Genomic DNA, 72,089 nt, shown 5'->3' with positions numbered 1-72,089 from the left:
AACAAAGCCGACGACATCATCGCCCCGCACCTCCAGACCGTCATCAACTCTTCTTTTTCTTCTGCTACCTTCCCCGAATGCTGGAAGCACGCTGAAGTCAACGCCCTACTAAAGAAACCTACGGCTGACCCAAGCGACCTGAAAAACATCCGCCCCATCTCTCTTCTACCTTTCCCAGCCAAGGTAATAGAAAAGACCGTCAACAAACAGCTGACCACCTTCCTGGAAGACAACAACCTGCTCGACCCTTCACAAACCGGATTCCGAACCAACCACAGCACGGAAACCGCCCTCATCTCAGTCACAGACGACATCAGAACCCTGATGGACAACGGTGAAACAGTCGCCCTCATTCTCCTCGACCTCTCGGCTGCCTTTGACACCGTCTGTCACCGCACCCTAATCACCCGCCTACGCTCCACCGGGATCCAAGGCCAGGCCCTGGACTGGATCGCCTCCTTCCTCGCTAACCGCTCCCAAAGAGTTTACCTCCCTCCGTTTCGCTCAGAACCCACCAAGATCATCTGCGGCGTACCTCAAGGCTCATCGCTCAGCCCGACACTCTTCAATGTCTACATGAGCCCCCTCGCCGACATCGTACGCAAGCACGACATCATCATCACCTCCTACGCCGACGACACCCAACTTGTACTCTCCCTCACCAAGGACCCCGCCAGCGCCAAGACCAACCTACAAGAGGGTATGAAGGACGTCGCAGATTGGATGAGGCTCAGCCGCCTAAAGCTGAACTCTGAAAAAACGGAAGTCCTCATCCTCGGCAACACCCCGTCCGCCTGGGACGACTCCTGGTGGCCCACGGCCCTCGGCACCGCACCGACCCCCGCAGACCACGCCCGCAACCTCGGCTTCATCTTGGACCCTCTTCTCACCATGACCAAGCAAGTCAACGCCGTGTCCTCTGCCTGCTTCCTCACTCTCCGCATGCTCCGCAAGATCTTCCGCTGGATCCCCGCCGACACCAGAAAAACCGTAACCCACGCCCTTGTCACGAGTCGCCTGGACTACGGCAACACCCTCTACGCCGGGACCACCGCCAAACTCCAAAACCGCCTGCAACGCATCCAAAACGCCTCGGCCCGCCTCATCCTCGACGTACCCCGCAACAGCCACATCTCCGCATACCTGAGACACCTGCATTGGCTCCCAGTCAGCAAAAGGATCACCTTCCGTCTTCTCACCCACGCACACAAAGCCCTCCACAACAAGGGACCGGAATACCTCAACAGACGCCTCAGCTTCTACGTCCCCACCCGCCCCCTCCGCTCCGCTGGCCTCGCACTTGCTGCCGTCCCTCGCACCCGCCGCTCCACGGCGGGTGGGAGATCTTTCTCCTTCCTGGCGGCCAAGACCTGGAACTCCCTCCCCACCAGCCTCAGGACCACCCAGGACCACTCCGCTTTCCGGAGACTCCTAAAGACTTGGCTGTTCGAGCAGCGATAACCCCCACTTTCCCCCCTAGCGCCTTGAGACCCGCACGGGTGAGTAGCGCGCTTTATAAATGTTAATGATTTGATTTGATACTGCTCAGACAACAGCATTGAGGAGGGGACACATGTAACTGGTCACTGAAATACACCTGCACAGTCAGAGGACGAAATAGGACACTGATACGACTATCAGGGCAATCCAATGTAACACACATTACCCAACATCAGCAGGCACCATTAACAATGTCAACATCCATATCACATCATAACATTGCCATGCATAGGATATGCAACATGTCAATTACATTTAAGTCGATGTGAACGATTGGGGCAGGTCCTGATAGTTAAGTGTGCTGGCAGGGCCATCAGAACACCCACAGCCAGTGAAAGGTCTCACCATGAGAATGGATATACACGGAGGGTCGAGTAGGACAAGAAGGTGGCAATTCTCGATTTGGCATAAACCAACACCTAGAGGCGATGAGGCTGACAAGTCTGATAACTCAATAACATACATGTGACACACAGGTGGGCCATAGGCCTGAAACAATGCCCATCTGAAGGACTGCAGATATTAATACAAAACAAGATCACAAAGTGAATTCATCAAAAGGCAGGCACGTCACGTCAAAATTGTCACAACACAGACACACTAATTGTACCTTGTTTCATTGCAGAGGAAGATGGATCTCCTGCCGATATGCCTGTCCCAGATTTCCCTGATGACATGGATGACGAGCTGATAAACATTCCCCAGGAGACTATCCAAAAGGTCCTTGAAACCCTCCAGATCCCACCTTCATTCACAAGGAGGAGCACAGAACAAGCAGCCATCGCAGAGGATGCACCCACCACCCCAATTGTAAGACCTGCCAGCTCCAATACAGCTGAGGACTCAGACGACACTGGCACCAGCTTTGAGAGAACTGTAGTTGAAGTACAGCGGGAGCTGGCCAAGGAGGTGCGGGTGGGGATGCAAAATATGGCAGCCAGCCTTGAGGGGGTGCGTTCGCGCATGATGTTATCTGCAAGAGTAAAACTTCTTCCAGGGTTGGGAAAAAAAGTGGTTGGAGGGAAAGTGAACTTGTAAACGCTCAACAGATTTTCACATGAGGAAATCTACACATGCATATTTGCTCGTGCTAAAATACAGTTCACAAATATTTTCTCCGACTACAATTTCCTAGTCTACTTTTGTAAGTTCTTGTGAATTCATGAAATATGTAAATCTGCACTAATGCAAAGACATCTACCCTGGGTACACTTTTGTGACCTTCTTTAAGAATTGGGCCCCTAATTAGGTCTGGCATTAATTAAGACTTTTTTTGTTTTTATTAAAATTCTTTCTGTCTATCCATCTGTCAGCTGCCTTTACAAGGAGCATACCGGCACACAAAGTAGTTTTCTTCAGTGCCAGGAACTACTGTGGCAATGTGTGGTTTTTTTAGACCAAAAAATATTTTTGTTTTTTGCCAATGTTTGTTACAAGGGTGAGGGCCCAGCAGCTCCCACAACAACAAAGTTTTGTTAAAACCCCTATCAAAATAAGAAATGCATAAACAAAACCAAAAGACTGACCACCAATGTCAGACCTATTGGCTTTGCCAATGCTTGTTTATTTTCATGTTTCCTATAATCATCTTGAAACTGCTTGCACTGGTTTTCCATTAGAAACGTAATTTGGAAATACTAGCATGCATCAACACATTTTACTAAATGATCCTTCAAAGGAATGGTAGCTAAAATTTCGCAGTAATTTAGCAAAACATTTTTCTCCTAGTTGCATTTTTTGTAAACATTTCATTTTGAAAGCAATATTGCTTTCAAGCTTCTGAAAATATTTGCATCTAATAAGAGAGTGTTCTGGGAGCATTATACGTAGCATCATAATATTAAACCTTGCAAACGTATACACATTTGTTTTACTGGAATTACTGTCAGTAGTGCAGTCCAAGCTTACGTTTATTCAAACCGCTCACCCTAATGATAAACGCTTTTCATTAATGAACTATAAATATAAGTTTGGACAGCTTTAGCATATGGATACAAATACTACATCAGCTGCAGGCAATTCCATTCCCTGCTCCATAATGTGGTATGTAAACTGGCAGCCAAAGGGTTTGTGCTGTAGGGCATTGGGCCTTCTTGTCCCAAGGACAAAATAATAATGAAAACTTGTTGTCCTTGACCCCAAACAATATGTCCTGGGCATCGGGCTGTATGAATTCCACACCCCCTGTGTTATGCGTCTGTTGGGGATCATGGCTTCTTGCATTGCCATAGTTTCCCATGCCATACTACACATGCGTCCCCTATAACAGTGTCTATCTCGTCAGTGGTCTCAATTGCAGGGTCACCTGGAAGATCTAGTTTTGTTAGACTGCCAGACTCATCATTCTCTGCAATGGTGGAACACCAACAACCTCTTAATGGGGTGGCCTTTTCTAGACCATGTGCCTCACATTACATTGACCACAGGTGCATCAAAGAAAGGTTAGGGTGCTCACCTCAAAGACTTGACAGTTTAAGGTCTATGGGATGCCAAACACCAGTCCCTACATATCAATTAGCTGGAAATTCAGGCAGTATTCCTAGCACTGAAAACTTTCCTTCCTCACCTGTCTCACAATGTTGTCCTGGTCCGGGCTGACGACATGACAGCCATGTATTACTTATAAAAACAGGGGGGACACGGTCCTCACAGTTACCACACCTGTCTCAGTCCATATGGAATTGGGCCCTTCACCACAACATTCACCTATTGGCGGAGTATCTCCTGGAAAGGACAGCTTTGCAGACCTGCTCAGCAGGATGCAGCAACAAGTCCATGAGTGGGAACTCATGACATACTTCAAAAGATGGGTATAGGGGGTCCCTAGCCAAGAAATGGAAAGAAAACGCTTTAGGCTTGTCAGTCTTTTGAGGTGGGTTTTTATTTATATACTTTCTTCTTTTAGTCTCTATTGTTCACTTTCAATTCTTATAAGTTCTTCCCTTTTTCTTCTGAGTTTTTCCTTCCTCTTTCTTTCTTTTAGTAGGTATTCTGTTATTTTCCCTTTCTTTTTCTTGGTAGTTATATTCTTTGTAATGTTTCTCCTTTTCTTTTCTTCACAGGGGTTCCAGCTTGGGGCGTCGTGCCATTGTGGAATGCCTGAATGAAAAACAAAACCGAAACAAAAGACAAGTGGACTGGTCTGTCTTTTATTTAAATGTTTTATAGGGTAAGTAGCGCATGGACACCAACCTGTTAGTGTAGGTGACAAGTTAGGGACTCTCCTTATAAGAGAGTACTAGTGTTCATAGAGCGGAAAAACAAGCGTTCTGCTGAACGGTCGAATTCGGTAACTTTTGTAGCGGACCGTCAACAGGGCGTCCTGTCTCTGTGGGTGAAACCCGTCTATGTGAGATTGAAGAAAACAAACAATAATAATGAACGTGCAATAAAAAGAAATGGAAAACAAAAGTAGCGATCCGCTATAAGTAGGACTTTTTACCAGCCGTACCCCGAGGGGCTTAGTAAACAGGCACGTACCTGTGTAAGCCACGTCCCTCCAGGGACGTGGCTGGTTTCAGTGGCGGTCAGGGCTTCCCGGGCAGTCGACTCGCGTCATATCGTCTCAGACGCTGATGCCTCCGTCCCGTCTTCCGTAGCTTTTCTGCCCTTCACCTTCTCCTCTTCCTCCAACGCTGCTGTCCTCTCCTCCTTCACAACTCCCAGAGAGCGCGTCTCGTCCTCTCCTGTTTTCACTTTTCTCTTCTCGCTTTGGGTCGACGTTGGATGACGTCATATCCGACAATAGAAAAGTGCCCCTGGGGGACTACTCCTCGTTCCCTGGGGTACTGTAAGTAGTCAGGGAATCGTCAACCCTGCTACACATCCTCCCCCTTGAAAAAGGCTGTTCGAGTCTTTGACCAATGGGATGTCGTGATAGATAGTCAGCAGTGAATAACTGGTGGCCGAGGATGTGTTGGACCTGGAATACAAATGGTTGCAATTCCATAAACCATCTTAAGATCCGTGGATTTGTATCTTCGCGACGTGACAGCCAAGTGAGGGGTGCATGATCAGTCTGTAATATAAAAGAGTGCCCCAAAAGATAATATTGTAGAGTTTCTATCGCCCATTTAATGGCCAGACACTCTCTCTCAATAATCGGATATCGTTGTTATCTTGTTAATAACTTTCTACTAATGTACACAATAGGATGGTTGTTCTCACATTCATCCTTTTGATACAGGATGGCTCCTATTCCAATATTGGAGGCATCAGTTTGCAAATAAAATTGTCTTTCGAAATTGGGACAGTGTCATACGGGTTCAGTGGTAAGGTAATGTTTGAGGGTATCAAGACTATGCTGTTGTTCATAAGTTAGCTGTTTTATCTGTGTTGGTTTCCCCTTTTTCAGTAGCACTGTTAATGGTGCGGCTAGCGTAGAATAATTTGGAATAAAACATCTGTAATAGCCTACAAAACCTAGGAAGGAACGGATCGCCTTTTTCGTTGTTGGGACGGGTACTTGTAAAATAGCCTCCACTTTATTCAATTGTGGTTTAATTTGCCGTTTCCTATGTGATATCCGAAGGAGGCGATAACATTTTTCAGGATTTGCAGTGAGACCTGCTTCTCTTAAAGTATGAAACACCTTATCTAGGTGTCATAGGTGTTCCTCCCTGGATTCGCTATAGATCACAATGTCATCAAGATACGCAGCTGCATAAGGGTTATGTACTCTTAGCAGTTTGTCCATCAGCCTCTGAAATGTGGCTGGGGCCCCGTATAATCCAAAAGGAAGGACCGAGAAATGGTACAACCATGAGGGAGTGGAAAATGCTGTCTTCTCTTTATTTGAAGGACATAGGGGAATCTGCCAGTAACCTTTGGTAAGATCCAAGGTGGTCATGTATTTTGCTTTCCCTAACTTCTCTAATAATTCATCACCTCGGGGAATGGGGTATGTGTCAAACTGTGATATCTTGTTGACTTTACGAAAGTTGGTACAAAATCAGACTGACCCATTGGGTTTAAGGACCAAGACAATTGGGGAGCACCAAGGGCTAACTGACGGTTCAATGATTCCTAGATCTAACATATTCTGGACTTTTTGTTCTACCAGGCTTTTCCTAGCTTCTGGAATTTTATAAGGTCGGAGGCGGACAATGTTGCCCTCTTGGGTTCTAATCTCATGTTGTATTAGGGGTTTTTTTTGCTGGGATAATCGAAAAGAGGGTCCTGTGTTAGTACATTAATTCTGCCAGCTGTTTTTGTTGGGTAGGGAGAAGACTGGTGTTTATGGGGGGAAATGGTGGAAACGAATCATTGGGTTCTGGATATAGGTTAAAATCTAAGCCTTTTGTATTGTTAACAAGGATTCCCTTTCTCGAGGATTGTGGTATTTCCTCCGCCTCTTCCCATTTTTTAACAGGTTGATGTGATAAATCTGGGTCTTTCTTGGATTTTCAGATAAAAGTATTTTATATGTAACAGGACTCACCTTTTGGATAACCTTAAATGGGCCCTGCCACTTAGCTAATAATTTGTTCTCCGAGCTTGGTAAGAGAATTAAGACTTTATCACCTGGTTGAAGTTGTCTAAGAACAGTGTTTTTATCATAGTCTTTTTTTTGTTTTTCTTGTGCTTTGTCTAGGTGTATCCTAACATCCTCCCACACTGTATGTAGTTGTTCTTTTAGCTGTTGACTATATTCTAGGAGATCCTTGTCCTCGTTTTCCTCCTCCTCCCATTTCTCTGCGGCCATATCGACCAAAGTCCGAGGTTGGCGACCAAAGACCAACTCGAATGGACCATGTCCCATAGAGGATTGCACGTGTGTTCTTATTGCATAAAGGACCCGGGGCAGTTTCTTGTCCCAATCTTTCCCTGAATCATTAATAGTTTTCTTTAGCAAGGTTTTGAGGGTGCGGTTGTACCTTTCCACGAGTCCATCCGTTTGTGGATGATACACAGATGTACGGATTTGGGTTACCCCTAATATTTTACAGATCTGGGACATTAGGCATGACATGAATGGAGTGCCCTGGTCGGTAAGTATCTCTTTGGGAAAACTGACTCTAGAGAAGAAGCCTAATATAGCAGGTGCTATGTTTTTCATGGTCATACTTGTAAGGGGTATGGCTTCCAGATATCTTGTTGTGTAATCTACTAAGACCAAGATATACATATAACCCTGTGAAGACGATATGAGAGGACCTACCAAGTCCATTCCAACCCTAGAGAATGGTATATCAATGATTGGTAATGGAAACAAAGGTGCCTTTTTCTGGGTTCTGGGGTTTACCAGTTGACATTGTGGACATTGTAGGCAAAACCGTCGTATCTCTGAAAAGACCTCTGGCCAGTAAAGTCGCAGCAGAAGGTATTCTTCGGTCTTTTCTCTCCCCTGAGATGTCCACCCCCCTATCTGATTGTGAGCAACATGTAGTGTTTGTATCCAGAATGCTCGCGGCACTACTAACTGTAATCGTTCTGTGTTATGGTGTTGGGTCACCCGATATAACAAACCCTTTTGTACCAGAAAATACGGACCCACCTGTCCGTTTTTTACTGTCACCGCGTTCTCCCATGCATAGCGTAGTTTGAGGTCTTCCCTTTGAGCGGTACGAAACAGAGGTATAGAGGCTAATACTGCTTTTTCTGGCCCAGTGGGAGTAACAGATGAGTGTTGGTGATGATGTGCCTTTCTTCCTGCTAATTTTTCTGCTCTGCTTAATTTGGGTCTCTCTTTTCCCAGGGAAATGTCTATGTGGGAAAAGGGAGCTTCCTGACACCATGTTCTCATTATATCTGTACTTTTGACGCTATCTAACAGTTCGGGAAACTTGTCATAGTCTGTTCCTATTATGACCTCTTCCACAAGGTGTGGAATAACGCCCATCCTAATAGTATCTGTCTGTCCAGTCCAGTCAATTGATACTGGAACTAATGGGTTTTCTTTGAGGTCCCCGTGAATAAAACAGATAGACACGGATTCATCCAAAGGAAATATCGGGCTATCTACCAAACTGGCTCTAATAACCGATTGGCTGCAGCTGAGTCAATTAATACATGAGTGAATTGTTCATTGATAAGAATGTCTTTTGTCTACTCTGGGGTGTCTTTCGCAGTATAAAACACTCTTCCCCATGTAACCCCAATTTCCATGGGTTCGGGGTGGTCTCCTTTATGTGGACAATTGCGCGCGATATCCCCCATTCTGCGCAATTGTAACATTGAGGGAGTTGATTCAGACTTTTCTCTATACTTTTCGGGTTTAAGAAGTCCTCAGAATTCTTAGTCACTTTTGGCCTAGGCGGGAGTAGAGGGGCCTGCGGACATATGGAGAGTCCTTTTTGTGTTCCTGCCCTAAACTCAGGAGCCTGGTGATAAGCGCAGGCAAGATCAATTGCTGTAGGGGTGTCTATTTTAGGATGCTGCTTAATCCAATTTCGCGTAGACAATGTTAATGCTTCTAGGAATTGTTCTAAGAGAATAATTCTAATTACGTCATCTCTATCTGGGTTATTAGGTGTTAACCATTTTAACCCCAGGTCTTGGATCCGAAAATAAAGGGCGCAAGGATTCTCCATAGCTGTCCACTTGGTTTTGCGGAACTTAATCCAATGATACTCTGTGTCATCTCCGACTCTTTCCAGAATTCCCTTCTTGATTTTGGGATATGGAGTAGTGCCGCCGGGGTTTATAGCCTGGTAGGTGGCTTGTAAGGTCCCGGTTAGAAGAGGAGCCACATATTGACCCCATCGGTCCTCCAGCCAGGTGGCAGAAGCAGTGACACGCTCAAAATTTGTGAAGAACGTGTTGGGATCTTCGCCATCCTGAAATTTGTGTAGGACTGAGCTTGGTACATTGGGGTGACCCGAGTGGCTGCAACTTCTGTAACTTCTGTAATGCAGTCTCAGGAACTAGTTGATTGTTGGCTATTATCTTAGCCTGGCCCTTAAGGGCGTTCTGTAGGGTTTCCCTATCGGTATTGGCCTCCTTTTGTTGTTCTCCCCAGACTATCTAAAGATGGCGCTGTCCTTCCGCTAAACTCTGTATCATTTCTTTGACCGCGGGTTTACTTTCCATAGTGTTTCTTCCAGGGTTTACATGTCCAAAAATCTCACTTCTGAAACCATTGTAGGGGGCTCCCTAGCCCGGAAACGGAAGAAAACGCTTTAGACTTGTCAGTCTTTTGAGGTGGGTTTTTATTTATATACTTTCTTCTTTTAGTCTCTATTGTTCACTTCCAACTCTTAAAAGTTCTTCCCTTTTTCTTCTGGGTTTTTCCTTTCTCTGTCTTTTTTTAGTAGGTATTCTGTTTTCCCTTTCTTTTTCTTGGTAGTTATATTCTTTGTAATGTTTCTCCTTTTCTTTTCTTCACAGGGGGTTCCAGCTTGGGGCGTTGTGCCGTCGTGGAATGCCTGAATGAAAAACAATAACAAAACAAAAGGTAAGTGGACTGGTCTGTCTTTTATTTAAATGTTTTATAGGGCAAGGAGTGCAGGGACACCAACCCGTTATTGTAGGTGACAAGTTAGGGACTCTCCTTATAAGAGAGTACTAGTGTTCATAGAGTGGAAAAACAAGCGTTCTGCTGAACTGTCGAATTCGGTAATTTTTGTAGCGGACCGTTCAACAGGGCGTCCTGTCTCTGTGGGTGAAACCTGTTTATGTGAGATTGAAGAAAACAAACAATAATATTGAATGTGCAATAAAAAGAAACAAAAAACAAAAGTAGTGATCCCGCTATAAGTAGGCCTTTTTACCAGCCATACCCCGAGGGGCTTAGTAAACAGGCATTGACGTTGACGTTGGATGACGTCACATCTGACAATCGAAAATTGCCCCTGGGTGACTGTTCCTCGTTCCCTGGGGTACTGTAAGTAGTGAGGGAATTGTCAACCCTGCGACAGTGGGGGTCTCTTTACATAGACCTTTTCACCACAGCAAAAAACACCAAAAGGCCAAACTTTGCCTTTAGGTATCCATACCCACTATCCAAGGGCAATTCTCTGCAGATGAGTTGGTCAGGGATATTTGCATACGCTTTTCCACCTCTCCCTCTCATTCCCTTTCTGGTTCAGAGGATAAGGCAAACATCTCTCACCATGATCCTCGTGGCTGGACCTTCTCACACAGAATCAAGGAAGGCATCCAGAACCCAAGTCATTCAACCTTGCGACATGGCTCCTGAAGTCATAGAGTTCGGCTACCTAGGCTTGCCTGCAGAGTGTATGAACATTCTTAAGGAAGCATGTAGATCTACCACTAGAACCCGTTATGCTGCAAAATGGAAACCGTACGATGCAAAATGGAAACATTTTGTTTACTACTGTCAACCCCAAAGTATTGATCCCATGAATGCAAGAAATTGTTTGATACGCGCTTCACTTGCAGAAAGCAAATCTTGCCTACACTTCCATTAACCTACATCTTGCAGCTATAGCTGCATATCTCCAAAAAAGATGTTATTCTGAAATCCTGTCATAAAGGCTTTCATGGAAGGACTCAAACGTGTCATTCCACCTAGGTACCCCTAGGCCCGGCTTGTAAACTTAACATTGTACTCACAAGACTCATGGGTCCACCGTTTTAGCCACTTCACTCATGTAAAATTCAATTTCGTTCATGTAAAGTGGCTTTCCTAGTTGCCATCACTTCACTCAAACATGTTAGTGAGCCCCAAGCACTAACCTTACATGAACCCTTCTTCCAAATTCATAGGGACAAAGTAGTTCTTCAGAATAATCCTAAATTTTTCCCTAACATGATTTCTCAATTTCACCTAAATCATCTATTGAGCTACCAATTTTCTTCCCACAACCTCACTTAGTTGCAGAAAGAGACCTCCACACACTGGATGTCAAAAGAGCTCTCATGTTCTATATGGACAGAACTAAAACGTTTAGTAACACCAGATAGCTCTTTGTAGCCTTTGTATGTACATATGTATTTACACTTTGCATGGACATCTTTTTTCCTCTTCACTCCTTTCTCACGCACCTGTTGGAAAACAGTCTAAAAAAGGAGTTGAGACCCAGCACAATATCACTGTGAGGAGGAGTCACTCAATCTCATGACTTGAAACACTTCTTCGAAGAAAAACAAGTTGTACGACTATGATCGAACACTACATGGCAGGAGTATGCAGAGCATGTGAATCTACAGCACTACATGCCACAAACAGATGCTTACAGCGTAACATAATTCACCCTTCTTCCTGTTGATTTCAATCACAATGGCAATGTTGCCACCCAGAAAAGGCCAAGGGCATTCAGCCCCTATCTGGCCCCTAACCTACTTATCTATAGGTTTACAAATGATGCACATATTGGGGCCATTACTCTCAGAGAAACCACTCTGAGGACCTGGGATGGTATAGGTCTTCCAGTTCTAACCTACAGGAGCTGTTTGGGTGTTCTGGAATCGTTTTGAGCACAGCCACTAACCAATGGGGGCCATCGATGACTAGCCTCACCAAAAGCCTCTGAGGCATCTGAACCTCTGTAACCCACAGGGTCCTCATCTCAGGCAGCTGTGCTGCCCCCAAGGGCTTTCCAAATGGAGGTTGAGTTCTTGGGGCACAAGTGTGATTAAGAAACGTGTCTCTGAGGTGTTCAAAAGCATCTAGGTGGTCACAGTGATCCCTCTTTTCTGAAGGTCCCCCACACCATCTTGGGTTTCTAACGGCTGGAGGGACTTGGGTGATACCCTCTAAGGAAAGGTTAAGAATGAGCTGCTCCTAGCAGTAGAAATTGCATTACCAAAGGCATGAGGGCTTGTGGAAACAATTATCTCGGGCACAATGTCCACCACCATATAACAGGCATCCTCCAGTTCCTCTTTAAAGGGCACCTCTTCTTGGTCGCCAGCTATGGCTTTCAAATCCTGAAATGAGTAAGAGAGTCGAGAAGGGAAGGGTTCTTCACAAAGAGCGGTAATACAGGAGACATGAAGCCAGAAATCAAGGTGCAGTCTTTTTAGAGCAGGACCCTCAAGAGCAAACTAGTCTGGCCCTGAAAATCTCTAGCACTGTCTTTTATAGGCATTATTATAGTACCCTCTGAAAGTAATATAATTTGTTTTGAAGCAGTCAGTCCACCCAAGTCCCTTTCATACAAGAATCACTTATATGAGCCAGCTGCAAACCAAGAGCAATCATCTCTGTGTCCGCACATGCTCCGAAAACCATCTTTGTAGAAAAGGGTGGCCTTCTACTGGACGGAGAATTACACTGCCCCAACCAAAACCTGACTCTGTAGCTGGAGAGACACTGCTTCCCAAGCTGATGCTGGGAAGAAACCCTGAGCAGGAAGGAATTGTTAGGATAATAGGCTACAAAGCAACCAAGACCTCAAGGAACAAACCAACATAAGCATATCTGTCTCTCACATGTAAAAGGGAAGGTGGACTTAACTGATGCCGAACAGGAATTAAAAAAGGAATAGCATAGAGTGACCGGAACCTTTATGAGTGGAACTTGATGGTGATTTGTGGAGGCATGAGGCCATTGGTTGGCTGGCCTCATATAACTTGTAGCATGTACATGTTGTTGCTTTTATGAAAACTAACAGACGAAATTTAACACCCCGATTACTCCCTGCTAATCTTTAATACTTTTAGTCCGACTTGTCACAGTCATTACTTTCGAGGGGAACAAAATAATCAATAAGTGATGAAAATGCAAGCTCCAGCCACCCTTACTGGGTTCCATAAAGAGGCTGGCGTTCCCAAACTCCTTCTAAACATTTTAAGCCCAGTTAAAGGCCTAGAATGAGGGAGGTTGGGTGCGAAGTAATAACATTGACAAGGACAAGTTGGACTAAGAGTAGTGAAAATTACAAGTAAGGTATCAGGCATTACCACTATGTCCCTCATTCTCATCCCATGTATTACTTTTAAAGTATACGAAAGCCAAAGTCTTCTGATGACTCAGAAACTTAAACACTTAACCACTTTGCTGCTAAGCCTTTTCCCCCTCCTGTGCTAAGCCTTTTTTTTGGCTGTTTCGGGTAGTTCACGTTTAGGCCCCCCATAACGTTTTGTACACATAAGCTATCCACGCCAAATTTGCATCCCTTTTTTCTAACATCCTGGGATTCTAAAGGTACCCATGAATTGGGGATTTCCCTGACGGGCACTGAGATATTACCCAAAATACAGCAAAAAAAAATATTTTTTTTCAAAAATGGGAAAAAGTGCTGCAGATGAAAACATCAGTTTTTTTCCCTGCAAATGACATCAGTGAAGGGTTTGCGGTGCTAAAATCACCATCTTCCCAGCTTTCAGAAACAGGCAGATTAGAATCCGAAAACCACATTTTTCAAAACAGTTTCGGCATTTTACAGGGACATAACCCATTTTTCCTATTTTGTTCTGCTTTCAACCTCCTTCCAGTTAGTTGCAGAAATGGGTGTGAAACCAATGGTGGATCACGGAAAGCTATAGATTTCTTAATTCAGCAAGTTGTCATTTGTGTAGATCCTTTAAACTTTTCCCATAGAAAGTAACACTTGAAAACAAAAACAAAAATTGAAATTGAGCTGAAAAAAACCCAGCCATTTGAGTCTATGTTTTCATCACTAACTTTCTCTAAGTATGGCAGATTTTTTAAAGCAATACACCATTATGTCCGCTGGACCCTTCTGGTTGCAGGGATATATAAGTCTTGTAGGTTCTCCAAGAACTCAAGCTACTCAGAGCCAATAACTGAGTTGCACCTTGCAATGGTTTTTTATTGTGTACGTGGTATACAGGAATTTATTTGCTAAAATATCAAGACTGAAAAATAGGTATCAAGGAAACCTATGTATTTCTGAAATTGGCACAAGATATGTAATTTAGAAGCATTGGCTATTTGCACATCTCTGAATTTTATGGGTACCCATACTAGCATGTGAATTAGAGGGCATTTCTCAAAATGACTTCTTTCTTACACACTGTCTTACATTTGGAAGGCGCAAGTACAGAAAAGACAATTGGTAATAACACTTGTTCCCCAGGTCTCCCGATACAAATGGTACTTCACTTGTGTGGATAGACCTAGTGCCAATGACAGGAAACGGTCCAAAACACAACATGGACACAGCACATTTTTCCACTTCAAATTGACCCTTTTCTTGCAATGTGCCTAGCTGTGGATTTCGGGCTCTAGCTCAGACAGCACTAGGGAAAACCTAGCAAACCTGTACATTTTTGAAAACTGGAACATGAGAGAATCCAAGATGGGGTGACTTGTGTGGCTGTCACCAGGTTCCGTTACCCAAGATCCCTTGCAAACCTCAAAATGTGCCTAACAAAACACATTTTCCTTACATTTTTGTGATGGAAAGTTCTGGAACAAGAGGGGAGCCACAAACTTCCTTCCACCCAGCATTCCCCAAGTCTCATGATAAAAATGGTACCTCTCTTGTGTGGATAGGCCTAGTGTCCGCGACACGAAACAGCCAAAAACGCAACGTGGACCCACCACAATTTTCCATCCAGAACTGACCCTTTTTTGCGCTGTGCCTAGCTGTAGATTTAGGGCCCTATCTGAGCTAGCACCTAGGGAAACCTAGCAAACCTGTGTAGAGACCTAGTGCCCATGACAGGAAAAGGCCCACAGCGTATTGTGGAGACATCAAAACTATTTATCACAAAATGACCCGTTTTTGCAAGGGGGGGCACCTGTGTTTTTGGTCCCAGGCTCAGAAGCCATCTAGGGAAACCAACCAAACCCTGACATTTCTGAAAACTAGACACCTGAGGGAGTCCAGAGAGATGTGGCTTCCATGGATCCCCTGGCGTTTTATTACCCAGAATCCCCTGCAAACTTCAAATTTAGCTAAAACATCACATTTTCCTCACATTTATGTGTGGGATCACCACACTGGCACACATTTCCTACCACCCAGTATTCCCCTCAGTCTCCCGATAAAAATGATACCTCACTTGTGTAGGTGGGCCAAGTGTCTGCAACAAGGAAGAGCCAAAAACATGTAGAAATTGAGGGGGAACCAAAGTGGGTTCAAAAAGATTGTTTTTTCCATACGTTTTTAGGCTGACTCTGCTTTGGGCACCCACTCTTGCGGAGCAAAATTTGTATCGGCACATATGATGCAATGCTGGGTGGTAGGAATTTTGTGGATTCCTGTGGATTCTAGAAGTTTCCATCGTAGAAATGTAGGGAAAATGCATGATTTCAGGCAAAGTTGGAGATTTGCAGGGCTTGTAGGTAAGAAAACGGTGTGGGGTGCATTTGAAGCACACCACCCTGGACTCCCCCAGATGTTTAGTTTTCAGATGTGTCTGGGTCATGGTAGGTTTTTCCAAGTGGCAACCTATTGCCCCCATCTGCCCCTGGGGTGGGTGAAAGACTACTTACATATTTAGGGTGGGTGGGGGCATTGGTGATCCCATTTTTGCCAGCCCACCCTCCAAAGTTTGAAAGAAAAGTAATCTTTGGTGTCTAGTGGGCTTTCTGCCTCTCAAGAGGCAGGTCAGGGGCTATTGCCTCTATCTGCCCCCCAGGGGGAACAGAAAGACAGTTTAAATTTTTGGGGGTGGGTGGGGAAAATAAAGAAGAAAGTATCCCCTGGTGCCTAGTGGGCTTTCTTCCCAATGGTTGGGGCAGAAAGACTGTTTACAGGTGGGGGCATTGGTAAGTCCATTTTGGGCAACCACTCACCCCAAAGTTTGAAAGAAAAGTAATCTTTGATGTCTAGTGGGCTTTCTGCCTCCCAAGGGGCAGGTCAGGGGCTATTGCCTCTATCTGCCCCCCAGGAGGAGCAGAAAGACTGTTTACATTTTTGGGGTGGGTGGAGGACATCGGCTTGCCCATTTTGGGCAGCTCCCCACCCTTATACAATATAAACAAATGTGCCAGCCACCTAGGGCAGGTCAGAGTCTTTTGCCCCTATCTGTCCCTAGGGGGGCAGGAAGCCTGAAATATTGCCCAGAAAATAATGGGGGAGCAAAAGCCCTTGACCAAGGAGCCGCTCCCCTTCCCTGGTGTCTAATGGGTAGATCCCTGCTTGGGAATCATCCTCCTGCGGTGATCCCTAAGAAGAGATCCACTAGGGAGGGGTACCATTGGAAAGGGGAGATTCTCCCCTTTTCAATATTGCCTCGCCCTCTGCCTCGGTGCTCGGGAGGCTGAGATAGCCCCCTGAGCACCGAGCCAGGAAAAGTTAAATGAACCGATCAGCTCATTTCACTTTCGTTTTCATTGAAATTATGTCAGAGCGACCTGCTCGCTGATCGTCATTTCAATGAAATCAAAGAAACAGCCTCTGGAGATGGGGAAGCTCCCCCCAATCTCCCAAGGTTGTTTCTTTGTAAATGAAATCCCTCTGGTGCTAGCACCAAAGGGATTTAAAGTGCCATTTGCCTGGACGGCCGGGGGCCATCTGACACACATGAGCACTGTAGGTCAGACATCCCCTGGCCGTCTGGCCCACCCAAGGGGTTAAATACAGGGAGTGCAGAATTATTAGGCAAGTTGTATTTTTGAGGATTAATTTTATTATTGAACAACAACCATGTTCTCAATGAACCCAAAAAACTCATTAATATCAAAGCTGAATATTTTTGGAAGTAGTTTTTAGTTTGTTTTTAGTTTTAGCTATGTTAGGGGGATATCTGTGTGTGCAGGTGACTATTACTGTGCATAATTATTAGGCAACTTAACAAAAAACAAATATATACCCATTTCACTTATTTATTATTACCAGTGAAACCAATATAACATCTCAACATTCACAAATATACATTTCTGACATTCAAAAACAAAACAAAAACAAATCAGTGACCAATATAGCCACCTTTCTTTGCAAGGACACTCAAAAGCCTGCCATCCATGGATTCTGTCAGTGTTTTGATCTGTTCACCATCAACATTGCGTGCAGCAGCAACCACAGCCTCCCAGACACTGTTCAGAGAGGTGTACTGTTTTCCTTCCTTGTAAATCTCACATTTGATGATGGACCACAGGTTCTCAATGGGGTTCAGATCAGGTGAACAAGGAGGCCATGTCATTAGATTTCCTTCTTTTATACCCTTTCTTGCCAGCCACGCTGTGGAGTACTTGGACGCGTGTGATGGAGCATTGTCCTGCATGAAAATCATGTTTTTCTTGAAGGATGCAGACTTCTTCCTGTACCACTGCTTGAAGAAGGTGTCTTCCAGGAACTGGCAGTAGGACTGGGAGTTGAGCTTGACTCCATCCTCAACCCGAAAAGGCCCCACAAGCTCATCTTTGATGATACCAGCCCAAACCAGTACTCCACCTCCACCTTGCTGGCGTCTGAGTCGGACTGGAGCTCTCTGCCCTTTACCAATCCAGCCACGGGCCCATCCATCTGGCCCATCAAGACTCACTCTCATTTCATCAGTCCATAAAACCTTAGAAAAATCAGTCTTGAGATATTTCTTGGCCCAGTCTTGACGTTTCAGCTTGTGTGTCTTGTTCAGTGGTGGTCGTCTTTCAGCCTTTCTTACCTTGGCCATGTCTCTGAGTATTGCACACCTTGTGCTTTTGGGCACTCCAGTGATGTTTCAGCTCTGAAATATGGCCAAACTGGTGGCAAGTGGCATTGTGGCAGCTGCACGCTTGACTTTTCTCAGTTCATGGGCAGTTATTTTGCGCCTTGGTTTTTCCACACGCTTCTTGCGACCCTGTTGACTATTTTGAATGAAACGCTTGATTGTTCGATGATCATGCTTCAGAAGCTTTGCAATTTTAAGAGTGCTGCATCCCTCTGCATATCTCACTATTTTTGACTTTTCTGAGCCTGTCAAGTCCTTCTTTTGACCCATTTTGCCAAAGGAAAGGAAGTTGCCTAATAATTATGCACACCTGATATAGGGTGTTGATGTCATTAGACCACACCCCTTCTCATTACAGAGATGCACATCACCTAATATGCTTAATTGGTAGTAGGCTTTCGAGCCTATACAGCTTGGAGTAAGACAACATGCATAAAGAGGATGATGTGGTCAAAATACTAATTTGCCTAATAATTCTGCACTCCCTGTATGCAACACCCATGTTTACTGCACATAATTGAGCCAAAACCTGAAAACTTTTCCTCTGCATAACAGTACACAGCAGATTTAAGGACCCCAGTACCAAAGTTATTTTTGAATGAATGACACTGTGTAATTAGTAATTTCTCACAATTTTTTAATGAGTTGACCAGGCTGCGGCTTGACAAATTTCATGAACAGAAATACTCTGCAACTCTACACAGAAAGTTGGCACCCCTCTAGTAGATTTTCATTGGACAGAAGGACAAACTTTCTCATCATGACTTATTAGCAGAGTCATCTACTTTATCCACCAACTCAGTGTTATTTCAATACACTCTTACCTTTCTATGATTTCCCATAGATCACAAACTATCTGATTTTCTAAACTCATGTGACCTGTCAAGAAAAATTAAGACTGTGGTTATAATAACCAAAGTATTAATGAGTTGTTTCTCTGTCAAAGGAGATGGCTCGAAAGAAGGAAGAATTCCCTATTTTGCAGCATTAAAAAGGAACTGACTTCAGAGATGAGAGAAGAGACAGGTCTTAGAATTACTCCATCCTCAAAACAAATCTTGGAAAAGGAGGAGCAGTCAATCAATTAGTACTTGTAAAGCGCGGATTATCATCCGTGAGTTCTCAAGGTGCTGTAGTGGGTATGCTGATCATTCGCAGAGGATGACACACCAAAACTGATAGTTCCCAAATTCTTCTAGAAACTCTTCTTGTTGAAACTGCAAAAAAGAAACCTTGTAAGACAGAAATTTGAGATCCAGAGAAACTAATGGTTCAAAAGGATGAACCTCTCAAAACTATGGGGGTCATTATGACCCTACCGGGCTTTTGACTGTCAGGGTTAATGTGGCGGTATCACCGCTAACAGGCTAGCGGTGTATACCGCCACAATATGAGTGTGGTGGGTTGGCCACTGCCAACCTGCCACATCACCAATCATACCACCATGGCAGTATGAACCGCCGGGCCGGAGATATTCATCTCCATCCCGGAGGCCTACAAAGTTCCGCCAGTGGCATTATGAGCTAGACTACCGCTATGGCTTCCGCGGCGTTAGCAAAGCGGTAGGGCTTACCGGTGACAGGAAATTCCTTCCCTGTCACCGGTAGGCGGCTCCCTCACCCCCCAAACCTCCCCGGCAAGCACCTAAATCCCTCCCACCCAAACACACCCCCACCCTTCCTGATTCAAACACACACACCCCAGCCCCTGATTCATTCACAAACACCCCCACACCACCTTACACGCACACACCCATTCATGCACAGGCAGACATGCACCCACCACACAACTGCCCCTACCCCCCACAGCCATACACGCACACAGCCACACACTCTCATAAACCCCCTCCCCTCACCCCCCTACAGTCACAAGAACAAGAAAAGAGCAAGCAAGGAGTCTGGAAACAGAATGTTTTTTTTAAATGTCTGGATATAAAATCATTTATATCTTGCAGAGGTTCAGAAAACAGTGATAAACCATTCTAACTAGACTGTAGAAACAGAAAGATTTGAATGAAAACAATCCAGAAGAAACTAAAACAATGGGAAATAGGACAGGTTTGAGCTGAAAGATCATTGGTAAAACATCACTTATCAAAGGACACCAAGGGGGTCATTCCGACCCCGGCGGGCGGCGCTTGCCGGGCGGAAGCCGCCAAAAGACCACACCGCGGTCAAATGACCGCGGGGGTCATTCTAACTTTCCCGCTGGGCCGGCGGGCGATCCCCAAAAGATCGCCCGCCGGCCCAGCGGGAAAGCCCCTGCAAAGAGGAAGCCGGCTCCGAATGGAGCCGGCGGATTTGCAGGGGTGCGACGGGTGCAGTGGCACCCGTCGCGATTTTCAGTGTCTGCACAGCAGACACTGAAAATCTTTGTGGGGCCCTGTTAGGGAGCCCCTGCACTGCCCATGCCAGTGGCATGGGCAGTGCAGGGGCCCCCAGGGGCCCCACAACACCCGTTCCCGCCAGCCTGGTTCTGGCGGTGATTCCCTGGGCCAGGGGTAAACCGGCGGGAAACCGCCGGTTCCCCTTTTTGAATAGCCCAGGACGCACCGCCAGCCTGTTGGCGGTGGTTCCGTGGTCGTTGGAGGGTCAGAATGACCCCCCAAGTGCTTAGAACAAGCCTTTAAAGTAGCAGGTCTCGTATTTTTCGGAATGCTCCTAATCAAGGCCCTTCTTTAAAAGATTTAGCCTCTGAACATCGATATCAACAGTATTAGTTTAGGTGAAGAACCAGAAAGACCTTTCCCAGATCAGGCCTGATTCTCATCCAAATTAATTTCAAATCTTTAGGTGGTTAGAGGTGACACTTAGGTATATCCAGGATAATTTCCAACCAATTTGGTGTTGATTTTATTCTTCCAGAATTTCTAAAGTCTCCTAATCTGTTGTTCCATGTAATACCTAGTGTCTAAGTATAGAAAAATTGAAATTCACTGTAGATGTTCTACCAAAGGTGTGTGTGTTGACTTTAGGCCGATTGGGTGCACTTTGAACTGCCAATGATGGCCCCCTGTGCAAAACCTCCAGTGACATCTTGAGCGAGATAAGTGCAAATATGCAGCCATGAAGTTGATAAAGCATCTCCATTTTCAGCTTGAGGTTCTGCACAAATTATGTCAACTTTCCAAGATCAATTACTAGGTGAGATCCTCTTCAAATCTTTTAGACAAGAAATACAATGGTGTAAACTCCTGACTCTGCTTCCTTCCTTTTGAACAGAGGATATTGCTCTGTTCTCTAGAAGGGCTTTGATTCCGTTCAGAAGAGCTTCTCTCTTGAGATGATCTCTGGGTATTGGCTGTGAAATGGTCCCTGAAGGTGTAGGCTGGGAATGCATTTCTGTCATTTATCCCTTATTCCCCACATCCACTTGTCTGTTATTTTCTGCAATTCTAAGAACGATTAATCCGTACTCCAAACCTTAATTCTTGATTATCATTCTATTGTGTCCTGCAATAGAGAGGAGGCTGATCTTTATTGCCTTAATCCTGATTAAGCTTCTTATATGAGTGAAATGATGCAGGTTGTATTCTCCCACACTCACTTTTTAATCCCTTCTTGGAGCCACTAGGCTTATTTCTTAGCAACTCTAACATTTCTTGTAACTTTTATGCCGAAGTTACCCAACTCTCTCTGCAAATCTTCCCGAAGATGCACAGCACATGGCATTAGACCTTGAAGATATTCAAACCAGGAAACTGTATCACCATCTCAAACTTGACCCACAAAAACTAGAGTTTCTCCTGCTTTCTCCACGGTCCAGCACTGAACCACTGTCAATGTATGTTTACTGAGAATAATGGGAACCAGCAATGTAGGTTTACTTTGAGTATAGTAGGGACTTGGCACTAAGTCATAACTAGGCCATTGTCACAATTGTCAGTACATATTCAGAGTTCATTGTGGATACTTTGCCCCTGATCAGGAGGAATTCGGAATTCCTTGAGTAAATACCAGCCAGCCAGAATTATCAATACCAAAGGGAATTTCCTAATGGAACTCCTGTATATATTAGTTCATCCCAGGGAACAGGGAATAATCATGTAGATCCGGTTTCATGAGAAGAAATTCCACACAATATTCCCTGTTCCGTGGGGATTAACATGCACATTTACCACCTGTTCTTAGAAAGTGGTAAATGTAAGCTCTATGTGTGGATCCCATTACCTCTAATTATTCTTATTATTCCACTGGAGGGAAACTCGGAGCCAGTTGACACAGCCCATCTGCAGGAACCAAAAGTCTCCTTAGACCCTTGGTCAAAATGGATCTATTACAACAAACAGCCACATCTGGCTTCAGATGCCCCCCATCAAAGCACCGAAGCATGGATCGGATTTTCTTTTAGCCTCTTTTAAACAATTAGGTATGGGTCCAGCCATCCCTCAACATGAGTGGCCTAATTAGCAATCATTTTGCTTCAATACGAGTATTTCGCTGAGACAATGGGAGGTGCAAGGGGAGCCTCTCACATCAGGAAGGCCAGGATCTCATCTTCTAGGAGCTACAACCCCCTCGCCAGGTTCAAGCTTATACTCTTCAACTTTAAACCAAGTACAGCCTCACCCGCCCCCCGCCCCCATTCCTTGGCGCCCAGATAAGGGAAGATGACACTGAGGAGGAGAGAGGGGCTCTTCAGAGACACAAAGGGTGTCAAGCAGTCCCCAGTTTCCTCAGTTACTACAGACAGAAGAAGGGAGACTAGGTCCCGGGCAGCACACAAGTCTACCTCCTCTCTTCACAAACACGGTAGCTGGAGAAGATTCCACTAAGGAGAACTGTGGATGCTCCAATGATGTAACCTTGTGCAGTCACCTGGGCCACCAAGAACAAAGACAGCAACAGCCACAGTGAATCAGCTGGGGGGAGGCAGACTATGCCCCGCCCTCAAGATCCGAGTGCAGCTGAGCCTTTTGTGACTAGCCCTAGTGTGTCACTGTCTTTCATCACAAGACTGGAAAGTGTGGTATCGGTGAAAGCAGAAGGAAAGACTTCTCGAGCGGCGGTAAGTCTTGAAAGAGTTTAATCAGATATTTTGGATGAGAAAAGCAGAGTAAATGAGCCACGGCAGCGGCGGTCATCCGGTGAGAGGTACAGCAGAATAACTGCCTCTCACCGGGCATACAAAAGACAACATTCCAAAGAATGTGGAATGCGGTCACATCAGAAAGAGAACTCTCTGACGCGACCCCAGTCCACAACACATAAAATACACGTACACACACTACATCACCTCCCCCCTTTCAACAAAATTAACTAAGGTCATAGTCTAACAACTTAGCAGGTAACTTTGAGACCCTTTTTGTAGTAACAGAACTCTGTGGAAGAAAAGTAGTAGAGTTATCAACGTTCGAATCATTGCTACACAACACATTCTCTGGTTCTACCGATGATCTAGGATCTGTTGAAACAAGACGTTCATTAGGTGTGGAAATAGTCTCAAAAACAATAGAATCATCTTCAGGTGTAACACATGTTCTGTCATAAATTTCCTTCTGTTCATCAGAGATGTGCACTAGTCTGCCCTTATTCCACCATCCCTTACCGGTCAACAAAGCAGCACTGTTAGTGATCCTCTCGATCCTAAAGGGGGAAGAGAGTTGAGACATCCCTTTACCAACCTTGTAAGGTTTCTTTATAAGAACCCATTGTCCTACAACAAAATGTTTCTCATGTGCATATTTATGGGAATCAAAATAGCATTTCTGCTGAGCCTGTTTCATCCGCACTCTTTCTTGAACAGACAGTTGGGGAATATTGGGGCATTTGCGTGTGCTTTCTAGCCAATTGGGAAAAACCCTAGACGTACACTTCCTGCCTCTCAATAATTCAAATGGAGATACACCTGTAGTGGGGTGTGAGGTGGAGTGGTAGGCATTAACTTTATCTCTCAAATAAATCAACACATCTGTTCCAGAAGAAATTTTGGACTGAATGCCCTCTTTCAGGAAACGGTTTACCCTTTCAACTAGACCATTCGCAGAAGGACTGTACAAGGCTACTTGCAAATGTTTAATGTCATGTTTAATGAGGAAAGACTTCATTTCGTTGGAAGCAAAATGAGTGCCATTGTCTGTGACTATCTGTTTGGGAACTCCATCAACATAAAAGACATCCAGGAGGAATTGAATGACAGATTTAGTGCTAGCTGACTCTACGAAGGAGTAGTAAATCCATTTTGAAAAATAGTCTACAAGGACAATCGTGAACTTGTTATTGGAAGGAAGTAGGTTAAACGGACCCATGAAGTCCGACGCAACTTTCTTCCATGGTTGATCAGGAAAAGGTACAGGAAAAAGAGGTTTCACCACGGTTTTCCAATGCTTGTCTGAAACAATGCACTGAGGGCACAGATTTATAAACATAGAGACTTAGCTGTTGAGACCAGGCCACCAATAATGTTCCCTGATTTTTCTGCATGTGGCTGTGATCCCCAAGTGACCCTCATGTGCCAAAATGATCAATTTGTTTCTCAACTTCGAAGGCGGAATGAAACACCCACCTCTAACACAAATCCCATTTTCATTCGACTGTTCTGTAGAAATTTGGGCAAAAGGCCTCAAGGCAGCCTCAAGGTTACGAATGCGTGGCCAACCCTTATGTATATATGCCATGACCTTTGACAAAACTTAGTCGTGAGACATGGCTTCCAGCCATTCCTCTTCAGAAATGGCTCAGTGGGAATCTGAAATAGCATCTAAAATAGCAACAACGCACTCAATGCCTTCATCAGACACATCTATATCAGGTAGAGAAAGTCGTGAGAGACAATCAGCGTTGAAATTTCTTCCACCCTGTATGTAGTGAATGGAAAAATTATACTCCTGTAACTTGGATAGTAGCCGCACGAGACGAGCAGAAGCTTTGCCTAAACCATCTCCTTGAAGTAAGAAAACAAGAGGTTTATGGTCCGTGAACAGCTCAAATGAATTCCCCCACAGATAGGTTTTAAACTTCTGGACAGCCCAGACACAAGCTAATGCCTCCCTCTCTATGTAGTTTCTCTCAGCAATGGAAAGACTCCGAGGCGCAAAAGCAGTAGTGGTTTGTTTGCTGTCAATGATTTGGCCAAAAACAGCCCCAAGGCCTTTAAGACTTGCATCTACATTGATAAAACATTTTTTACCATGAACGAAAGGACTCAGGGCCGGAGCCTTTACCACCAGATTCTTGGCGGCAGAGAAAGACTCATCAATGTTGGGGGTCCACGTAAACTTGGAACCTTTTTTTTAGTAGATCCCTCATGGGTTGATCAATGGAAGCATAGTTGGGAACAAAACGTGCATAATATTCACATAGGCCTAAAAAAGACTTAAGGGAATCTTTATCAGTAGGTGCTGTGGCCTTGAGAATAGCTTCAACATTAGAACATTTAGGTTTGATACCTTCCGGGGAAATGGAGTTCCCAAGATAGCCGATTTGCTGTGTCAGGAATTTTCATTTTTCTGGCCTAACAGTGATTCCCCTATCACTAAGTATAGCGAGAACTTTATTCAAGACAACACAATGTTCATCTCTGCTCTTAGTGAAAACCAGGATGTCATCCTGAAATGCCTGCACATTTTGTAAATCCTTAAACAAGAAGTCCATGAGTCTCCGGAATACACTGGCTGCCGATGCCAGACCAAAAGGCAACCTTAGGTATTTGTACGCCCTAAAAGGAGTGACAAAAGTCGTAAGGTCCTGCGATTCAACACTCAACGTGATTTGATGGTAAGCAGCATGTAAATCAATGACAGAGAAGTATTTAGACTCTCCTATGTTAGCTAACATTTCGTGTATCTTGGGCAAAGGATGACAATCGATAAGGATATTGTTGTTCAGAGATCTGAGATTGACACACAAACGAAGCTCTCCTGATTTTTTTCTGGCAAGAACAATGGGAGATACCCATTCTGAGGATTCAGTGGGAGTGATAATACCTTCCTGTTCCAAATTCCTAAATAAAATCTTAAGATCCTCCCTAACACTAATGGGTACTGACCTGACTTTATGTGCAACAGGTTTGGCATTTGCTTTCAGTTTAATCTTGTGCTGGAAGCCCAAAATGGTGCCAATCTCAGACTTGAACAGCTTAGGAAACTTGGAAAGTAGAGAATTCATAAAATGGGAGTGTGATTCGTTGGAAAGCACTGGCACTTCACCTAAAACCACAGGGTCAGCATGACCTGGTTTGAGGTGAATGCCAAGCTTGGCTAAGTCCAGCCAACCAACGATGTCCCTGCCATAGATAGCTACATAGATTTTGGTGTACGTGCTCCTGCCCAAAATTTGCAGAGAGGCATAGAAAAAACCCAACAACTCAATCTCTTTATCTCCAAACGCCTTGGGGTGATTATCGGGATTTAACAAAGAAAAAGTAGAAAAACAAATGAAAGGTACTGTCTGATAAGATTGTAATGGGAGCACCTGAGTCAGCCATAACTGAAAGTGATCTACCGTCAATCAAGGCTGGGAAGAAAGGTCCCTTAACACTGCAGCAAGTAGAAGCATTGTCAATGGTAAGGACTAAATCAGAAAAACAATTAGAACAATCTTGGAGTTGAGATTCATGGAAGTCTTTAGAATTTCGAGAGGGACAGACCTCGACATTGTGTACCCTAACATTTGCATTGGGGGTAGAGATTTACAAACTGCTTGGAAATGTCCCACTTTTCTGCAACGCATGCATTTCTTGCCAATGGCTGGACAGGAAGGGTGATTTCCGAGATGATTGTGTGAACTGCATCTATAACAAACAGTTTTCTTTCTGTCTTTCACATTTCTTACAGCTGCAAAGGTAAAATCTCCATCAGGAATGCAAGAAATAGGTGAGTGACCTTCATGAGCATTGAGAGCTTGTGATGAAATAATGGATCTCTCAAAGCTCTTGGCAATGTCCATGGCTTCAGTAAGAGAAGGATTTCTGCATGTGAGAAGTCTTTCTTGTATTTTCTTTGAAAAGCAGTTAAACATGAACTGGTCTCTAATGTAAATGTCAACAGAGTTCTCAAATTCACAAGAAGCTGCTAAAATACGCAAAGCTGCAACATATTCTTCTACAGATTCGTCGCTAGATTGTTTGCGTTTGAAGAAACTATGCCTCTCCAACAATACACTCGACTCTTCAGAAAAATGTTTCCTTAACCTTTCAATGGCTTCAATCTAAACATTCCAGACACCATCCCCGGTGGGATTAGGAATTTGAGGGAGGTTGTCGAATACGTTTTGTCCTGCTACTCCCAGATGAGTAAACAATAGTGCAAATCTCCTGTGTGGATTTTATGAATGCCCATCTATAGCTGCTAGGTAGTTTTCAAAAATCTGTATCCAGCGTTTCCACTGTATTTCAGGTTTGCCAAGTCTAGGCAGAAAAGGGGGAGGATTAATTACATTCTGTGGTGATGCCATAGTCTATGCGAGAATATTAAGAAAAGGAAAAACAAAAATATAGAGATTAACAAAAAAAATTTGCTTCAATAAACAGTTGTGAAACTGTATTATTATTATTTTTTTTTAATTGGTGAGATGAATATTGTTTGCAAATGAAGCCCAGAGTGCCTGGAAACAGTCAATGTGAAGGAGGAAACAAGATCCAATGCTGCCGATGCAGGCGAAGAGATACGAGCAGGTCCAGCTGGAAGTTAAGCGTCTGCGAGCTGCGCATGCGTGTCAACGCACAAGAAAACAGATGCCAGGATACAAAGCACGAGACAGCGAGGAGGGGAGAATTCCGCAGGCAGGCTGTGCGCGTGTGCTCGCCCGCATGGCAGGAGACTAAGCACGAGCTGAACGCAGCGGAAGAAGCAACTGTCAGGGTAAAGAAAGTACCCAAATGAAAGTCTCCCCCAAAAGGCACCACAAACCTGGTTGTCTGCAGCTCCGTTTATGTAAAGGTTCAGATGAGGCGGTTCCGTTCGCGCTTGTGGCTCATTGAGGAAAAGATGGAAACCCCACTTCTGGTGCCACAAATGTGGCATCGGTGAAAGCAGAAGGAAAGACTTCTCGAGCGCCGGTAAGTCTTGAAGGAGTTTAATCAGATATTTTGGATGAGAAAAGCAGAGTAAATGAGCCACGGCAGCAGCGGTCATCCGGTGAGAGGTTCAGCAGAATAAATGCCTCTCACAGGCATACAAAAGACAACATTCCAAAGAATGTGGAATGCGGTCACATCAGAGAGAGAACTCTCTGACGCGACCCCAATCCACAACACATAAAATACACGTACACACACTACAGAAAGTCAACTGGTTGCCACCAAAATTCAAACTACTGAGGAAACCGAGGGCTCAGATGAAAATGTGCTTCAGTCACTATTACCGACCTATGACCAGCTTGGAGGTGTCCCTGACAATGATATGTTTCAGGAAGATTCCTTCTCAACCATCTGACGGGGATAAACCTTAGATTTAAATTACTAAGAAGCAGGACGCTGAAGTGCTACAGTCAGTGGTACCACTGCCAGAAAAAACATCATTGGCGATCATTGTCCGGAGAAGCCTGTGTCCAACTAACGTAACTGTGAACTATCATGCAAGCCACACTGGAGTCTTTACATTTGTCTGGGAGGATGTGGAGCCATCACCTATTATGACAATCAGTGACCACTTTGTAGAGAAGGTGGATTATCAATTAGAGATAATTTAGCCAGCTCTAGAACACTGTGTGAAGTGTTCCTCCTTGCATTTTCTGATTTTACAATGTACTGGGAAGGAGAAAAATACTAGTTTTAAGGTAATTTCCTAATTTTATTTTACTAGCCTAAGCAGTAAAATACTGGCTACTATCAAAGGGGAGTATGACAAATACATACAGTACCTACGGTTAACAGATATACTCCTAATATACCCCATTACTGGAAAGTTGAGAACTGCTGAATTATCATCTGACTTGATGTCAAACAGGAGAAAATGATCTTTTTAAACATGGTAGCCCTCGCCCACCAATCTAATGGCATGCTTCTCCTCATGCCAAGTGGCACGGGCTACCACCACACATGATGCAGAGGAGCTCTTGGAAGCTTTTGCAGTTAGCATCCTATGACGAATGTCTGTTTGGCAGGGTTGTGAATGATAGGCCACCTTGTCAAATGTTTATGCAGAGATTCAAAGCAGTTAAAAATACCTATGAGAACGGTCTCAAATTACTTTATTCCTGTCCCCAGAAAATAACTAAAAGCTCCCCCATTTCACAGGGTCGTAACCCATGTTGGCTGAAGAGGAGCCCTGTGACAAAGAGTGCCACCAGACTCGTGGGTGAAGACCACCGTCCTCAAAAGGATAACTTCCTCTTATTCACATCAGATCGGTTAATAATCAAACAGTTCAAAACACTCCCAGTCTATGTCCCTGTTAGAAATGGGGTTCATGGTTGACTGGGGTGGAAGCCCTGATTGAACAGTAACCACAATCCTAGTCAGGATAAGTCATAAACACACCCTAAACTAACCTGTGCTTACCCTCTGGCAGCTTGGCTCAGAGCTGTCAGACTCAACTTAAAGAGGCAATGTGTAAAGTGTGCAACACTTCAACCAGTAGAACAGTGAAAACACTACACAAAAAGATTGCACACAAGGTTAGAACAATAGCTCTTAATGTAATAAATAAAACAAGACCAAAATGACAAGAATCCAATAAGTAGAACGTGAGATATTAATTTGTAAACAATAAACTGTAAAATATTGCTTAGAAGCAATAAGTGCCTATTTGGGATATCTGGTCCTTCCGGACCGGGACAAAGACAAAAGTTCAGACTGACCGATATGGAGTGAGGGTCACATAGAGGGACCCCGTGAGGCCGGCTGAACAAAAGTATCTTGATCCTGGTTGCGACAATGAAGATGCAGGGTGCAGCTAAGCGATGAGTTGGTGCCGATCCCACAGTCGGGGTGATGGCTTGATTTTCTCCAAGCAACAATGGTGATGTGCCGGTTCTGAAGACGATGCACTGGTTCTGAGATGCAACAGTTCTGCAATATTGTGCTGGGTTTCTCCATGCAGTCAAAGTGACATGTCGATCTTCTCCACACAGTGGCAGCGATGCGTTAGTTCCGAAGCAGCAGTTCCAATGGTGCTGTGCTGGTTCCAAGTGCGATACACCTGTCCTGTCCCAGCAACCTTGGCCATGCGTCAGTTCTGCTCTTGCAACAGAGGGTGCATCAGTTCTGCTGGAACTAGCACTTTAGGCCCACTTCCCGTGGTCCAGACACAGAAATGGTGGTTAGAAGTCTGTTATGTCCCTGAGACTTCAGATCAGGAGGCTATTCAGCTAGCCATTGGAGTCTCTCTGGGTTCAAGTGATGCAGGTTCAGTCAGGCAGAAAGAGAAACAGGCAGCAGGGTAACACAGCAAGGCAAAGTTCTTCCAGAGCAGCAGTCCATCAAAGTGGCAGTCCTTTAGCACAGTAGTTCTTCTTGGAAGAGTGGTTTCATGTCCAGAAGTGTACCGAGCTAGTGTTGTCAGAGGTCCAGTACGTATACCCAGTAGTGCCACTGAATTGAGGATACTTCAGTGAAGTGCATAGAGGTCCTCCTTTTCTGCCCTGGCTCCAGACTCACTACAGGAGGCTATGCAGCCCTTTCTGTGTGGACAGGACACAGCCTACTCCTATGTAAGTGTGAGGCTGTGCCCACCTCCTCCCTTCCATCTCCCAGGATGGCCCATCAAGTCACACCTAAGCTCTGTTTGTGTGTGGCTCTCTACAACCCAGCTGTCACCCAACCCAGACAATGATCAGAGACAGGCAACAGACACTGAATGGCTAAAGTAAGAAAATACTAACTTTCTAATTGTGGCATTTAGAGAATTGCAATTTAAAATCTGACTTCACCATAAGTTGTGATTTTAAACTGTGATACCAGAGACACCAGATTTGGAGGCCGTATCTCAGTTGGAAATTACACTTATAAAATGTAATAAGATAATACCAATGTTATCCAATGGGCGCAATAGGCCTTGCGATAATGAAAAACAAATTTAAGAGTGTTTCACTACCAGGACATGTAAAACATAAAAGTACATATCCTGTTTAAATACACTGCACCCCGCCCTTGGGCTGTCCTTGGCCTATCTTAGGGGTTACTTACATGTAGTAAAAAGGGTTAGGCCTCGCAAGAGATTTAACTTGCCAGGTCGACATGACAGTTTAGTACTGCACACACAGGCTCTGCAATGGCAGACCTGAGACATGGTTAAAAGACTTCTTAAGTGGGTGGCACAAACAGTGCTGCAAGCCCACTAGTAACATTTAATTTACGGGCCCTGGGCACATGTAGTGCACTAGGGACTTATAAGTACAGTAAATATGTAGTCAATGTTAACATGCTTAGAGGAAAGAGAGCATGCACTTTAGCTCTGGTTATCAGTGATAAAGTGCAAAGAGTCCTATAGCCAACAAAAACAAGGTCAGAAAAAGTTGAGAAGGAAGGCAAACATTTTGGGGTGACCCTTCAGGAAGGCCATTTTCTAGCAGTACCTTTGGTGTATTTCATATACAGTAAAATACTTGGTGAAGACGGTAAAATAATGGCCAGGTGGCAACCCTACCAGACAATAAAAATGCCCAGCAAGCTGGTAATCTTGTGTCACGTTCTTGCAATTCAAAGGAAATTGTGCTATATTTTCTTGACAGGTACAAAATGAGTCTGCTAGCTATGCTAAAACCATCAGACTTGATCTCTCACATTTTTAGAGTTAATCGAGGCCCTGACCTGGGTAGTAACAACTGGATAAGAATCACCAGAGGCTCCTAGGTTGCAAAAGCAATATACACCTGCTAAAATGCCGGGTGAACCAGCTGTCAATGGCCAAATTGTGGCTATGTTTTGTCACTACTTTAATGGTGCAGTGGAAGAGAAACAAATATGTATGGCACAGAACAGACTTATGTCTCCTCCCAAATCTCTTTGCAAGTTAATGGCACTAATAACCCCAGAAAAACAAAACTAAGGCTGATCTGTACTGGGCAGCTGATCAGAAATTCTTACAAAGTGGGAGGAAGAGATCTTTCTATCTCTGAAATTTTAAAAACCTTTAAAGGTAGTTAACTTTGCTATCTGAAGGGCAGTTCTCCTAATGGGAATGCAGATGCACATGAAATAAATGCAAGAAGAACACAATGCCCAGATGGGACCTCATGGAGTTTGGGATGGCAAGCTACTGAAGGGTACTGTCACCAGGTCTGTACAGTAGAAGTATTTCTGACTTGTGGATCGAGCACAGAAATGGAATGAAGCCAGAACACATACAATCGAGCTGGAAAAAAAAAGTAAGTAGTAAGTAAGAGAGATTATGAAGAAAACTGCACTGCTGGCTCTCACCAAGCTGGGCCGACAACCAAACCTAGAAGGTAATAAATACACCTCAGCCGTGTTTAGAGGGACCTTTGATGTTGAGTATTGGAATTAGGGGGACTGTAGTGCCCATGGATTCTGGAGTGGGCATTTCAGATTGTGGAAGGAAGAGGGTCGAAGAATGAGTCGAACAATCTGTAAGGGAGAAAATAAAGAAATTAAATCCTAACTTTTTGCTGCAAAGTTGAAGTAGGAAAGGGCCATAACCACCCGAAACTGGAGTGGGTTGCTCTGCATACCTATTGACTCTCCAATGAAGGTGAAGTCAGAGGTTTAAGTTTAATTAAAGTTTATAGAGACTTAACTATGGGTGATGACATAGGGTCGATGGAGGTTGGGGGAGCGGTGCACCGTGGGCATATTCGTCGTGAGGAGAATGACCTTGTCTCAAAAGAGGTTTACACTCACTAAAAAAATGAGTGTGAGTTGAAAGGTATGGCTCCATTACATTATGCTTTTGAAGTTACAAACTCCCTGATACAAATGCTGATTTTAAGATTCAAAATTGGTTTACTCTGAATTAGAGTGTTTATTATATGAGAGGTCAGGTTGATAAATGAAGTCATTTTATAGGAGATTGTTACTATTCTTGATTTAAACAAGAAACAGGAGTATTTATCATGGGTGAGTCTGTGATCTCACTCCTGCCTCTCCAGGCATCTTCAGTCAGCTCAAGTCCAACATGGGCAGGTTAGTACTCGGCTATTAATAGTTCTATCGGACTCAAAACAGAGAAGAACAAACTACATGGAGGGTGCGTGCAGGCATCATCTTATTTTTCATTTTAAATGAAGTTTTCAAATAAAAGACACCGACAAACTAAATGTCACTTCCAGGATCTTCAACTGCCTTTGATTAAGGCACGACCCGTCAATGCATCAACCACAAGATGTGCGGATCTGTGCATGCGCGGAGCTACAGACAAGCTGTACGCGCTTGACTTCTTGGCTCCAGTGCATTGCTCTAGGCGCTGTGTTCCTGCTGCCCCGTGAGACCATGCTTCCGCCTTTGCTCGCCTCGGTTGCTGTGACCACCCTGGTCCTTCCCCTTCTATATTTTCCTTCTCCCCTGTAGTATTGGGGGCCCTCATGCTGCAATAAAGGTGACACGGACACAGCAGTACTGGGTTCTATAACTGGCCTTTGGCACATGCGCCCCGCCCTTTTTATTAGCAGGGTCACCTGACTGGTGATGCCTGTGATGGATGGGTGTGGGTGTGGAAGCCAGCCCTCAGCAGAGTGGCTGGTGGAAACACTAGAACGGGTCCAGTAGGACACTACATCCCTCCCAAACTTTATTGAAAAGGAAAACAAACTAAGTGCAACCAGTGGGAGAGAAAATATCAACTATAAACAATCACTGAGTCTCTTCAGGCGGTCCGCCGGACATGCGGCATGGAACAGGTACAGCTGGGCACTCGGCAGCTCGGCACACCTTGGTTGTTTAACCAGACTGCTCTGAACACGAATGGCAGTGTGTATGAAGTCAGGATGCGTCATTCACCTGTCCATGACATCTCAGTTCGCTTGGGGACTGTCGGTCCTGTCCCACCAGGGCTCACAGTGTCGGAGTTCGATGCGGGTTCATCAGGAGCAGTCGGGAGTCCACTTTAAAGATCTCTAGAAGGTGTTCTGCCTCTGGGGACAGCACACCTCCAAACACTGCAAATGACCTGGATGAAAGAAGCGTAGTTGGTGAAAGCCTGGTGCATCCCGACGTTCACTGGCAGAGTAGTGTCAGACATCCCTCCCGTGCCAGAACTCCATCGGATAGGAGCCTACTCGAAGAAGCCCTTTGGCGGGCTGCCACTGGACTGTGTGGACTATGCCGATCGCAGGCCTAGCGAATGTGTCGATGAGGAACTGCCCACAGGACCACATCCCACTTGCGCATGGAGCCACAAAGGTGGTTGTCGCGGGGTTGGTGTGCTCAGGCCGTCAGGACTCAGGTGATCTGGCCTTAGTGCAATAGTCTTTGGGAGACCAGTCTCTGTCTGTGACCTCCATGCACCCCAGTGCCTGTTGTGGAGCTACCTCAGACACATCTCTTGTGGAAGGATTCCTCTCTCATCGGAATTCCCCTGAGGCCCTTGTCCCTGGATTGCCACAGGACCACGTCCAATCCTCGTGCAACCCCAAGGGTGGATGATCCGAATTGTCTGGTCTGCTCTGATCAGCAGGCGTCCGGTTCACGGGTTCTCGTGGCAGGTGTTCAGTGGGCAGCCTCCAACGGTGCCGGGGATGCTTTGTCAACGTTGGATCTTGTTGCTGACTTTGGCTCCACTCGGGTGGTGCTGTGCTCCTTCGGGGGTTGGGTGCTGCACCTCATGATGATGATCTTGTTACATCTTGCAGAAGATCAACAGGTGGCAGTGTCTTCTCTGGCGAAAGGATGACTTGAGGAACTTTGTGGCCACTGGCGGTTCTTGCCTGGCATGTGCAGTTGGGACCGGGGATGCCATTGTGGTCAAGCAGCCGGTGACAGGTGGCAGGATGATCGAGTTGGGAAGCGTGAGGCCTGGACGCGGTTCGCGCATGCTGGCGGCTTACAGTCGGTCCACCCTAGGAGCTGTCTCCAGTGACATCTGCTCAACCCGGTGGCTGTCATGTAGTGATGGATGTTCTCTTGTCTGTTGGCACGAGTCCTCAGTCTTATCGCTCTCCTTTCGCTTGCGCACCTGTGATGGTGTTGATTTTCAGTATGACAGGTCTGTCACACCTTTTCTCTCTTCACCCATTCACTTCGTGGCGTCGGGCCATGTGCTTCTCTCCTCTTTCCTCCTCGATGTGGCACTGTGCCACAGGTCCCATGTTGCGCCACATGGATCTTTCGCTGGTGTGCGTGCTGTAACTCTGCTGGTGTGTCGTCTTCTGTCACAGCCTCTTGCAGGCTGAGTCCTGTTAGTAGGACTTGATCCGCTCTCCTGACAGACCCCGCCCAGGTCTGGTCCGTTAAGGGATCTTCTTGGTGGTCCGCTCTCTGACTGGAGGGTCACTGTCCTCTTCTCTGCATCTTCATTCGAGAGCACCACTCTTGCGCCTCAAAACTGCGCTGTCGCAGCACTTGTTCCTGCCTCCGTCTGGTTGGCAGGGTTAGTCAGTTCTGCTGACCGGCTGAACGATGGGCCAAAGGTGCCCATCTTGTGTTGTGGTATGGCCGGCTGGGGCGTCCTCTTCTCCTTGGGGTTGTATCATGCTTTCAGAGGGTCACTGTCTCTCGGGCTCCTACCCGTGTTGTCAGGTTCACCGGTGCGGCCCTCTGCGCACCTCTGACATTGTCTCTTTCCTTCATGGGTGCCTTTCGTTGGCGCCTGGTGTGCCTATTCTCCTGGCTTGAGGTGATGTCCTTCACCGCTGAGGGCATGGGGTGCTCTTTTATCATTGGAGGCGGCAGCGGCAGACGGCTGCTAGGTGTTGTGCATGAAATACGCGTTCTTCTGGTGCCTCATGTGCCACTTGCATGCTTCTCACTCTTTTGCTGCTCAACTGGGGAAGCTGCAGTCTTTGCCTTCACTGTGCAAGGTTGCACATGTCTCTCGCCGTGGCAGTCAAAGTCTGGGGGTGCTGCTGCCCTCCATCTGGGGGCACGGCAAGTATCTTGGTACTGCAATTTGTCTTGGCCAATGCCTGTTTTATTTTTGATAAAAGATGCAGTACCTCTATTTGTCTACTAGAAGGCACTGCAGCAGCACTTCTCTCCCTCTAGCCATGTCCTTGTCTCTATGGCTGCCTGCTCTTTTCCTCAGTGAAAATGCTGGGGAGGAGCCATGCTGTACAGGAGCTGGGCTGCAGCTCACCTCTACAGGTAAGTGCTGCTTCTTTTTCTCTTCTTCTTTTCTCTCTTTTTTTTTAAAATCAACCTCGCGGTGAGGAGGAAGGCACTTGCTGTGGGGGGTCAGCATTCTATGTAGGCGTTGCAAGCCTGTAATGAGGCTTGTTGCTTGTGGGGGCGGCCCTGGGAACTTCTCACATCTTTCGGTGCAAGGCAGCGCTGTTGTGATTTCCTCCTCACGGCCATGGCGGACTTTCCTCTACCGTGGCACTCGCAGGCTGCCCTTGGAGAATTGCTGGGGGTGGAGGGGGGCAGGAGTTGCCCTTCTTTAGGGGTGCCTCATGCCTGAGGCAGCGTGTCTTGATTCCTCTGCTCCTCCTCTGCTCTTACCTAAGTACGTGCAGTTTCGGCTGCCCCTGCCCGTGAGCAGGGGGGTCCACTCTGTGGCGCAGTCGCTTCCCCGAAGCTTCTCCTCCTAGGCATTACATGTAGCCTTGTCTCAGTGGAGGGGGGTTACCTCTGTTGAGACGTTCCCTCTCCTCTCTCGCTGGTATGCAACCGGCGGAGGCTCACACGGGCGGTAGCTGTAGGCGGGCTGGATAGGGCGTCACGGCCCCGGAAGACCGCTTCCCATTCTATGGGCCCATCTAGGTGTGGTCTCTCTCTCATTGTGCACCGGAATGCGGCACAGGCAGCCGCAAGTCAATGGGTCCCTGTCTCACCTGCATGTGGGACTTCATGTGGGACTTCAGCAAGCCGGCTGCGTCCCTCTTGCTAGGCCTCGTTTTTCTCTCTTCTGCCCACAGGCTCACCTCATGTCTGGTGGGGTCCCGTACAGCGTTCTTGACCACGTACTGTCTTTCGGGGTCGTGGCAGGCTGGTGGTTGCTGGGCACCTCACTGAGGGGCCTGCTTCCCAAGCTGGACATCGTGCTGGCAGTGGTCACAGGAGTGCCTCATTCGAAGGCTACTCTTCCCCCCCATGAGCAACATTAAAGTTGCTGCCAGCGGCCACGTGGGTTCAGACCCACTCATCGCCATTGTAGTATTGGGGGCCCTAGGCCCTCAATCAATCAATCATTTGTTAAGCGTGCTACTCACACGCTAGGGTCTCAAGGCACTGAGAGGAGGGGGGAAGAGGTACTACTGCTCGAACACTCAGGTCTTGAGGCATTTCCTGAAGGTCAGCAGGTCCTGGGTGTGTCGTCGGTGGGCGGAGAAGGAGTTCCAGATCTTGGTGGCGAGGTAGGAGAAAAATTTTGCGCCGGCTGTAGTTCGGTGGATGCGAGGGACGGTGGCGATAGCGAGGTTGGCGGAGCGGAGTTGACGGTTGGGAGTGTGGAAGGCGAGTTGCTCGTTGAGGTAGACAGGGCCAGCGTTCTGGAGTGCTTTGTGAGCGTGGATGAGGAGTTTAAAGGTGATCCTCTTGTTGACAGGGAGCCAGTGTAGGTCTCTCAGGTGGGCTGAGATGTGGTTGAGGCATGGGATGTCGTGGATGAGGCGTGCAAAGGCGTTCTGTATACGCTGCAGCTTTTCTGAACTTGGACGTGGTTCCCGTAGTCCAGTCTGCTGCTGACGAGGGTGTGGGTGATCATCCTTCTTGTTTCGTTGGGGATCCATCTGAAGATCTTGCGGAGTATGCAGAGGGTGTTAAAGCAGGAAGATGAGACGGGGTTGACTTGCTGGGTCATGGTGAGCGCTGAGTCTAGGATGAAACCTAAGTTGCGTGCGAGGTTGGTGGGTGTTGGTGCGGTTCCAAGGGCGGCTGGCCACCAGGAGTCATCCCATGCGGAGCGGTTGGAGCCGAGAATGAGGATCTCCGTTTGTCTGAGTTCAGTTTCAGGCAGCCCCTCTCCATCCAGTTGGCGATGGTCTTTATTCCGTCGTGGAGGTTGGTTTTGGCGGTGGCAGGGTCCTTGTTGAGAGAGAGGATCAACTGGGTATCGTCGGCGTCGGAAATGATGTTGAGGTTGTGGAATCGGACGACGTTGGCGAGCAGTGCCATGTAGATGTTAAAAAGGGTAGGGCTGAGCGAGGATCCTTGGGGAACGCCGCAGATGGTCTTGGTTGCTTCAGAGAGGAAGGGAGGGAGGCGGACTCTCTGGGTTCTGCCGGAGAGGAAGGATGTGATTCAGTCCAGGGCTTTGTGGCGGAGCCCTGCGTCGTGGAGGCGTGTGCAAAGGGTGTGGTAACAGAAGGTGTTGAAGGCGGCTGAGAGGTCTAGGAGGATGAGGGCCGCAGTTTCGCCTTTGTCGAGCATGGTCCTGATGTTTTCAGTTGCGGCGATGAGGGCGGTCTCGGTGCTGTGGTTCCTCCGGAATATGGATTGAGAGGTGTCCAGTGTATTGTCTTCCAGGAAGTGGGTCAGTTGGCCGTTGATGATCTTCTCGATGACCTTCGCCGGGAAGGGGAGGAGGGAGATGGGTCGGTAGTTCTTAAGGTCTTCGGAGTCCGCTTTGGGTTTCTTTAGCAGGGCGTTGACTTCGGCGTGCTTCCAACTCTCCGGGAAGGTGGCGTCTCAAAGGAGCTGTTGATGGTCATACGGAGTTGGGGGGCGGTGATTGGGCTTGCTCTGTTGAATATGTGGTGGGGGCAGGGAAGAGGGTAATCCGGAGTGGATCGTGCTCATGGTTTTGATAGTGTCCTCGTTGTTGATGTGGGTCCAGGAGAGCAGGAGGTTGGTGCGGCTGGGTGCGTTGGGGTTTGTGGTGGCTGTGGTGGTCGTGGGGGTCGAGGTGTTTGAGCTGTCGGGAATGTCTGTGATCGTGCGGTGGAAAAAGGTGGAGAGGGAGTCGTAGAGGTCTTGCGAGGGAGGGGGGGAGGGTCGATGGAGCAGGACCTGGGGTTGGCGAGTTCCTTGACGATGCTGAAGAGATCTTTGCTGTCGTGCGTGTTGTTGTTGATGCGATCCTTGTAGAAGGATCTCTTGGTTGTCTGGATTAGTTGGTGGTGCTTGCGGATGGCTGTCTTGAGGGCGGTGTGGTTGCTCTCTGTCTGTTCATGGCACCACTTCTTCTCGATTCTTCGCACTCCTGCTTGGAGGCCTGAAGGTTGGCGGTGAACCAGATGGCCTTAGTGCTGGTGCAGTTGTTGGAGGGTTTCCTGATTGGGGCGAGGGTGTTGGCGAAGTCGTCTAGCCATTGTCTGAGGTTGAGGGGGGCTGTGTTGGGGTCGGAGGTGATGGGCAGCGGGACATGGGCGAGGGTGGAGATCAGCTGGTCTTCAGTGATCTTGTTCCAGCTGCGGCGGGGGATCTGTTGTGGGTGGTGGTGTGTGGCGGGTTTCTGGAAGGTGAAGTGGATGCAGCGGTGGTTGGTCCAATGGAGTTCGGTGGTATGGCTGAAGGTGACGTGGCTACTGGCGGATAAGACAGGGTCGAGCTTGTGGCTGACGGAGTGGGTGGGCATCATGACAAGTTGTTTGAGCCCAAGGTTTGCGATCAAGGCGGTGGTGTTGCTGTTGTTGGCGTTCTCGCTGTGAAAATTCAGGTCACTGAGGAGGATGTAGTCAGTAGGGGCCAGGGCGTGGGTGCTGATTAAGTCGGTGATGGAGTCACTGAACTGTGGCCGGGGGGCCTGTAGACGAGGGTTCCTCTGAGGGTGGTGTTGGCGTTGATGTAAATCTGGAAATGTGTTTGGCGGCATCAAGGGTGTCGTCGGTGTTGGTCGAGATTCTGACAGTGTTCTTGTGGACTATGGCAATCCCTCCTCCCGGTCTGTTGGAGCGGTCTCTGCGGGTGGTCTTATAGCCTTCAGGGATAGCTACGGCGATGTTGGGTTCCGAGGAGGGGTTCATCCACGTTTCGATGAGGAAGGCGACGTCCGGGGAAGATGAGGTGAGTATGTCCCGGAGTTCCACAGCGTGCTTGTGGACGGACCGGGTATTGAGGAGGATGCAGCTGAGGTAGTTGCGTTTGGTTCTGGTGTGGTGTTTGGCAGCTTGGGGGCAGGAGAAGCTGCAGTTCCTGCAGGTGAAGGGTCCGTGGGTGATCTTCGGGGTGGCTTGGAAGCAGGAGGCAGTGTAGTGTCGGGTGGCGTGGGGGACGCGTGGGCCAGAGGCTCTGGCGCTGGGCGCAGACGGGCTCACCTCTGGTGCGCCAGCGGCTGCCATTAAGAAGGGGAGGGGGAAGGAGGAACAGCTGGGAGGCGGGAGCGGTGGGCGAAGGGGGTATGAGGGGGTGGGGCCACAGGGGACGCAGCGGCAGGAAACGGGAACGAAGGGAGCGGCTAAGAAAGCCGAAAAATGGCAGAAAACAAGAGAAAAAAAGGCAAAGAGGCTCAGAGCAAAGGGAAAGGAGTCTGAAAACAGAGATACAGAGCAAAAAAGACACAAAAAGAAAGACAATTACAGGACAGACACACTATACTTACGGCAACCACAAGTCACCAGGGATGAGGTGCAGGCGGGTGCCTGCGGGTGGTGGAGGGCCTCGAACTCGCTGCAGCAGAAGCGAGGGCGGGGTAGAGGGCACGGACGCAGTCAGGAGGAGCTGCGCGGGGTTGGGAGTGAAACCTGACCTAAAATCAGGTCACCCCTCATGCTGCAATAAAGGTGACGTGGACACAGTAGTAGTGGGTTCTATAACGGGCCTTGGGCACGTGCACCCGGCCCTTTTCATTAGCAGGGTCACCTGATTGCTTACGCCTGTGATGGATGGATGGATGGATGAGTGTGGAAGCCAGGACTCAGCAGAGTGGCTGGTGGAAACACTAGTACGTGTCCGGTAGGACACTACACCTCCCGTCCTTTCTTGCATTCCTATGTCGTTTTCCGTTCCTGTAATTAACCCCTTCCCCGCCACGGACGTAATGGTTACGTCCATGGCAGCGCCCGTGTGGCGCCATGGACGTAACCATTACGTCCTGAATGCTGCCCTCGGGAGAAGCGCTAGCGCTCCTCCCGAGGGCCGCCCCCCCACCCCCCTAGGTCAGGGCTGACAGGGGAATCCCTTCCCCTTCAACCCCCGACCCCCCCCACCCCCCCTGTGACGTCAGCGCGCAAGCGCGCGCTGACAATCACACAACCTCCCCCATCGCTCTCTTTCGATCACGTGGGGGAGGCCCGGAGGGGCTTCAAAGGGAAGGAAATGTATTTCCTTCCCTTTGAAGTCTCTCCGAGGGTTTCAAAAGCCGGATTGCTTGCAATCCGGCTTTTGAAACCCCACGAGACACCAGGGATTTTTTTTTTTTCTATGAAATTGACAGAAGGGAGCGACCCCTTGGGCAAGGGTCGCTCCCAGGGGGTCATTTTTTTTTAAGGCCTTTTCTGCCCCCCCTGGGGGCAGATCGGACTATTATTAGGCCGATCTGCCCCCAGTGGGGGCAGAAACCTCTAGACACCAGGGATACTTTTTTTTGGTTTGTTTTTTTATTTGTTTTCTTTTGTTTTTTAGGTGTGGGATGCGACCCCTTAGGCAAGGGTCGCTCCCATAGGGGGAAATTATATTTAGGCCATTTCTGCCCCCTTTGGGGGCAGATTGGCTTATTTTTATGAGGCCAATCTGCCCCCAAGGGGGGCAGAAACCACTAGACACCAGGGAGTTTTTTTTGTTTGTTTGTTTTTCACGTAAGGGGAGCGACCCCTTAGGCAAGGGTCGTTCCCTTGGGGGGCAAATTTATTTTAGGCCATTTCTGCCCCCCATGGGGGCAGATCAGCCTATTTTTATTAGGCCGATCTGCCCCCACGGGGGGCAGAAACCACTAGGCACCAGGGATTTTTGTTGTTGTTGTGTTTTACAGATGGGGAGCGTCCCCTTAGGCAAGGGTCGCTCCCCTGGAGGGGCAAATTGTATTTAGGCCATTTCTGCCCGCTTTGGGGGCAGATCGGCCGATTTTAGGTCAATCTGCCCACAAGGGGGGCAGAAACCACTAGGCACCAGGGATCTTTTTTTTGCGCCGTCACGCAAGGGGAGCGACCTTGTAGGCAAGGGTCGCTCCCCGGGGGGGGTGAGGGGGGCAAATTTATTTTAGGCCATTTCTGCCCCCCCTGGGGGCAGATCGGCCTATTAGTATTAGGCCGATCTGCCCACAGGGGGGGCAGAAACCTCTAGGCGCCTGGGCAAATAGTTTTTTTGTGGTTTTTTTTTGTTTGTTTGTTTTTTTAGAGATGGGGAGCGACGCATTAGGCAAGGGTCGCTCCCCTGGGGGGCAAATTGTATTTAGACCATTTCTGGCCCCCTTGGGGGCAGATTGGCCGATTGTAGGTCAATCTGCCCCCAAGGGGGGCAGAAACCACTAGGCACCAGGGATCTTTTTTTTGCGCAGTCATGCAAGGGGAGCGACCTTGCCTGCAAGGTCGCTCCCCGGGGGGGGTGGGGGGGCACATTTATTTTAGGCCATTTCTGCCCCCCTGGGGGCAGATCGGCCTATTGGTATTAGGCCGATCTGCCCCCGGGGGGGCAGAAACCTTTAGGCGCCAGGGCAATTTTTTTTTTGTGTGGGTTTTTTTTTTGTTTGTTTGTTTTTTTTAGAGATGGGGAGCGACGCATTAGGCAAGGGTCGCTCCCCTGGGGGGCAAATTGTATTTAGACCATTTCTGCCCCCCTTGGGGGCGGATTGGCCGATTGTAGGTCAATCTGCCCCCAAGGGGGGCAGAAACCACTAGGCACCAGGGATCTTTTTTTTGCGCAGTCAAGCAAGGGGAACGACCTTGCAGGCAAGGGTCGCTCCCCGGGGGGGTTGGGGGGGCAAATTTATTTTAGGCCATTTCTGCCCCCCCTGGGGGCAGATCGGCCTATTGGTATTAGGCCGATCTGCCCCCGGGGGGGCAGAAACCTCTAGGCACCAGGGCAAATTGTTTTTTTTGTGGGTTTTTTTTGTTTGTTTGTTTGTTTTTGTAGAGATGGGGAGCGACCCATTAGGCAAGGGTCGCTCCCCTGGGGGGCAAATTGTATTTAGACCATTTCTGCCCCCCTTGGGAGCAGATTGGCCGATTGTAGGTCAATCTGCCCCAAGGGGGGCAGAAACCACTAGGCACCGGGGATTTTTTTTTTGGCACCAATGTCACGCAAGGGGGGGCGACCCCATAGGCAAGGGTCGCTCCCGGGGGGGCAGAGGGGTTGGGGGACAAATTTATTTTAGGCCATTTCTGCCCCCCCTGGGCCCGGCTGAGCTAGAGGCCAAAATCCACAGGTAGGCAGTGTTTTCTATGAAAAAATTTGATGTGTCCACGTTGTGTTTTGGGCCATTTCCTGTCGCGGGCGCTAGGCCTACCCACACCAGTGAGGTATCATTTTTATCGGGAGACTTGGGGGAACGCTAGGTGGAAGGAAATTTGTGGCTCCTCTCAGATTCCAGAACTTTCTGTCACTGAAATGTGAGGAAAACATGTTTTTTTAGCCAAATTTTGAGGTTTGCAAAGGATTCTGGGTAACAGAACCTGGTCAGAGCCCCACAATTCACCCCATCTTGGATTCCCCTGGGTTTCTAGTTTTCATAAATGCGCTGGTTTGCTAGGTTTCCCCAGGTGCCGGCTGAGCTAGAGGCCAAAATCCACAGGTAGGCCCTGTTTTCTATGAAAAAATTTGATGTGTCCAGGTTGTGTTTTGGGCCATTTCCTGTCGCGGGCGCTAGGCCTACCCACACAAGTGAGGTATCATTTTTATCGGGAGACTTGGGGGAACGCTGGGTGGAAGGAAATTTGTGGCTCCTCTTAGATTCCAGGACTTTCTGTCACCGAAATGTGAGGAACATGTGTTTTTTTAGCCAAATGTTGAGGTTTGCAAAGGATTCTGGGTAACAGAACCTGGTCCGAGCCCCGCAAGTCACCCCTCCTTGGATTCCCCTAGGTCTCTAGTTTTAAGAAATGCACAGGTTTGGTAGGTTTCCCTAGGTGCCGGCTGAGCTAGAGGCCAAACTCTACAGGTAGGCACTTCGCAAAAAACACCTGTTTTTTTCCAAAATTTAGGATGTGTCCACGTTGCGCTTTGGGGTGTTTCCTGTCGCCGGCACTAGGCCTACCCACACAAGTGAGGTATAATTTTTATCGGGAGACTTGGGGGAACGCTGGGTGGAAGGAAATTTGTAGCTCCTCTCAGATTCCAGAACTTTCTGCCACAGAAATGTGAGGAACATGTGTTTTTTTAGCCAAATTTTGAGGTTTGCAAAGGATTCTGGGTAACAGAACCTGGTCCGAGCCCCGCAAGTCACCCCTCCTTGGATTCCCCTAGGTCTCTAGTTTTCAGAAATGCACAGGTTTGGTAGTTTTCCCTAGGTGCCGGCTGAGCTAGAGGCCAAAATCTACAGGTAGGCACTTCGCAAAAATCACCTCTGTTGTCTTCCAAAAATTTGGATGTGTCCACGTTGCGCTTTGGGGCGTTTCCTGTTGCGGGCGCTAGGCCTACCCACACAAGTGAGGTATCATTTTTATCGGGAGACTTGGGGGAACGCTGGGTGAAAGGAAATTTGTGGCTCCTCTCAGATTCCAGATCTTTCTGCCACAGAAATGTGAGGAACATGTGTTTTTTTTAGCCAAATTTTGAGGTTTGCAAAGGATTCTGGGTAACAGAACCTGGTCCGAGCCCCGCAAGTCACCCCTCCTTGGATTCCCCTAGGTCTCTAGTTTTCAGAAATGCACAGGTTTGGTAGGTTTCCCTAGGTGCCGGCTGAGCTAGAGGCCAAAATCTACAGGTAGGCACTTCGCAAAAAACACCTCTGTTGTCTTCCAAAAATTTGGATGTGTCCACGTTGCGCTTTGGGGCGTTTCCTGTCGCGGGCGCTAGGCCTACCCACACAAGTGAGGTATCATTTTTATCGGGAGACTTGGGGGAACATAGATTAGCAAAACAAGTGTTATTGCCCCTTGTCTTTCTCTACATTTTTTCCTTCCAAATATAGGAGAGTGTGTAAAAAAGACATCTATTTGAGAAAAGCCCTGTAATTCACATGCTAGTATGGTCACCCCGGAATTCAGAGATGTGCAAATAACCACTGCTGCTCAACACCTTATCTTGTGCCCTTTTTGGAAATACAAAGGTTTTCTTGATAGCAATTTTTTACTCTTTATATTTCAGCAAATGAATTGCTGTATACCCGTTATAGAATGAAAACGCACGTCAGGGTGCAGCTCATTTATTGGCTCTGGGTTCCTCGGGTTCTTGATGAACCTACAAGCCCTATATATCCTCGCAACCAGAGGAGTCCAGCAGACGTAACGGTATATTGCTTTCGATAATCTGACATTGCAGGGAAAAGTTACAGAGTAAAACGTAGAGAAACATTTATGTTTTTTTCACCTAAATTTCAATATTTTTCTTTTTCAGTTGTTATTTTCTGTAGGAAACCCTTGTAGGATCTACACAAATGACCCCTTGCTGAATTCAGAATTTTGTCTAGGTTTCAGAAATGTTTAGGTTTCTGGGATCCAGCATTGGTTTCATGCCCATTTCTGTCACTGACTGGAAGGAGGCTGAAAGCACAAAAAATTGCAAAAATGGGGTATGTCCCAGAAAAATGCCAAAATTGTGTTGAAAAATTGGGTTTTCTGATTCAAGTCTGCCTGTTCCTGAAAGCTGGGAAGCTGCTGAGTTTAGCACCGCAAACCCTTTGTTGATGCCATTTTCAGGGGAAAAACCACAAGCCTTCTTCTGCAGCCACTTTTTCCAATTTTTTTGAAAAAAACAAAAATTTCCCTGTATTTTGGCCAATTTCTTGGCCTCTTTCAGGGGAACCCACAAAGTCCCTAGAATGTTGGAAAAAAAGGACGCAAATTTGGCTTGGTTAGCTTATGTGGACAAAAAGTTATGAGGGCCTAAGCGCGAACTGCCCCAAATAGGCAAAAAAAGGCCTGGCACAGGAGGGGGAAAAGGCCTGGCAGCGAAGTGGTTAAAAAATCCTGTAAATAAAGGTAAATAAAATATCACGAGTAACGTACATATCTGCGCACACTCAGAAGATCAAAGGTTTGCGCACGCTCAGTTACTTACTCCAGGTTCTACTAAAACTCGGCCAGTCTGCGCAAGCTCACTTACACTAGATTCTATGTACAGACCAGCCCGTCTACGCATGCTTAGTTATTCGCATACTGTTCTGAGGTACATTACGGACGGTCTCAGCGTGCGCAGTTATTTACACGTATCCATGGTACCGTATAGCCATTCTACGCATGCTCTGTTATTCCCACACTATTGAATGGCACAGTCTGGCCAGTCTGCGCGTGCTCCTAGTCACAGGCACTTACTCCGGACTGACGTCACATCCGGCTGCAGGGGACAGAGCGGCCCTGCAGGGCATGGTCCACACTCAGCGGATCTCTAGGGGACGCAGCGCTGTGCATCGGCCCGCAGGGGTCAGAGGCCTCCCTACAGCTGCGCCGCGTGTGACCCGGAAGGGACTCCGGGGTTAGCGACGTGACCTCGAATCATCCAGAGGTGCCATCAGGTCAGTGGTCACCTGTAGCTGCTTGTATTAGTTCTGGGTTGTAGAGCTCGTACCTTTGGCCGTTGGACTGCTGAGCGTATCTTGGTTACCGTTGACATTATTGTCAGGGTGGTGGGAAAGAATGAATGTTCATAAATTAATGTTTGAAACTATTGCTTTAAAAAAAAATACTCCTCTGCAACGATAAAATGTGATGCACCAAGGTGAAAAGGTTTTGCATTTTAATTATGAAATGCACGTTTTGAATTTTGACTCTTTTCACTCTTTTCTGCAAGATGCCTTAAAAAATAAAGGTGTTTCTAAAGTTAGGCTGTGCAGGATAACCTAGTTACTTCCTTTCTTTAACTTCGTTTTACCTTTAATTAAAGGCTTGCCTGTTTATTTCACTTCTTTCTCACTGTTCGTGCTAACTCGAGTAAAGAGCAGGGGGCCGCATGTAAAGGTCAGGAGGGCCCATACTTCGAGTATCACTGTTGTAGCTTGTAGGACGTGCCTGGGGCGCTACCTCTCTTCTGATGAGCTCAGACTGGTGGAGCCCTTGTACCCCGCCAGGCGTGCGTTGCTTGACACGTTACAACCACCTCATTCTTGTCCATTTACCGGTAACGTGTAGCTTGCTCTTCACTTCCGGGCCCCACCTGAGGCGCAGAACAAAGAGCGTCTGTTCATGTTCACGCTTTCCTCCTGCTTGGAAAGGACTATAGATTTCTGTGTTTTATCTGCACTACTCGTGTAGACCCCCTATGTCTCCGAAAACGGTGGCCACGATTCTCTGACAGTAGCCTGCACTTGCACCCATTTGCTACTTGTTGTCATGTACCAGAGTACTTTTTTTTTCTTTCTTTGTTTTTTAAGACGTATCCCACGGCAGTCCAATATGTTTTACAAGAATTAGTCAGCCAGCTCATTGAAGGCAAGATTTCAACATGCATGATTACAGTGTGGATAGTATGTATTCGATAGAGGAGCCTGAAACGAGAGAAGGGCAAGCAACTATTCTGCATGTTACAATTATGGCCTGCAGTTGTGGCGTCTGTACTGCTGCCTCCAAAGAGGTACTGCAGGACGTGCAAAGTTCTGCATTTTGGTTCCTCACTTCTTTTTAACACGGATTCCCCTAGATCAAATGATTTGTTAAGCAGACCCAAAAGTGCAGCACACGACTACTTGCTGCAGAGGATATACATTTATCACCATACTACATTTTGGTGAATATGCCATGTAGACCAAAACTAAGGATGTGTGAGACTATTCGCGTCTCATAAAAGACCCACCGCTGTTGGACTGAAACGTGTGGACCAAAACTAAAGATGTGCGAGACCATTCACGTCTCATTAAACACCCACCACTGTTTTTTAACCTTGCCCAAGGTTACCATTATTGAAACATACATTAATTGGCTGGCGACCTTGAGACAGTTTTAAATCACCTTTTCTCATTTGAGTTTCTCACACACAAACCAGTTCCGCTGTAACTCAGGCATCATAGCACACCCAGATTGATTAGGCGTCTCGTATGGGAAATACATGGTTCTTTTAAAAAAGGGTTCTTCCCCTCTCTCTTTGTCTAAGGGACATCACAGGAGTAAGTTTACTGTGGTAGCGAGCTTGTTTGCAATATCAAACAGTCAAAACTCACTCCATGAAGTGGTAAAAGCATTGAAACTCAAAAACAGTATGATCGGTAAGGCCACTTGTTAAGTTCAGTCTCTGACCAAGTTATATCTGTAAAGTAAGACCAGATCCCATCCTACTTCCCTGGATATTGCTGTATAGATTACCTAATTATGAGCCACAAATAAGAACATTCTGCAACGTTTTTGGGGAACGTTATTTTGTAATTCTTTCAACACCAAATGTATTGCAACATTCTGTGCTGTCAAACCAAAGAAAAAATAGACCTTTTTTCAAGCGTGCCTGATATTCAAAAGAAACTTCAATGTCTGTATTTTGTCAATCACTATAAGGTGGTTTGGAGCCATTCTAGACTTTAATTGATGGAATCAACCTATCTTGTACTGCGTGTAATACACTTTTAAAATGATCACCTTCATACTCATAGTGCATTTTATTACAGGGTGGGCAGCACTAAAAATACAGATTTCAATATTGTAAATCCGCAGTGCAGGAGGAGGGCTGCATTCGAGGAAAAGCATCAAGCTTGATTTCTGTAAACCGATCTAATGGAGTACTCAGGGGTCTGTATTCAAGATGATTCCAACATTTAAGGGAATTCGGTCCCTACTCTGCCAGACCATGGCTTGAAGCAGGGCCTGCACCAGATTCAGATACATGTTGACTCTACACTCTGACTTTTTAGCTCCTCACAGTGCAAAACTTATAACCCACAGGATTAGGGCAAAACGATGACCAAAGAAATAATTCCTTTACTCCCCAATTAGCTTATTTCTCTAAGCAGAAGAAACGAATACTTAGAAAAAAAAAATACAGATGTTGGCTGGGCCATAAGGGAATGACATTTCATTTTTGCAGCAGCAAAGATTTTCATTTGCTTCACTTAGAGGAAAGGCATTTTGGAAGTTAGTGGTAGGCTGGGCCAATTAATCACATGCTGTTGGACCTGGCCCTTTTTGCAGGGTGATCCCCGAATTTTTTTGCCTCCTTCCTCCTATTTTTTTCAGACCTGTTTTAGTTGGCTTTAGGACTGTGGGCACTTTACCACTGTTAACCAGTGCTAAAGTGCATATGCTCTCTGAGTAAATTGTGATTGGTTTATCCATGATTGGCATATTTGATTTACTAGTAAGTCCCTAGTAAAGTGCACTATGGGGGTGATTCCAACCCTGGCGGGCGGCGGTGCGGCCAAAATACCGCTGCCCCCATTCCAACATTCCCGCCGGCCCAGTGGGAATGAGGGCCGCAACACAGGAGCCGGCAGACAGTGAAAAGCTTCATGGGGCCCTGTTAGGGGGCCCCTGCACTGCCCATGCCAGTGGCAGGACACCCCTTACCGCCAGCCTCTTCCTGGCGGTGAAAACCACCAGAAACAGGCTGGCGGTACGGGGGTCAGAATCCCCAGGGCAGCGCTGCTGGCGGATTCACTCAGCCGGGGCAAAAACGGCGGAAAACCGCCGGCCCCAGCGGGGCGACCGCGACTTTACCGCCGCGGTCAGAATGACATATGAAGCACCGCCAGCCTGTTGGCGGTGCTTCCGTCATTCGTGACCCTGGCGGTCCAAGAACGCCAGGGTCAGAATGACCCCCTATGTGTGCACAGGGCCAGTAAATCAAATGCTACTAGTGACCTGCAGCACTGATTGTGCCACCCACAGTAGTAGCCCTGTAAACATGTCTCAGACCTGCCACTGCAGTGTTGTGTGTGCAGTTTTGTACTGCCAATTCGACCTGGCACGTGTACCCACTTGCCAGGCCCAACCCTTCCCTTTTTGTGTATATAAGGCACCCCTAAGGTAGGCCCAAGGCAGCCCCATGGGCAGGGTGCAATGTATTTAAAAGGTAGGACTTGTACTATTGTGTTTTACAGTTCCCGACAGTGAAATACTGCCACATTTGTATTTCACTATTGCAAGGCCTATCTCTCCCATAGGTTAACATTGGGATTGCATTTAAATTCCTCTTAAGTGTAATTTCCCATTGGGGGCAGATATAGATCTGGAGTTTGGGGTATCTGAACTCACAATTTAAGAATACATTTTTTTTGTGCAGTTGGTTTTTAAATTCTAAGTGAGGTTGGTTGTGAATTTACTCTAGACAGTGACAAAAAGGGAGATGAGTGGTGTCCTGCATATCCCGATGGGTCTTCCTGGGCTAGAGTGGGAGGGAGGAGCTGACACCTGCAGTCTCCGGACTCCTGGAGTGCACCTGGAGCTGGGCCTGAGCAAGGCAGGATCTTTTTAACAATAGAGACTTTCCTTTGAAGTTTGCCTACTTCAAAGGCAGAAATGGGTATAAGTAGTGGACCACACTTCTGGATCAAGAGGAACCTCTTCCAAGGATATGAGCTAGAGGAGTACTGTCCCTTTGCTGTGTGTGCTTTGTTGGGTTGGCCTGCAGTTGCTGCTTCTGCCTTAAAGAGGGCAAAGACTGGACTTTGCTGTGTATCCTGCTTCTGAAGTTTTTCAAGCGCTTGGAGTAGAGCTTGCCTTCTGTTGGAAGTCTCAGGGACACCAAAGACTTCAGATTCATCTGCCTACAGCATTGGAAACTGTGTGTTTTATGCTGTAACAGAAGAAAAACCACCACGACTCCGTCAACAATGCCGCTGCCTGCACCGTGACCTGGCGATGCCGCACTGCCCTACTTCGTACCGCAACCCTGGTCTCACCGCCACTGTGCCACTGCTTGCACCGTGACGCAGGGGCCACCGCACTCCGCATCGCCTTGCTCACACCACAGCCTTGGTATCCCCAACGCCGCCGGTCTACGCTGACAACGACGCCTGCACTGTGGCCTGAGGACACCTCTCGTGAGGTATAAGAAGCACCGTCCCGCGCCACAGCCCCGGTTCACTGACGCCAGCACCATCGACTCCAGTGTCATCAACAGACACCCCTGTCTGCACCGCGACCCGTCGGTGCCACACTGAGCCCACCCCACATCGTACCGCTGCCTTGGGTCTACCGTTGACAGTGCTTCACCAACAACAATGACGCTGACTGCACTGCAACCTGGAAACACCACACGTCGCACTGCCCTGTCAAACCTATGCTTAAAGACTTTGCTGTATAAATGGCAAAAGACTTTGGCGGTCATTACAACATTGGCGGTAAAAGCCGCTTACCGCCGTGCAGAGGACCGCCAACACAACTTCCACGCGCAAAACACCACACACCACTACATATCACCACACTTATCACCACACACACCACCCCACACATCACCTACACCACCCCATGGCGCGGCAAAGACACCCCAGGTTCTCGGAGGAGGAGCTCAGGGTCATGGTGGAGGAAATCGTCCGGGTAGAGCCACAGCTATTTGGAGCACAGGTGCAGCACACCTCAATTGCAAGGAAGATGGAGCTATGGCGAAGAATAGTCGACAGGGTCAATGCAGTGGGACAACACCCAAGAAATCGGGAGGACATCAGAAAGAGGTGGAAAGACCTACGGGGGAAGGTGCGTTCCGTGGTCTCAAGACACCACCAGGCGGTTCAGCGGACTGGTGGCGGACCCCCACCTCCTCCTCCACAACTAACAACATGGGAGGAGCATGTCTTGGAGATTCTGCATCCTGAGGGCCTCGCAGGAGTCGGTGGAGGAATGGACTCTGGTAGTCAAACCTTTAACTACCATATCCCCCCACCCTACCTGCATGCTATCACATGCACCCACCCCTATCACTCCAACTCCTCACAAATGTACCAATATCACAAACCACCCATCCCAACACCAAGCCCTGCATGCAACACCAACGCATGGACACCCATCACTAAAGCATGCCCACGGCACATACCCATACACCCCCCTAAACCATCATCACACAAGCCCCCACACAGGAATGCCAGCACTGGGGTACACGCTCACCCTCCCATTGCACACCATGACACACACAGATGCAATAATCATGCCTTTCCACCCCTGCAGGACCACTACCCAACGTCACCAGACATGAGGGTCCAATCATCTCCACTCTAGCCACAGAAGAGGCCCACAGTGATGACAGCACCTCTGTTCACCTGGATCTAGATGACCAGCCCGGACCATCGTGGGCCTCGGGACAGTCGGTTCCCCTCACACAGGCACAGGCCACCACAGACCTTCCCCCCCCCCTGGAAACACCAGCACAGCACCCACCCAGCGGGCCCATACCTCCGTCCCCAGGACACGTCAATCAGCTGTGTGTCCACCACTACAGGGAACCCAGGATAACCCACCACCCCAACAACAACAGGGACCTGGGGGCAGTGGCAGTGGGCACACGGTCCAGGGGACGGAGGCACAGGAACACAGGGGAACTGGGAGGGCTGCTGTGCGACAGGGGGTGGACAGGCCCAGGGAACCCACTCTCCACGAGGCCCTCTCCTCCATCATGGGAGAATACCACCACTCCCAGGAGACGATGGCAATGGTACTGGCCAAGTTTCAGGAGACCTAGCGCATGCAGGAGGAACAGTATTTGGGGTTCAGGGAGGAACTCAGAACCATCAGCTCCGCCCTGGGCACCATCGTAGGGGTGCTGAAGGAAGTACTCAACACCAGGAGGGACACTGTGGCACTACAAGGGGCCCCTGACACTAGCATGGACGACGAACTGCCCACCACCTCCGCCGGCGCTAGTGGACAGGAGGCACCGCCACAGGACCACCACACCAGCACCCCACCCCCTGCAGAGGGAGAACCACCCCGCAAACGGTCCCTGAGATCCAGGAACAAGACAGAGAACGATGACAAGACCCCCGCCAAGATATGAGAACACCCTGATTGTCATCCCACTGTCCCACTTTGTCACCCTGTCCATATTGAAACTGCCCCAGCTCCACTTCCTATGCCCATATGGGCAATGCACCTGTGAGACTAATAGACTGGACTCTGCCATGGACATTCCTCCGCCATCACCCCTCACCATTTAACTTCCCAATCCAATATTTTGTATTTAAATAAACACACCTAAAGCACCAAAAGATCAGGAGTCTGTCTGTGATTTCGAAATAGTGTATTTACAATTACAGTGACAAAATGTTCAGGAAATAGTAATGTTAACATACCTATGTCACACAGCTCTAGTCCCTGAGGAATCTAAGCAGATGACACACGTTGGGACCCACACCTGTGAAACCGTAAGGGAAAGTGACAACTCAGTGACCATACACTGGGTAAAATCAACAGACAGGATAGAGGTAGAAGTGTAAAAGTACATGTAGTAGGCAGGAATGTATTCTCACCTGTGTTTCACTGGAAATATTGCCGGATGACTGAGTCCCTGTTCTGCATGTCTTCTTCCTCTGCTTCCTCCTCATCACTGTCCACAGGCTCCACAGCTGCAACAACACCGCCATCTGGACCATCCTCCTGCAGGAAAGGCACCTGTCATCGCAAAGCCAAGTTATGAAGCATACAGCAGGCCACGATGATCTGGCGCACCTTCTTTGGTGAGTAGAATAGGGATCCACCTGTCATATGGAGGCCGAAGGTCCGCTCGATCACCCTCCTAGTTCGCCCATGGGCATCATTGTAGCGTTCCTCTGCCCTGGTCCTGGGATTCCTCACTGGGGTCAGTAGCTATGACAGGTTGGGGTAACCAAAGTCACCTAATAGCCACACACGGTGCCTCTGGAGTTGACCCATCACATAAGGGATGCTGCTATTCCGCATGATGTAGGCGTCATGCATTGAGCCAGGGAACATGGCATTCACATGGGAGATGTACTGGTCTGCCAAACATACCATCTGTACATTCATGGAATGATAACTCTTCTGGTTCCTGTACACCTGTTCACTCCTGTTGGGGGGGGGGGAACCAAAGCCACATGGGTCCCATCAATGGCACCTATGATGTTGGGGATATGTCAAAGGGCATAGAAGTCACCTTTCACTGCAGGCAAATCCTCCACCTGAGGGAAAACGATGTAGCTCCACATGTGTTTCAGCAGGGCAGACAACACTCTGGACAATACGTTGGAAAACATAGGCTGGGACATCCCTGATGCCATGGCCACAGTTGTTTGAAAAGACCCACTAGCAAGGAAATGGAGCACTGATAGCACCTGCACTTGAGGGGGGATTCCTGTGGGATGGTGGATTGCTGACATCAGGTCAGGCTCCAACTGTGTACACAGTTCCTGGATTGTGGCACAGTCAAACCTGTAGGTGATTATCAAATTTCTTTCCTCCATTGTCAACAGGTCCACCAGCGGTCGGTACACCAGAGGATTCCGCCATCTCCTCACATGTCCCAGCAGAGGGTGCCTATGAAGGATAACAGCGAGCACAGAGTCAAACAACTCAGAGGTATTTACCCACAGTCTACACAGAACACCATTCAATCACAAAATGTGGCCTGTATGTGTGTTGAGAGTAGGCCTAGGTATGTGTGACGCAGTTGGTAATTAGGCCATGTGGGTCCCTGAAATGGCGGCTGCCTGACCTCTAAAGTGGGACAATGGGATGTGAGGTAACTGTACTGGCGTTGTACACCATCGCAGTAGGCGGTCGAAGACCGCGGCGCAATGCTGCATTGGTTAACATTGGACCCTATGGGTCCCAGGAGCCAATGACGATGTATGCCGGCGGTGATGGTACTTACCGCCGCGGACATGACTGCCATTTTCTATCTGTTGAATCACTCGATACCTGATCTTCGACAGGAGAGGACCTATACTGCAAGTGCTGCTGTGACCTCGGTCTGGAAGAGATAATGGCTCAAGCGTCTGGGGAAAGGGCCCCTGCCTTCACATCGAAGGAGTTGGAGAAGCTCGTCGATGGGGTCATCCCCCAGTACACGCTACTCTACGGTCCTCCAGACCAACAGGTAAGTACACAGGGAGCATGTTGTATGGGCTATGCCTGTGTGGAGAGGGCTGGTTGTAAGAAGGAAGGGGGGCAGAGTTCTGAGTGAATGAAAGACAGTGGGTGCATGTGCCTCATGGCAAGGGTAGGGATGGGGGCTACTCACTTTGACGGTGCAGTTGGTAATGACTTCTCTTCTTCCCCTGTACATTTCATGTAGGTCAGCGCCCACCAGAAGAAGGATATTTGGAGTGCCATCGCCAAGCACGTCCGGACCCTGGGGGTCCACCACAGACGGAGCACCAACTGCTGGAAAAGATGGGAGGACATTTTCCGCTGGAGCAAGACGATGGCGGAGGCTCAGCTGGGGATGCCTCCCAATGTGGGAGGGGTGCCTGTCGAACCATGACCCCCCTGATGTTCCGGATCCTGGCGGTGGCCTACCCGGAGTTGGATGGGCGCTTGAGGGCATCACAGCAGACACAAGGGGGTGAGTACACTCTCATTCAGCCGACTTTGCGTGCAGTGGAGTTGTCTGGGTGGGGGAGGAGGGCTGTGGGTTTCCCTAGGCCAGGGCGAGTTCGTAGGCTAGGCCCCTTCGTAAGGCATGGCCCTGTGGCCCCCAACCCCACCTCTGTAGAGTGGCAGCTACAGCTATTCATGCACATGTGTCATCTATGTGTGCAGATGTCGTCCATAGCCTTGTAGGCCATTTCCCAGGAATTGCACTGTAAAGCGCAACAGCGCGACGTAGTGCAGGGGGCTTCTGTGTCTGTCTTGTCCGCCAACGGTAGCGGTAAGCCATGCACTCAACATGTCTTTCTTCTGTCCCCCCTCCCCCTTTTTTTTGCGGTCTCCCTGTTCTTCTGTGCATTAGCATCATTAGGCGGAGGAGCAGTGGCACCGGAGCACGAGGGAGCTGCATCCCATATGGCCATGGAGGGCCACACTACGGACTCTGAATACACCAGTGGGACGGAGGGCGAGGGGAGCACCACGGCGGTGACAGGAGCTGAAACCAGCGACACGGACTCGTCCTCCGATGGGAGCTCCCTTGTGGTGGTGGCAACATCTGTGCCCCTCACTTCTACAGGTACAGCCGCCAGCCCCCTACCAGCGCCGCCCTCCCAGCAGCCCCTCAGCCTTCGCCTCGTGCCCGCTCACCCAGGAGGGTGGGCATCACCTTCGCCCCAGGCACCTCAGCCCCTGCCCCTGTCACCTCTGCTGCCCTCAGTGAGGAGGCCATTGACCTCCTCAGGTCCCTCACTGTTGGGCACTCTACCATTTTGAATGACATCCAGGGTGTAGAAAGGGAGTTGCAACAAACCAATGCATTCCTGGAGGTCATTCATTCTGGTCAGGCTGCCCTTCACCGAACCTTTGAAACTCTGGCCTCAGCACTGATGGCAGCCATTGTCCCTGTGTCTAGCCTCCCCCCTCCAACTTTCTCCACCCAGACCCAATCCCCTGTACCTCTGCCTATCCCAAGCACACCATCAGACCAGCCTGCACACACCTCAACACACAAGGGAAGCTCAGGCAAACATAAGCACCACACATCCCACAGGCACTAACGCAAGCATCACACACATACAGACACACCAACATCCACTGCCTCCACTGTGTCCCCCTCCTCGTCGTCTCCCTCCTCCCTCCCAGTCTCGTCTACACTCACACCTGCATGCACTACCTCTACAGCCACTACGTCCCGCACCAGCACACCCACCAGCACACCCCGCTCACGTGCAGTCACCACCCCCACTACCATTCACACGTCCCCTGTGTCCTCTCCCAGTGTGTCTGTGATGCCCGCTTTGAAGATACACAAACGCAGGCACACACCCACCCAACATACATCCACCTCACAACAGCCTCCAGCGCATGCACCTGCACCCAAAACCACAAAACCTACACCTCCTACAACCACCACCTCTTCCTCCACTCCCAAACCCCCTCCAGCTACCCATCCCAGTGTCTCCAAACAACTTTTCCTGTCCACCCTTAACCTATTTCCCACTACCCACCCCCCCTGTCCAACTCATAGGTTCCGAACTAGCACCTCAGCCACAAAATCTACGGGACCAGTGGTGCCTGTTGTCACAGGTATGTAGAGTGCACTGGCCACCAGGACAGCCAGTGTGGCACGGAGCCACAGCACAGCCAGTCCCCCCCCCCGTGAAGCACCAGAAGTTGGCCAGTGCCCGGCGGGAGAGGGGGAAGACTCCAGCCACCCTAGCCGCACCCAGGGGTCCCGGGGGAGTGTGGACTCAGCTGTGACTCCTCCCAAGGAGGGGAAGGGCCAGAAGAAAGCCGGCAAGTCTGGGAGGAGCAGCACGGCTGAGAAGACCGCCAGGCCCATCGTCGCTGCCCAGGAGGGCCCCGCCAGCCCCAGCCCAGCTGCCCAGGAGGGCCCCGCCAGCCCCAGCCCAGCTGCCCAGGAGGGCCCCGCCAGCCCCAGCCCAGCTGCCCAGGAGGGCCCCGCCAGCCACAGCCCAGCTGCCCAGGAGGGCCCCGCCAGCCACAGCCCAGATGCCCAATGAAGGACCGCCAGCCCCAGCCCAGCTGGGCAATGAAGGACTGCCAAGTCAAGCACCGCTGAACAGGGCAAGGACCGCCAAATCAAGCACCGCTGAACAGGGCAAGGACCGTCAAATCAAGCACCGCTGAACAGGGCAAGGACCGCCAAGTCAAGCAACGCTGAACAGGGCAAGCACCGCTGAACAGGGCAAGGACCGCCAAGTAAAGCACCGCTGAACAGGGCAAGCACCGCCTACTCAAGCACCGCTAGCCCATGAGCGGCAGGGGCACTGACGCAACAGGGACCGTCACGGGGTGAGTAATGCACCCTGGGCACCAGTCCCCCTCCAGAACCAGTGGAGTATCACATCCACTCTGTCTGTCCTTGGCAGGACGAAGCACTCTGGGTACAAAGCCCCCTCCAGAACCAGTGGAGAAAGGCATCCACTTGACAGACTGTGGCTTTGCCCTCCCCAGGATGCAGCAGTCGGCAAACCACCCACTGTAGAGACTTGAGAGACTGTGGCTTTGCACTCCCCAGGATGCAGCAGTCGGCAAACCACCCACTGTAGAGACTTGAGAGACTGTGGCTTTGAACTCCCCAGGATGCAGCAGTCGGCAAACCACCCACTGTAGAGACTTGAGAGACTGTGGCTTTGCACTCCCCAGGATGCAGCAGTCGGCAAACCACCCACTGTAGAGACTTGAGAGACTGGCTTTGCACTCCCCAGGATACATCTATGGGCATGGAGCCCCCTCGTGGATCTGGCGTCATGCACTCATCCGGCTGAGGTGCCCCCCTTCCCTTCCCCCTGAGGTGCCTGTTGTATTTCTATCTGATGCCCCTGCAGTGTTCTCTCTGTTTTGATCTGGCATCGTGTGTGGGCCTCGCCCATGCATTTTGGGCCCAGTGGTCCACGGACTATGAATGGTGCAATACCTGGACTACTAATCTTGGTTTATATTTTATAAATAGTGTATATGTGTGTATATTTGCTTACTGAATTTTGATATATTAAAATGGTTACACTCATTTCCTTTTGTCTTTGCATTCTTCCGGGGGGGTTGGGGGTGTAACTGTAATGTTTAGATATGCATTGGTGTGTGTGTTGCAGTGGGTTAGGGTGGGGGTGTTGCATGTGTGTGTCCCTGTTTTTTGCCTCCCCCCGTGTCGTAGGTGCAGTACTCACTGTGGTCTTTGCCGCTGGCGTTGGTGCTCCTGGTAGAGGAGCAGGAAGACTATCGCAGGTAGGATTTGGAGTTCCGGCTCCATGGTGTCCTCGTTCCTCATTCCTCGTGGAGTGTGTAGAGGTGAGCGTTTTTCCTTCGAAAATTCCTGTTTCCGCCATGTTTTTATCCGTGGTGAATCCGCCCCGGAAAAGGTGGCGGATTGGGCTGTCATAATAGTGTGGGCGGTACATTGTCCTCCACCTGTCTGTTTTCTGTGACCGCCGCGGTGTTTGTTTGTACCGCCGTGGCGGTCGGAGTGGTAAAGTGGCTGTCTTTGTTGGTGGTTTCCGCCACGGTCGTAATTCCAAAATTTTTACCGCCGGCCTGTTGGCGGTCTTACCGCCTTTTAACACCGTCCGCCAGGGTTATAATGAACACCTTTGTCACTATCTAGCTCGGCGTGGATAGCACTGTGCTGATCCAATGTTTAAAAACTTTGCTAATAAACAGACATTTGAGGTGAGCAAATCTAGAGTGTCGCTGGTGTTGCAGAGCGCTCCTTACTAGAGCTGCTCTCCACCTAAACTTGGGAACTACCCAGAGTTCTCTATTCTTTTTTGTGTGTTTGTGTGTGTGTGTATATATATATATATATATATATATATATATACATACTCAAGAAGATGAAGGATCACAAGAAAACAACAGCCAGCCAGGGCAAAAAAAACAAAACAATATATACATGTATTTGCACAGCCAAGCTAGATAGTTAAGAATTAAAATGCATCACCATGGGGGTTGAATGCTTCATCCTTGCCAGCATCAATCCGTGGAACCCTGGGCAGCTGAGGCAGGAGGTTTATTTAACATGGGACCCTGAACCATGCATCCACATTCAGACGAGCTCCTTTTACCTCAGTGCCAAGTTTCCCCACCTTTATATACCTTAAACAAACTCAAGTGAAAGATTCTGGCAATCTACCCCGCTCCCTTCGGGTTGTGAAATTCAAGTGCTAGCTGTACTAGATCTGCATCAAAAACACGTAAAGGAACTGGCCCTGCCCCAATGCGCATTCCAGAGACAGAGGAGCTGTACTTTTTCTTGATGAAAACATTTCCAGGCTGAGATTCTCTTATTACATCTACCTTCCACAATCCCCCATGTAATGTTCCTGCACTGTGTAACCCTGGCGCAAACACGTTCTATGGGTAAAACAAGCTTGGTGTGGAAAAACCCTGCACCACCGATATGAAGGCACCTGAAGCTAAGCACAAAATGGAGTCAATGGTCAAGATGGAGTCGGTGGTCAAATGCAGATAGCATTACAACATCACATCGTCTCGCTGCCCCGGCGCCATCAACGCCAGTGCTCCTGGCTTTCCTATCAGCCCGGAGTTAGATCTGTAACACATGTGACTTCAAGGGCCCGATGACCCCTGCACCGCCTTTCAGAACCAACGCCTGCCGATGCCAGCGACACAGCACTCCGGATCTCATCATGAGGATCACAAAGGCCTTAATTTCCAAGGTACTGTTTGCGGGTCTTCTGACACCGTAGCTGGCTTGTAACACCATGGCCGGCCTGAACTGTTGGAATTGTTGTTCACAATGCCGTGATAGCCCCAGATGGAGCTATGGACTTCAAGAAACTGATTTTTTAAGTAATTCTTGCAAAATTCATATATTACTGTATGTTGGATTTTTCTCATTTTGGTCTTGTTTTACACAGATAAGTATTGGCTGTTTTTTTCTAAAACTGGTGTGGTGTCCTTTTGTAGTGTTTTTACTGTGTATTATGTGCACATGCTTTACACATTGCTTCCGAGATAAGCCTGACTGCTTGTGCAAAGCTACCGACGGGGTAAGCATATGTTCTGTTTATCCATCTTCAAGCATAATTAATGTTTCATTACCTCTGTGTCCCAGACATCTTTTTAATGTTTTCAGGCTTTTACTAAGCTTGACTTGTACATGCAGTTAGTTCCTATTAGTGTTTTCATGTAGATTATTACAGCTAAGCTTCATTTATTTTATTCCCATAAAATTCAGTTTTTTTTCTCTCAATCTAACAGGTGCACAACAGACTTCAACAGGAGATTTTATTTGTAAAAGCCAGATGGACTTGCCATAAAAAAGAAGTGCCTGTGTTGTCCAGAAGAACATCTTCCTATGCCGGAAATATTTCAAAGAAAAATTCCTTTTTATATACACATTATAAAAGTGTCTGGCTTTTTTCAGTCATGTATATCTGTTTGAACAGGTACAAATGCACATAATGGACAGACTAAAAGGAATTATTATATGAGCAAAGTTTTTCCTCTTTCTTATATGCAACAAATGTGAGGACTCTCAGAATGGAGCAACATCTAGTAGTACACCTGACTGATGAACAACCATATAAATGTACGGAATGTGGCAAGACCTTTCAGACAAAACGGAGTTTAAAACAGCATCAGATAACCCACACTGATGAAAGACCATACCAATGTACTGAATGTCAAAAAGCATTCAAATCAAAATGTGCGCTCAAAGTACATCAGCAAATCCACTCTGGGGTGAAACCATATGCATGTACTGAATGTGCCAAGGCATTTAGAACAAAGGACCTTCTAATTGTGCATCAGAGAACCCACACAGATGAAAGACCATACCAATGTACCGAATGTCAAAAAGCATTCAAAGTAAAATGTGTGCTGATGGTACATCAGCAAACCCACTCTGGGGTGAAACCATATACATGCACAGAATGTGCCAAGGCATTTAGCACAAAGGCTTATCTAATGGTGCACCAGAGAACCCACACAGATGAAAAATCACCTGTTTTTACCAAGTGTGACCAGTTCTTTAAAACAGACATGAATCTAACGTTGCATCAAAGTACTCACCTTGCAGAGAGACCATTTAAATGTACTGACTGTGACAAGGCCTTTAGGACAAAACAGAATTTAAAACAGCATAAGATAACCCACACTGATGAAAGACCATACCAATGTCCTAAATGTAAAAAAACATTCAAATTAAAATGTGTGCTTATGGTACATCAGCAAACCCACTCTGGGGTGAAACCATATACATGTCCTGAATGTGACAAAACATTTAGAACAAAGGACAATCTAATAGTGCATCAGAGAACCCACAAAGATGAAAAACCACATGTTTGTACCAAGTGTGGCCAGTTCTTTAAAACAGAAATGAATCTAATGCTGCATCAAAGTACCCACTCTGTGGAGAGACCATTTAAATGTACTGAATGTGGCAAGGCTTTTTCACAAAAATCGGCACTAACGGCACATCAACGAATCCACAATGGTGAAGAACTTCATAAATGTACAGAATGTTACAAGGCTTTTAGGACAAAAACATGCCTAAATGTACATCAGAGAATCCACAATGGGGAAAAACCATATAATTGTACTGAATGTGGCAAGGCTTTTAGGACAAGTGGAGAAGTAATGGTACATCAGAGACGCCACTTTGAAGAAAGACCATTTATATGTACAGAATGTGACAAGTCGTTCAAAGTTAAACAATGTCTAATGCTACACCTGCGAACCCACACTCAGGACAAACCTTATAAATGTACTGAGTGTGACAAGGCTTTTAGGTCAAACAGTTACCTAATAAGACATTGTGTAACCCACTCCATGGAAAGACCATATGAATGTACTGAATGTGAGAAGACCTTTAAGATGAAACAAATGCTGATGCTACATCAGAGAATTCACACTGGTGAGAAACCATATAAATGTGGCAAATGTGATCAGAGTTTTAAATCAAAGGTACAGTTAATGCTACATCACAGAAATCACACAGGTGAAAAACCATTTAAATGTATGGTGTGTGATAAGGATTTCAAGATGAGAGGCAACCTAGTGATTCATCAGAGAATCCACACTGGTGAAAAGCCATACAGTTGTACTGAATGTGACAAGGCTTTTAGAACTGTAGGTGCATTAAGAATGCATCAAACAACCCACTCCGATGATAGACCCTATAAATGTATTCAATGTGGGAAAGCTTTTAAAAGAAAATCAGTGCTAACCCTGCACCAGAAAATGCACACTGGGTAAAGATCCTACACATGTATGGAATGTGACAAGGCTTTCAAGATGACAAACCATATAAATGTATTGAATATGATTGGGCAATCCTATCTAAAGAAGAGTTAATGCTACATCAGTTAATGTACTCTGGTACGTAATGAATGACTAACCATTTTCTTTCAGGAGGCATCATGGACCACAGTGATATGTCTATGGAAAACTAACTGAATCAAAGATCATTTATTAAAGTTACTGATTGATATACCTGCACAGATGTTAGGCAAAATGAGACACATTACAGAAAGGGCTTCAATCCAAGGAAAAACAGGCAACAGAAGCGTAAACAACCACTAAAATATGATAAAACTGGAGCTATAGACAATACATGTTAGATGAAACGTGTGTTAATAGCATGACCTCTTAGAGCAATCACATGTTGATCAGAAATGCTCATATTCGTGCCATGCGGTGAAAACGACATTCCATATACAAAGACCTTTAATTACTGCCCAAAGGAGGAGCATTATAACTCTTACAGAACAGACTGGCATTCAGGATCATGACATAGTCATAATTACAGAACAGCAAGAAGTGCCAATCATAATGGGCACCCAGCCCTAGCCAATAAAATGTTTTTTTCAGGGAACTAGACACAGCGGTAAAAGAGAATTACACAGATACTAGTATTCTAACACAAATAAGTAATGGGTGGTATGCTTGAATAGATCTCAGACACTGATAATTAATTGGGCAGCATTCAAGTTTCATAATTTTTTTTGATTCACTATGCCACTCTAGAAAGAGGAGCAAGGCGTGCTGTGGAATGAAACAGTGGGTGAAAAACATTGGTTTGCATTGTTAATAAACTAACCTCTGCTTAACCCTCTGGTTGCGTGGCACAAAAGCAGTTAGGCTTCACTTAGAGGCAATGTGCAAAGTATTTATGCAGCACTCAAACAGTCATAAAGTGAAAACGCTACACAAATAAAATCCCACAACAGCATAGATAAATAGAGTAAAATTTAATAAACTGACACCACAATGGCAAAAATCCAATCTGTGTAACCGAAGTCATGACTTTTTTAAAGTGAAAAACCGTGCCTAAAACAACAAAGCACCGAGGGGCATGGTCGCCCACCGAACATGGCGGACGTACCTTTGTAGAGCTCTCACTGTCTACCTGGAAAGCAAACATCACCTGGCAGTAATCCTGCTCCTCTGTTCTATCCGACGGTGTGCCGGGACTGCGCCCACTACACCTGAGGCTCCCCAAAATGGGCCGTGCTGTGCCTGACTGGCTGCTGAGCACCTGAGCTGCTAGGCAGAAGACGTCGCTGATACAGGTCAGGCCACGCTCATTCTCTGAAAGGCAGCTGCAGTGCACACCGCAAACACTCCTTCAAAGCCCAAGACGAAAGCGGAGTGAGCAGCAGCCTAAATCTCCTACTGCCGCTCTCCCCCGGCAGACCTCAAGCTGGCCAGTCGGCCCTGTAGAAATGAACCTGGGGAATACAGCAACTTTCACAGCGGTTCTTGTAGTGACCTGCAGGCAGCCCAAACATAAGCTGTGCCTAGCAGAAAAAAGGTGAGGAGTGGGAGACAATGTAGGCTCCCTGCTGAGGTCCTTCACTACCAAGCCAAGAAGGAGGGGTTAAAGGACTCAATTTATTGGTGGCCTGGCACCAATGGCTGTGCAGGAAGAAGGTGCGCACTGCCCCTGATTGTCAGGCAATGCTATAAGGGCGGCCCTGAGGCACTTCCTGGCCCCACACCAAGTTCCTAAAGACATTTGAGCAGGCAGTTTTAATTGAAACTGGACTGTGCGCCTGATAATCTCCTCCACAAATTCGGGACCTTTAATACCTTTACCGCATACAATCTGCCCTGGGTCTGCTAGACTACCCCTGAATATCTGGAGGTACATTGAAGTAGATGCTCCTCTTGCCCTAGCCACCACACTATTAAACTGCACATCGCCCCTACGGCTTGCGTGAGGAGGGCCTAAGGGGCATGGCAGGGCCTCTGACTGGGCAAATGACACAACTGTGACCCTCTGTGACCATATTAGTAACGCAGCATAACACCATCATACCACACCTACCATTTAGATATGGCCTAGACCACTCAGCAATCATGTTAATGAAAAATGCTCTATTGGTTACCTTATTCAACCAACACTACCACTATGAGGCAACATCGGTGTGGCAGTGGCAAGGGAACCTCCCTTTTCCAGACAAGTTACTACCACATGTACCGATAGGACCATGGGTCGCACCAAGTCGAACTGCTCAGTGACCCAACAGGATGAGACACATCTGCAGCACAGTCAGGCAGTAGACCTCTTTCCGCCAACATCAGCAGACTGTATTGCCCCCACCAACCAGTCACACCCAGTGGATAAGCTCGACTTGAGTCTGAGGGAGATAAGAGACTCACTGACAGCCATTGAACACTGCATAGATTCCCTAGCAGGGGACATAGGACTATTGCGAGATGTTCATTGCAAATTGACAGTCAAAGGTCCGTACTGCAGAGGGGACCATATCTGACATGAGCTCACAACAGATCTCCAACACAATTGCTATTAAAGAACTCCATAGGCAAGTCAACGTGCTCCATAAAAAGGGCCGAAGGCCGTGCAAGCCGCAGCAATGTGAGAATTGTGCGACTGCCTGAAGGAGAGGAAAGGCTAAATCGGACACTATTCATGGAGGCCTAGCTCCAATATGTTGTAGCCCCATAGGGCCTGTCTCAGATGTTGGCAGTTTAGTGAGTGCATAGAGTGCCAGCTCCCTGTCCCCCTCTTGGTGCACCACCCTGGCCTATGGTGGCAAGAAATCTGATCTTCAGTGACCACCTTCTCCAAAAGGACAGGCAAATGACTTCTCTCACTGTGGATAATGTGGCAGTTTCGATCTTCCCTGACTACACACTTGAAGCACAAAGACGCTGTGCGTCATACCAATCGGTGAATAAGCATTTTTCGCAATGAAGGGCTCACATATGCTTTATTATTCCTGGCTCGACTGAAGGTTATACAGGAAGAACGCTCACTATTCTTCGATACTCCGGAGGCTGCTTATGATTGGCTGGAACATCAGTATCCTGCCGCGCGCCATCTGCCCCCATCAGACTGCACGAAAAGGGTTACCTAGAGACCGCCTCGCTGGGCAGACGAGGACGTGGGCTGACTTTAGCAACTGCATCTTCACCGCAGCAAGTACTGGAGGACAGAACAGGAGCAATAGCATCAGTGACATCAATGGGAGCACAGCAATGCAATTTCCTGTGGAGCTTCTCTGGAGCAGCTCTCTCAGATTCAGATCTGAATGCCAGCTTGGTGCTCTTTCCTGCTGTCACACCACAAACAGGAGATACTTTAATCTGATTATACCCAATGCCACGAGACTTCATGTCTAACTGCTGACAATACCGAAAGATAATGGCACGACTTGTTGATCTAATCATCTAATTTCTGCACAACTAATGTTTATTCTGTCTCCTTATTGGCGGCCTCATATACTCTTTATGTATATCCAAAGGGTTTGAACTCTCACAAGTTCCAGTAGCACATCAACCGTCTGCCAGAAGGGTGGATCCACAGGTGCTATGATCGCTAGCTCAATGTACACTTAGAGGTAAACACACATAAGGAAAGCAAACTATGGGCTCCAGGGGGCGTGGTGGAATCAAAAGATGTGAGTTGGTCCCAAACCAGGCACAACCGAATGATGGCTTCCAGTTTGTGTTTGGTCCCCTCCTTTAGCAAAGGCTCAATGTTTTATAAGTTGATTGTTTTTGTTTGGTCAAACAGAAGTTTCTTGTTGGACCAAGAATTGGGAAATTGTTAATTTACACAACAAAAGTAAAAGTATAAGTGTGCTCATTGCATCAATGACAACCCTGGCGGGGAACACTAAGAGAGCCATAGCATGCCCACCGTTTTACAATGTTACATGTTCGGGATTGGGGTTCCCTCACAAGTGACACAGAGTATTAGCATTGCTATACTGCAGCAAGACCTCTATAATATACCTGAAGGAAACCCCCATATCTCCTGAAGCGAATAAAATACAAATAAAATGGAGGAGAATGCTGTTTGTCACTACATACTCGTGATTCGCTTAAAGGACAGCCATCTGGATCAGGGTGGGCATCCCTTTCCACGCACAGACTACTAGAATTGAGACACAGAGGATTTATGTGTACATGCGGGGCCTGCTGTATGGGAGAACGGTGGTCCTGGGTAGTGTTTATGCCCCAAATAGTAAACATGATATTTTCTTTACAATGATTATCTGGGGTCCTGGATAACTAGGCACACATTCCCTGGTTAATAGGTGGGGATGTAACCACAGTACTAAATGTATCTCTGGACAGGCCCCACCCCCCATTGCCCAGTGCCAGTTCGGCCAGACAGGCCCTGGCGATCACACCCTGGGTGTAATATTGGTCCCTGGCAGACATTTGGTGGGTCCCCACATAAGTCTAAGGGAATACTCCTTTCCCACCCCCTCATGGCCTACATCCCCACCTAGATCGTATACTATGCCCAACCCACCTGACACAACTTTTTACAGATGCGACTTACCTGGGGAAGGCATTCTCAGACCACAACCTATTGGAGATGGTTCTGGAGTGGGGCTGGGTCCCTGCACCAATTTCAACCTGGCAAGTGCAACCGTCCCTTCTGGGGGAAGCAGCATTTCGAGAAACACTAGGGAATACCAGTGAAAAGTATTTCGCTACCAACAAGGGCACAGCCTCGACTCCCCTAATAGAATGGGATGATTTCAAAATGGTATTAAGAGGGTTATCCCTAGTGACAGCATCTGGGACCCGACCCAAAGTGTTGGCAAATCTGCTCCAAATTGAAAACCACATGGGAATCCTAGAACAGGAAGAGGCTGAAGCCCCTGCGTGTTCACTAAAACTGCAGGAAATTAAAATACAACATGCAGAACCACTCGAACAGCTTAGAGTACTTGACTACACATCCTACATTTAATAAGGTCCATTCAGATGGGGATAGGGCCGGTACCCTACTAGTCCACATGATTTAGCCTAAATCTCCGACTCAGATACTGCATGTAGTATATACATCAGGAACTCACTGTGTCACACACTTAGTAATAAATAACTCTTTTTCCTGAGTATTATACCAAATTATATCACAGGGGCCCGGCTCCATCCCTAACAGAACGGAGATGACTTTTGGCAACTTACAGCTCCCACAGACATTAGGAGGTGTGCGCACAGCCCTAGCAGCGCCTATCATGCCATAGGAAATAAGAGGGGCTACTAAAAGCATGGCATGTAATAATAATTCTATTCCACATTTACCATCCGTTTGGTCCCACAATTGGAAAAGTTGTACCAAGCGGCTATGGAAGCAAGTCAGCTACCTTCTACATCTGTATATCTGACCTAGCCCTGGTCACTTCGCTGTTTAAACTGGGCAGGGATCCATGGGACTTATCCTCAGATAGACTGTTGTCCCTCTTCACCACAGATTATAAAAATCTTAGCAATGGGCTGGCCCAAAGGCTGCTTCCCCTGCTCTTAGGATAAAAAAATAGTGACCAATGCGGTTTCATACCCTGTCAAAGTATCTCATTAAATAGACTTTTTACCGAATTATGGAAACAGCAAGTGCCTCTTTTCCCATGGAAGGCTGCATCTTGCTAGACTTGCAACAAGCTTTAGACTTCCTAGAGTAGGAATAGCTTTCTCTAGTCCTACAAAGATTACATTGTCCACCCACATTTATAAACTTGGTTGGGACACTTTATGCACACCCTTCTGCCAGTACTAGAACAGGGAAGCACATTTCTTCTGAATACTCAATATCTCGATGCACAAGACAAGGCTGGCCATTGTCCCCATTACTATTCGTCCTGGCGATGGAACCATTCATGCAGAAACTACACCAGAGAGGGTAGGGTGGAATATCCCAGATGGACAACATGCACAAATGGTCTCTTTATAAGCCGGTGACATGCTCATATACACTCAAGATATGGCTCCTATAGCCAGAGTCCTCCATCTATTTGGAGATTTATCTGGCCTCCTGGTTAACTACGCCAAGTCTAAAGCGTTTTCTTTCCGCAATTCTATACTCCCTGGCACGATCTCACTGGACACATATCAAATCACGGTGGCACAACAAACCTTTTGATACCTGGGCATTCAAATATACAGAACCCACACAGACCTACTCAGTGGTAATCTCTTAAGAGCAATAGTAGCACTATGATCCCAAGTGAAGTTTTGGGTCACCCTCCCCCTTTCGGTGGCTGGTCGTCTAGCCTAGGGCTAAAATGGTTATGCTCCTGAAACTGTTATATTACTGTATTAATTTCCCTATCATTATACTATCCACAGTTTTTCACACTCTCTCAGTTTGCTTCTAACTGACCTTATATGGGCGTTGGGATGGCATCACATAACTATTGAACAGTTACTGCTGCCGGTAGACTAGGGAGGCATGGATGCACCCGATTTTAGATCATAGCATGATGGCACAATTGCAGTGGCTTTCTCACTGGTTAGTGCACATTAACTTACAAGAAATAGGTTATACATTATCCCATCTGCGAAATGGCCACCTTCACTCACCGTTATTACCTGGGAAAGTAAATCGCCTCTTACAGCTGCCACTATTCTTACACAATGCCATTACACACGGGCGCATGGTGCTCCACCTTACACGAACCACAGTTCCATATGCCCTCAATATTCCATTATGTGGTTTTCCCACTCTTACAGATGTGCTGTTAATAACGCATATCCGACAATAGGAGGAACAGGGATATCCATAGTGGGAGACCTGTTTGGGGAGGGCTCGCCTAACCTGTATCAAGAATTTATACAGGTCTATGCTCCCCCCAGGACCCTCATCCTCAAATATGCCACAGTAGTGCACTTTATTAGGACACACTGGATGCGAACTGGGGAAGAACCACAAACACACGGGTTAGTACAAGCAATTCACGAAATGGGGAAGGGTAGACAAAATTGGCACAACCGTATGATGAAGAGTAGCAATTCCTACTAGAATATGCCACCCATATTCCCCCCAACACTAGATTGAAATGTATTCAGTTCATGGTTTTTCACAGAGCATACCTGATCCCCTCAAAAGTTAATGTGCTCTTCCCCTCAGCGCCAATATTTCTCCCGTTGACTCACAGAAGAAGCAGATCTGATACATACTATCTAGGCATGCCGCCACCTGAGGCCCCTTTGGGTGGAAGTCAGTAACTCACTTAGATCACTGACAGCACGTGCATATTTGGAACACAATGGAACACTACATACTGGGCTCTACCCCTGAAGGAAAAACACCTGCAGTGGAGCACATTTCATAGAACTAACTCTGTTACTAGTGGGCCTGCAAAACTAATTGTGCCACCCACAAGAGTAGTCCTGTAAACATATCTCAGACCTGCCACTGCATTGTCTGTGTGTGGGTGTGGGTGTGTGTAGTTTTAAACTGCCAATTCGATATGGCAAATGTACACACTTGCCAGGCCCAAACCTTCCCTTTTACTACATGTAAGTCACTGCTAGGGTACGTCCTAGGTAGCCCCATGGGCAGGCTGCAATGTATTTAAAAGGTAGGACATGTAGTGAAATACTGCCAAATTCGGTTTTCACTGTTGCAAGGCCTATCTCTCCCATAAGTTAACATGGGACTCCCTTTAAATATATTTTAACAGCAGTTTCCCATTGGGAGCAGGTAGAGATTTGTAGTTTGGAATCTCTGAACTCACAATTAAAAAATACATCTTTTGGTAGAGTTGGTTTTTAGATTGTCTGTTTGAAAATGCCACTTTTAGAAAGTGGGCATTTTCTTGCTTAACCATTCTCTGCCTCTGCCTGCCTGTGGAATCCATGTCTGGGTCATACTAACAGTTGGGCTGTTTGTGAATTCCCTCTGGACAGTGACACAAAAGGGAGCTGAGGTGTGTCCTGCATATCCCGATGAGTCTCCTGGGCTAGAGTGGGGACGGAGGAGCTGACACCTGCACCTGCACCTGCACCTGCCTCTCCTCACACAGTGCAGTCTCCGACCCCCTGGAGGGTGTCTGGTGCCAGGCCTGGGCAAGGCAGGATCTTGTGAACAACAGAGACTTTCCTTTGAAGTTTGCCTACTTCAAAGACAGAAATTAGTATAAGTAGTGACCTAAAACCCCAGACTTTTAGAACACTTCTGGACAAAGAGGAACCTCTGCCAAGGAGAAGGACTTAAGAGCTGGAGGAGGAGTACTGCCCCTTTGCTGTGCGTGCTCTGCTGGGGTGGCCTTTAGTTGCTGCTTCTGCCTGTGTATCCTGCTTCTGAAGATTCTCCAAGGGATTGAAGTAGAGCTTGGCTCCTGTTGGAAGTCTCAAGGATATCAAAGACTTCAGGTTCATCTGTCTGCAGCACGGGGAACTGTGTGTTGTGTGCCACTGTAGTGAATCATAGTTTGTTTTAATGGGAAACAGGAGTTTAGTCTTTGGCTTGCAGACTCGTGCCCCCGTCACCTAGTGACTTTCACCCTACTTAGCTTGCTCTGTTTTAGCACATTTATTTAATTATATCTTTTAAGATGGCTGCCTTATTTCTAGTTAGGCCAATGTTTTAGTTCACGTTATCAGTGCCACAGTGCTAAGGCGTCAACGTCAAGCAACAAAGATAAACAAACTGTAGGTACTCTCCCTCTTCACGCCTTCAAGGGAATTGTTTACATAAATTACCGTCCCAAGCATGTCTTGTTATCTATTGTTTCGGAACAGACCTACGTCAGGGATCTGGGTAGATCTGTATAAATTCACCTCATTTAGAAAGAGGCATTCTGACCTGATGCCATCGCTGCTATCGATGCCGGGTAGCCTTGACGCTGACCCAGTCTTCGTGTCCCTACAGAGTCTGAGCTGGAGACCTTATTCCTAGGTAACGAGGGTTGGGGGTTCTTCTTATGGACATGGCATTGGCAGATTAGGTTTAACACACCTACCTCTCTTTGAGCTTAGAGATTAGGTACATGACATTAGGGTATTAGGACATATTTCATATCTCATGTCATTGCAAGATGGTGGGAGTTTTTGTATTAATGACTCTTGTCTTTACCATTCTGTTTCTTGCACTATTCATTATTCTAATTATTGCAGCCCATGTAACTTATCATAGTTTGCAGTTTTGTTAAATAAAACCTATTGAAACCTTACTGCATCTTCTTCATTGCCTGTGTTTGATTGAGACATGTTATTCGTGTGAGAAAGGGGTAATGTCTGTTTACCCACGACGCTCCCTGAGATGTCACACTCTTGAGTCCATGCGTGAAAGCTACCACAATCATCTTTTACTATTTTGGGTTTTTAGTGAGGTGCTGCTTGTGAGCTGGGAGGGTTGGGGCGACAGTTGCGACTTGTAGGTTTAGCATAGTTGCCTACAAACATAAGTACTGTCATCCTTAAACCGGTAGTCTTGCCTAG

At 47.4% G+C, this 72,089-nt stretch overlaps 1 protein-coding gene across 1 annotated transcript; it reads left to right on the top strand.

The window, feature by feature from the left end:
- The first annotated feature begins 46,287 nt into the window (after positions 1–46,287).
- On the top strand, positions 46,288–63,538 carry LOC138296859 (zinc finger protein 268-like). Its single transcript, XM_069236344.1, has 2 exons — positions 46,288–46,450; positions 60,639–63,538. Exon 2 carries the CDS (start codon positions 60,921–60,923, stop codon positions 62,634–62,636), a length of 1,716 nt encoding a protein of 571 aa, XP_069092445.1. The 5' UTR covers positions 46,288–46,450; positions 60,639–60,920; the 3' UTR covers positions 62,637–63,538.
- The last annotated feature ends 8,551 nt before the right edge of the window (positions 63,539–72,089 follow it).

Source organism: Pleurodeles waltl, chromosome 5 (genome assembly GCF_031143425.1).
Source record: "Pleurodeles waltl isolate 20211129_DDA chromosome 5, aPleWal1.hap1.20221129, whole genome shotgun sequence".
Lineage (NCBI taxonomy): Eukaryota > Metazoa > Chordata > Amphibia > Caudata > Salamandridae > Pleurodeles > Pleurodeles waltl.
Note: the sequence above shows the minus strand (reverse complement) of the source record. Positions and strands in the feature narration are given on the sequence as shown.

Coding starts and splice junctions, on each gene's coding strand:
- LOC138296859 (XM_069236344.1), top strand. CDS start 60,921: ATGGAGCAACATCTAGTAGTACACCTGACTGATGAACAACCATATAAA.